We start from the raw sequence: 70,257 nt of genomic DNA on the forward strand, positions 1-70,257 counted from the left end.
TTTCAATCTATGACTTATCATAGAAATATACTTGAAAACACATTAGTCGTAGACATAAAAGAGATATGATCAAAAGTATATAAAATAAGCTATGTGTGCAAAGTGTCAATCAAAGTTCCGAGAATCAAGAATGTTTAGCTCATTCCTAAGTTTGGTAAAAGTTTTCTCATCTAAAGGTTTGGTAAAGATATCGGCTAATTGTTCTTTTGTGCTAACATAAGCAATCTCGATATCCCCCTTTTGTTGGTGATCCCTCTAAAAGTGATACCGAATGGCTATGTGCTTAGTGCGGCTGTGTTCAACGGGATTATCCGCCATGCGGATTGCACTCTCATTATCACATAGGAGAGGGACTTTGCTCAATTTGTAGCCATAGTCCCTAAGGGTTTGCCTCATCCAAAGTAATTGCGCACAACAATGGCCTGCGACAATGTACTCGGCTTCGACGGTAGAAAGAGCTACTGAGTTTTGTTTTTTTGAAGCCCAAGACACCAGGGATCTCCCCAGAAACTGACAAGTCCCTGATGTGCTCTTCCTATCAATTTTGCACCCTGTCCAATCAGCATCGGAATATCCTATTAAATCAAAAGTGGATCCCTTGGGGTACCAAAGACCAAATTTAGGTGTGTAAACTAAATATCTCATGAATCTTTTGACGGCCCTAAGGTGAACTTCCTTAGGATCGGCTTGGAACCTTGCACACATGCATACGGAAAGCATAATATCCGGTCGAGATGCACATAAATAGAGTAGAGATCCTATCATCGACCGGTATACCTTTTGATCTACGGATTTACCTCCCGTGTCGAGGTCGAGATGCCCATTAGTTCCCATGGTGTCTTGATGGGCTTGGCATCCTTCATCCCAAACTTGGTAAGTATGTCTTGAATGTACTTTGTTTGGCTGATGAAGGTGCCCTCTTGGAGTTGCTTCACTTGAAATCCTAGGAAATACTTCAACCCCCCAATCATAGACATCTCGAATTTTTGAACCATAATCCTACTAAACTCTTCACAAGTAGATTTGTTAGTAGACCCAAATATGATATCATCAACATAAATTTGGCATACAAACAAATCATTTGCAATGGTTTTTAGTAAAGAGTGTAGGATCGGCTTTGCCGACTTTGAAGCCATTAGTGATAAGGAAATCTTTTAGGCATTCATACCATGCTCTTCGGGCTTGCTTGAGCCCATAAAGCGCCTTAGAGAGTTTGTAAACATGATTAGGGTACTCACTATCTTCAAAGCCGGAAGGTTGCTCAACATAGACCTCTTCCTTGATTGGTCCATTTAGGAAGGCACTTTTCACGTCCATTTGATAGAGCTTAAAGCCATGGTAAGTAGCATAGGCAAGTAATATGCGAATTGACTCAAGCCTAGCTACGAGTGCATAGGTTTCACCAAAATCCAAACCTTCGACTTGTGAATATCCTTTGGCTACAAGTTGGGTTTTGTTGCGGAATACCCACTTGGTTCCTACAACATTTTGGTTAGGACGTGGAACAAGATGCCATACCTCATTCCTCGTGAAGTTGTTGAGCTCCTCTTGCATTGCCAACACCCAATCCGAATCTCTTAATGCATCTTCCACCCTGTATGGCTCAATAGAAGACACAAAAGAGTAATGTTCACAAAAATGAGTGACTCAAGATCGAGTGGTTACCCCCTTATGAATATCGCCGAGAATGGAGTTCACGGGGTGATCTCTTTGAATCGCTTGGTGGACTCTTGGGTGTGGCGGTCTTTGACCCTGCTCTTCTTGATCATCTTCCTTGTCTTGATCATTATCATCTCCCCCTTGACCATTGTCCTCCTCTTGAGGTGGCTCATCTTCTTGATCTTCTTCTTCATTATCTTGAGCCTGATCCTCATCTTGGGTTGATAGAGATGCTTGCATGAAAGATGACGGTTGATCTTGTGCTTGAGTGGGCTCTTCGTATTCCTTAGGACACACATCCCTAATGGACATGTTCCTTAGTGCGACGCATGGAGCCTCTTCATCATCTAGCTCATCAAGATCAACTTGCTCCACTTGGGAGCCATTAGTCTCATAAAAAACAATGTCACAAGAAACTTCAACTAGTCCAGTGGACTTGTTAGAGACTCTATATGACCTTGTGTTTGAGTCATAACCAAGTAAAAAGCCTTCTACAACCTTAGGATCAAATTTAGATTTTCTACCTCTTTTAACAAGAATAAAGCATTTGCTACCAAAGACTCTAAAATATGAAACATTGAGCTTTTTACCAGTGAGGAGTTTATAAGATGTTTTCTTGAGGATTCGGTGAAGGTAGAGCCGGTTGATGGAGTAGCAGGCGTTGTTAATCGCCTCAGACCAAAACCGGTCCGGAGTCTTGTACTCATCAAGCATGGTCCTTGCCATGTCCAATAGAGTTCTATTCTTCCTCTCTACTACACCATTTTGTTGAGGTGTGTAGGGAGAAGAAAACTCATGCTTGACGCCCTCCTCCTCAAGAAAGCCTTCAATTTGAGAGTTCTTGAACTTCGTCCCGTTATCGCTTCTTATTTTCTTGATCCTTAATCCGAACTCATTTTGAGCCCGTCTCAAGAATCTCTTTAAGGTCTCTTGGGTTTGTGATTTTTCCTGCAAAAAGAACAACCAAGTGAAGCGAGAATAATCATCCACAATTACAAGACAATACTTACTCCCGCCGATGCTTATGTAAGCGATCGGGCCGAATAAATCCATGTGGAGTAGCTCAAGCGGCCCGTCAGTCGTCATGATGTTCTTGTGTGGATGGTGGGTACCAACTTGCTTCCCTGCTTGACATGCGCTATAAACCCTGTCTTTCTCAAAGTGAACTTTTGTTAGTCCCAAAATGTGTTCTCCCTTTAGAAGCTTGTGAAGATTCTTCATCCCAACATGGGCTAGTCGGCGATGCCAGAGCCAACCCATATTAGTCTTAGCAATTAAGCAAGTATCGAGTTCAGCTCTATTAAAATCAACTAAGTATAGTAACCCTCTAATACTCCCTTAAATGCTACTGAATCATCACTTCTTCTAAAGACAGTAACACCTATATCCGTAAAAAGACAGTTGTAGCCCATTTTACATAATTGAGAAACAGAGAACGAGTTGTAATCTGAAGAATCTACAAGAAAAACATTGGAAATAGAATGGTCAGGAGATATAGCAATTTTACCAAGTCCTTTGACCAAACCTTGATTTCCATCCCCGAATGTGATAGCTCTTTGGGGATCTTCGTTTTTCTTGTAGGAGGAGAACATCCTTTTCTCCCTTGTCATGTGGTCTGTGCACCCACTATCAATTATCCAACTTGAGCCCCCGGATGCATAAACCTACAAAACAAGTTTAGGCCTTGTTCTTAGGTACCCAAACGGTCTTGGGTCCTTTCACATTAGAAACAAGCACCTTGGGTACCCAAACACAAGTTTTGGAGCCCTTGTGTTTGCCCCCAACATATTTGGCAACTATTTTGCCTGATTTGTTAGTTAGCACATAAGATGCATCAAAAGTCTTAAATGAAATATTGGGTTCGTTTGATGCAACAGGAGATTTCTTTTTAGGCATTTTAACATGGGTAGAATGCCTAGAACTAGATGTCTCACTCTTATACATAAAAGCATGATGAGAACCAGAATGAGACTTCCTAGAATGAATTCTCCTAATTTTATGCTCAGGATAACCAGCAGGATATAAAATATAGCCTTCGTTATCCTGAGCCATGGGAGCCTTACCCTTAACAAAATTAGACAATTTCTTGGGGGCATTAAGCTTGACATTGTCTCCCTGTTGGAAGCCAATGCCATCCTTAATGCCAGGGCATTTCCTATTATAGAGCATGCTTCTAGCAAATTTAAACTTTTCATTTTAAATTTCATGCTCATTGATTTTACTAGTTAATTTAGCTATGTGATCATTTTGTTCTTTAATTAAAGATAGGTGATCATGAATAGCATCAATATTAACATCTCTACATCTAGTACAAATAGAGACATGATCAACACTAGATGTAGAGGGTTTGCAAACATTTAATTCATCAATCTTAGCATGTAAAATAGCATTCTCATCTCTAATATTGGAAATAGAAGCATTGCAAACATTTAAATCTTTAGCCTTTGAAATTAAACTAGCATTTTCAATTTTAAGCCTAGAAATTGATTTATTCAATTTATCAATCTTAGCAATCAAACTAGCATTATCATTTTTAAGATTGACAATTGAATTATGACAAACATTTGATTTTTCAACCTTAGCAAATAAATTATCGTTCTCATTTCTAAGGTTGGAAATTGTGACATAGCAAATGCTAAGCTCCTTAGTCAAATTTTCATTCTTTTCTACTTCCTGAGCATAAACATTTTTTACTTTAACATGCTTCTTATTTTCCTTAATAACGAATTCCTCTTGGCTATCCAAGAGTTCATCCTTTTCATGAATGACACCTATCAATTCATTCAATTTTTCTTTTTGTTGCATGTTTAAGTTGGCAAAAAGAGCAAGCAAATCATCCTCGTCTTTAGTAGAACTACCCTCATCACTAGATGTTGTGTATTTAGTGGAGGCTCTAGATTTTACCTTCTTCTTTTTGCCGTCCTTAGCCATGAGGCACTTGTGGCCGACGTTGGGGAAGAGGAGGCCTATGTTGACGGCGATGTTGGCGGCGTCCTCATCGGAGGAGGAGTCGGTGGAGCTCTCATCGGAGTCCCATTCCCGGCATACATGGGCATCGCCACCCTTCTTCTTGTAGTATCTTTTCCTTTCCTTCCTCTTTCCCTTCTTCTTGTCACTCCTGTCACTATCACTAGATAATGGACATTTAGCAATAAAATAACCGGGCTTACCACATTTGTAGCACACTTTCTTGGAGCGGGGTTTGTAATCCTTCCCCCTCCTTTGTTTGAGAATTTGGCGGAAGCTCTTGATGATGAGCGCCATTTCCTCTTTGTCGAGCTTAGAGGTGTCGATGGGGAGCCAACTTGATGTAGACTCTTCTTTCTTTTCCTCTGTCGCTTTAAATGCGACGGGTTGCACCTCGGGAGTGGAGGTGCCGACTTGCTCGATGATTTGTTTGGAGCCTTTGATCATCAATTCAAAGCTCACAAATTTTCCTATAACCTCCTCGGGAGACATTAGCTTATATCTAGGATCACCACGAATTAATTGAACTTGTGTAGGATTACGAAAAACAAGTGATCTTAGAATAACCTTGACCATTTCATGGTCATCCCATTTGGTGCTCCCGAGGTTGCACACTTGGTTGACCAAGGTCTTGAGCCGGTTGTACGTTGCTTATGGCTCCTCTCCTTGGTTGAGGATGAATCGACCGAGCTCCCCCTCGATCGTCTCCCGCTTGGTGATCTTGGTCACCTCATCCCCTTCGTGTGTGGTCTTTAGTACGTCCCAAATCTCTTTGGCATTCTTCAACCCTTGCACCTTATTATACTCCTCTCGACATAGAGAGGCGAGGAGTATAGTAGTGGCTTGGGAGTTAAAGTACCGAATTTGGGCGACTTCGTCCGAGTCGTAGCCTTCATCCCCTATGGATGGTACATGCGCTCCAAACTCAACAATGTCCCAAATGCTAGCGCGGAGTGAGGTTAGATGATGCCTCATTTTATCACTCCACATACAATAATCTTCACCGTCAAAAAACGGTGGTTTGCCTAATGGGACGGAAAGTAGAGGAGTGCGTTTAGAAATGCGAGGATAACGTAGGGGGATCTTACTAAACTTCTTGCGCTCATGGCGTTTAGAAGTGACGGACGGTGCGTCGGAGCCGGAGGGCAACGAAGAATTGGTCTTGTAGTAGATCACTTTCTTTATTTTCTTCTTCTTGTCGCCACTCCGGTGCGACTTGACGCGGGGAGGTGAGTCCTCCCTTCCTTTGGCGCCAGACTCCTTTGATGGAGCCTTCTCGCGGCTTGTGTCCATTTCCATCTCCCTCTTGGCGGATCCTCTCGACATCACTTCGAGTGGTTAGACTCTAATGAAGTACTGGGCTCTGATACTAATTGAAAGTCACCTAGAGAGGGGGTGTGAATAGGGAGAAACTGAAATTTACAACTTTAAACATAACTACAAGTCGGGGTTAGCGTTAGAATTAAATTCGAGTCCAAAAGAGAGGGGAAAACAAATCAACCAAAGAAATAGAGCGGATGACACGGTGATTTGTTTTACTGAGGTTCGATTCCAAAGAACCTAGTCCTCGTTGAGGTGGTCACAAAGACCGGGTCTCTTTCAACCCTTTCCCTCTCTCAAACGGTCACTTAGACCGAGTGAGCTTTCTCCTTAATCAAACGTGTCACTTAGACCCTACAAGGACCACCACAACTTGGTGTCTCTCGCTTTGATTACAAGTGCTTTGAAGAACAAGAATGGGAAGAAGAAAGCGATCCAAGAACAAGAGCTCAAAGAACACGAGCAAAACACTCTCTCTAGTCACTAGGTGTTTGGAGTGGAGTTGGGACTTGGAGAGGCTTTGATTCTATTGAATTGTGTCTTGTATTGATTGCACTAGCTCTTGTATTGAATGAGATGTCTGAAAAACTTGGATACTTGGTGTGGTGGTGGTTGGGGGTATTTATAGCCCCAACCACCAAACCAACCGTTGGGGAAGCTGTCTTTCGATGGGCGAACGAGACAGTCCGGTGCGCCAGCCATGTCACCCAACTGTTAGGGTTCTGACGGTTTCGACCGTTGGAGCTCTGACATCTTGGAGCATCGGATAGTCCGGTGCCGCACCAGACAGCTACTGTTCAGTGTCTGGTGCGCTTTGACTCTGCGCTCTAACTCTGTCGTGCACTGTAGCGTTCGACAGTGACCGTTGAAGTCGGCCGTTGTGCTGGGGGCCGTTGCTCCGCTTGGTGCACCAGACAGTCCGGTGGCACACCGGACAGTCCAATGAATTATAGCGGAGTGACTCCTGAGAAACCCGAAGGCGAAGAGTTCAGTCTGTACTGTCCCTGGTGCACCGGACACTGTCCGGTGCGCCTGAAGCGTCCCGATCCTCTGGGACTCAAATGTGATACAATTACTAGTCCCAGTAGGCTAGTAAACACATTTATACATCAGATGATTCCAGATCTGCTTAAACGAGACAAACCTATAAAGGTGGCGATCAACTTTAAGAGTTGGTCCACAACTCGGGCATATCATCAGAGTGGGGCTGAAGCAGCCCGATATACGCAGTGAAGCAATTCAGCGGTCCAACAGCCACATGCAAGGTTGGGAACAGTCGTAACTCTTACCCGATCTCCTTTTTCTGAAAAACAACAAATAAGCAAGGGTGAGTACAAACGTACTCAGCAGCCCACCTTCACCCGCGGAATGGGGAAATCAGATATAATGCATGGAATATGTGGAGCTCAGGATATTTGCAGAAACAGCAATATTTTATGCAGGGTTGTTTTTGAAAAACATTTTGTATTTTGCAAAGCGCATCCTCTCCAAAAGGAGCAGGAAGTTTTTCAGTATTATAACAAAATCCCCTGGACTAAACCATCCAGGTATCTCAGTAGTTTCCCACTGGTTTTCATTTTCAAAAACAGCTACTGGACTTCCCGTCCACCATAGCTCACGACTCAACCGCCGAACCTTTTTTAAAAACCACTTTTCTCAAACGCACCTTTTTTTAAAACAAAACATTAATTGCCATACCATACCAGACTCGTCCATTCCTGTGGACACAGACTATTCGAATAGGTTTTCAAACTCTGCGCAGAGGTGTACACTTTACCCACTAGTCCGGCTCTGCGATCTCATAGCTAGTGAGACCCGAATCCGACTCTCTTTCTTTCCCCGCACGTCCTAACCTTAACGGTTATCCGGAAGGAGTCAGGCCACCACCATGTCCAAACCGGACAAAACTTTCCCCCTCCTTATCCTCCCGGTGCTCCCCAGCCTTCATAACCCTAGGGTTGGACCGTACGAGTTCAGATTGAGTGACTGCCCACACAGTCTCGAGTGGTTGTACTTATCATGAGTACAGGTAGTGAAAGATGACAAACCGGTCCTTATATGAGGGGACAATCCTTCTGCTCACGCCTAAACCAGCTGAGCCAACACCTTAGGCCCTCCCCTAAACCAGGGAGTCCCTGATTATCCCACTCACAAGGTGATAAGGGTGAAAACCCTTCATCATACACATTTTGAAAAGCATTTTCTTTTGAAAACTCACACCTTTTCTCAAATCATTTGGAACATATATATCAGGGATTGATTGCGGCAAGCGGCTGGGTGGCCATAATAACTTGTCTCAAAATCATATCATGCATAAAATAACAGGCTGAGGGTTGTGGTTGAAAAATCACAGGTAATTTATGCATCAAAGGGATCCAGTGAGCTTGCCGTGCTTATTCGGCGAAGGGGGAAGGAGAGCTCGCGGAACTGGCTTCTGGTTCCACCGCCTAGCGTAGACTCGCGGATCTGGCCTCCACGAGACGTCACGAACGCTCTGATAACTATGCAACATGAACAAGCAAACATACAAACCAGCAAGTATACCAACAAATATTTAGTATAGTGGTCAGAATAGCGATATATGGATGGGTAGAGTCTTGAGTAGAATCTGTGTCATGTGGTGTTGTGATATTACTGGTGGTGGAGCGGAGGTGCTTACCAGGAGGGTGGACTGGAGGCGAAGCGACACTATGCGTGTAGCCGGCAGAGCGGAGTAACTGAGTGGGTGGGGTGTTTGCCTTGGTTGAGGGTGTTGAGTGTGTGTGGAGAGGGAGAGGGTAGTTGGGTGTATTTATAGCTGGGTGTATGTGGTGTAGCACAGTGAAGTTCACTGTTGGTGAGAATAGTGATGAATGAATCGTCTGACTTAGTATGAACAAGAGAGTTATAGGCAGAATATGGGACAAGAGTATTTTGGGAGTCTTCTGGAATATGAACCATGCTTAAGAGATGACATGGTTGGATAGGGAATAGTTTGATAAGAATTTAGAAACAAGAATTATTGGAATCTGAGTTTGAAAGCCTGGTTCGAAGGAATCTCAAAGTCAAGCGTGCTCAACTTGGGGAAACCTGGGATGGGTGACCAGATGGGAAGTTCCCACTGGAAGGAAAACCACAGTCACCGGAGTTCGTATGATTGGAACATGGGTCTGGCTGGTCTTAGGTGGACTGGACAGCATGATGGATGAGTAGTTGAAATTTGGGATGACTAGATGACCGATGAATAGTAACGATGATTAGTAACGATGAATAGTGGCGATGGAAAAGAAATTATAGATATCATCGATGAATAGTAACGATGATGAATAGTAATGATAAATAGTAACGATAATGAATAGTGTATGTGAATAGTAACGATGAATAGTAATGGTGAATAGTAATGGTGAATAGTAATGGTGAATAGTTCGTATGAACGAACGATGAACGATGAATAGAAACTATGAACGAACGGACGAACGATCGAATGATCGGACGAACGAACGATCGGAATTTCGGCAGCATAACGGCAGGAAAAGATTATTTGGACGAACGAACGGACGAACGATCGAATGATCGTACAAACGAACGATCGGAATTTCGGCAGCATAACGGCAGGACAAAGATTATCTGGAAGAACGATGAATAGGGACTATGAACGAACAATGAACGATGAATAGGGACTATGAACGAACGATGAACGATCGAATGATCGAACGAACGAACGATCGGAATTTCGGCAGCATAACGGCAGGAAAAAGATTATTTGGACGAACGAACGGACGAACGATCGGACGAACGGACGAACGAACCATGAACGATCGGACGAACGATCGAACGATCGGACGAACGAACGAACAAACTAAGAACAGGGGACGAACGATCGAAGAACGATCGAACGATCCTTGTGCTAGTGTGTGCTTGTGTGGAACATGGAGTGGGTGTGTGTGGGGGGGGGGGGGAGAGAGTTGCCATGAAATGGCTTGGGGTGGGAAGAGAGGAGGCCCTTGCCCCTCTATTTATAGCCATGGTGGGGGGATTAGGGGGAGGGATGAGAGGATTAGTGGGAGGATGAGAGGATTAGTGGGAGGTTAGCATGTATTTGTCTTGTATAAGTGTAATTAGCTTGTAGAGCTCACCGTATGACACTGGAGGCATACGTATATGTATGGGCATGAGGAAAGTTATGAAAAAAATATTTGTAGGGTCTTGAAAAATGATTCTGAAGGTATTTCTCAAGAGGAAAATATCCAGAGATACATCGGTGGAATATTTGGGCAGTATTTCTGGAAAGAAATCAAAGGGGGGTTACTGGGGAAATATCTGAGCAGTATTTCTGGAAAGAATTTGAGGGGGTCACTGGGGAAATATTTGTAGGATATTTTGAGGAGGATTTTAGAGAGAATATAGACCACTATAATTTATTTGTTGATATCAACTCGCAAACAAACATTTTGAAATGAAATTTGAAATTCATTTTGAATTTAGGGCGAGTTTGAGAAAATTTCAGAATTTGAATTTTTGGGATGCTACAAATCTACCCCACTTAAAAGGAATCTCGTCCTCGAGATTTGGCTTAGAAGGGCTATGGGTATAGCTTTACTTCAGCTACATATCTTCACTTTGCAGACTCTTCGAGGAGATGGAACTTCAACAAAATCCGGCCTTTGAGGAGCATCTGGTTGCTGATTGCAAGCGCTGATTCTGGCTACTCAAAGATCATCTTCAGGCTTCAGCTTTCGCTTGGCAGCTAGCTTATTGAAGAAGCATCGATGCCAACACACAAACCTTTCTCTTGCGAACTCCCTCATGGATTCCTTCCTTGATTAGTCTTCTGGTGCTTCATCAACAGAACTTGGGTGACCACTTCTCATCCAGAAACTTATATGCTTCAATGATTCGATCCTCCACAAGCTTGCTACATGCCTTCTTCTTTTTCTCCATAGCAGGAACCTTACTGGAACACTACCCCACTTAAAAAGAATGAGGGTAGAACTCTTGAATCTTGGGGATTTGAACTCCTTGAAGTACCTCATAACAAGGGTGTTACAGGGCCTTCTTCTTCTGCTGCTGCTTGAACAGGCTGCGAAGAGATGACTGACACTGGGTTGATTTTGGGATAACCTTCTTCTTATCTTCTCTTCACTATCTTCTTTTCTCTTCTCACTTTTCACTGCCTCTTTCTTTCTCTTTGTTCTTCACACTGGAGGATTCTATCAAAGAGTATTACCATCATACAGAGGAGGAAACTGAAGACTATGAACCATGTACAACAGTCTTCAACCCAAGAATGACCAAGCATTGTGATCTTAGGGGCGAGGGAGTGGAAAAATGGAGTTGCTTGCGATTTGGCAGAGGGGATTTATCTGGAGTGTGCTTCGAGCGAGTTGGGAGTTGAGGGAGCTGGTGGGGGGGTTTTATAGGCGAGCGGGGGTGCTCGGTTGCGGAGTGGCGGTGATGGAGCAGGTGCTACGCGGCAGCGGGTGCGACAAGGGGAGGGGGCCTGGTGTTGCCGGCGATGATGGCGGCGGTGGGTGCGCTGCAAAGGGGGAGTGGGGCGGTGGTAGTGCGCTGCAAAGGGGGGCGTGGGGCGGTGGTAGTGCGCATGGAGGCGGGCACGCGTGCGGGGGGGGGGGCACAGGTGAGTGGTGGGTTGATGACCCTGATGTTTGTGGTCTCTGGTTCCAAGAATCTTTGCCTCTCTGTATGGTAATAACTCCTTCTGTCCTCTTTTCCTGTTTACTTTGACTCAGGGGCAGTGCTTTGATTCTCACGGTCGGTCCTTTTGACTGAGCGACTGGATAGGTTCCTCTGTAGCTTATTCCAGGCTTCAAGGGTAAGCTTCCCGGTATCTTCTTGGGTAAGACACTTTTCTCTTCAGATGGGTTAAGATGAGAATGGAAGCATAAGGTAAGGATTAGCTCTAATTTGTGATCTATGTTTTTAGAGAAAACCTTTTTAAGAAAAACAAAAAGAAAACACACAAGCTCAGCAATGATAAGCCCAAACAAATCAAATGTTTTGAATAAGGGAAGAATAGAGTTTTTCCAAAGCACGGACTACTCAGATTCGGGGGCTAAGCATAACTACTATTTCTCAGCTCCTGCATTAAGGACTATGCTAACCAGGACTTATGAGCACTAACGTTAAAGCATCACATATGCACTCAAAAGAGGAGAAAACATCAAGCGAAATTCATTTTGAAATGCCCTAGGGGGCCACACAATTAGAGTTTTGCAAAACACGAGTCTACACGATTACCTTTCATACATGCAGGGCTCTAGCCAAAGTGAAGAAAAACTTCACTACCCAGTGCATGCAGAGGACTGGGCATAACTAACTTCAGACCAGGCAGCTTCTCTTCTGGCAAGGCTGGCACACAAGTTCAATCTGAGACTTCTCCTGGATGGGTCAAGAGAGAGCTAATGTTGATGACTTCTTCTGGCGGCGACTGAGATGGCAACACGGGGTTGAACTCTTCTTCAAGCTGGTCTGGCTCTTGTAGCTCCTCAGAGGGCGGCGGTGCTGGTGGGGTGCTTGCAGCTTCTTCTTCGACTTCAAGGGACGGTGCTGGAATCTTCTTCATGGTGAGGGGCTCAAACAACTCCGGCGGGGGATCTTGGGAGGATTCAGGGTGCTCTTGCTTATCCATAGCCTGAGGGAAGACTGGAATTCCTTCCAAGACTATGGCTCCTTCCGGTAGTTCCCAAGCCTTCTTCTCTCCTCTGATAGAGACCAGGTGACCTTCAAGAATCTGGGGGTCTTCAGCTTTGATGGGTTGAACAGGGTTGGATGGAGCGGGCTCTTGGATCCGCATGGCTCTACGTTGGTTATGGGTTACCAAGTAGGCCTCCATCAACTTCTGGACATGCTCATCCTTGGCTTGCTTCAGGGCTTCAACATCAATGACTTCACGACTTTCCAAGACAGCTACACGGGCTTGAGCTGTGGTGAGATCCACATGGAGCTGACGGTTGCGCTTCTCTGCATCTTCTGCTCGGGCAATCATCTGACGGTGGTGCCGAGCCAAGAAATCATACTGTGCATCCAGGGTGAGCAGGTATGCAGTGAGGTACATGACGGTGGGGTCGTCCTCAAGCAGCTGCTTCCCTTCCAATGCACGCATCCTGGCCATCCAAACTGGACGGTCTCTCTGAAAGGGCGGAAAGAATCTGAGCGGAGTGTCGGCCACTTCTTCTTCGTAGATCTGACACAGGGCCCTCAATGCCTTACGAGCGACGACTTGGCAGGTGTCTTTGAATCTGTGCCCAGCAGCAGTGACACTCCATTCCACATGGTGCAGACTAGATCCAATGTATATAGTCACGACACACTTCTCTGTGCCATGCTCGACGAATCCACGACCATCATACTCTGGCTGACTCCTGATTCCGAGGCGAACTGTGCATGCTCTCAGCAACTTGGGGAAACCATCTTCATTCTGGCAAAAGCTGGTTTGGCAGCGAACCTCCATCTGACTTCTGAGAGAAGGAAAGGGGGAAAGCATTTTTGAAATGAAGGGATGAGAGCAAGATTTTTTTAAGAAAATAGTTTGGACTCAAAAACTTTTGATCAGGCTAAGGGTTACGTCCTGCGGCCAACCTAACAGCTCTGATACCACCTGAAGCGTCTCGATCCTCTGGGACTCAAATGTGATACAATTACTAGTCCCAGGAGGCTAGTAAACACATTTATACATCAGATGATTCCAGATCTGCTTAAACGAGACAAACCTATAAAGGTGGCGATCAACTTTAAGAGTTGGTCCACAACTCGGGCATATCATCAGAGTGGGGCTGAAGCAGCCCGATATACGCAGTGAAGCAATTCAGCGGTCCAACAGCCACAGGCAAGGTTGGGAACAGTCGTAACTCTTACCCGATCTCCTTTTTCTGAAAAACAACAAATAAGCAAGGGTGAGTACAAACGTACTCAGCAGCCCACCTTCACCCGCGGAATGGGGAAATCAGATATAATGCATGGAATATGTGGAGCTCAGGATATTTGCAGAAACAACAATATTTTATGCAGGGTTGTTTTTGAAAAACATTTTGTATTTTGCAAAGCGCATCCTCTCCAAAAGGAGCAGGAAGTTTTTCAGTATTATAACAAAATCCCCTGGACTAAACCATCCAGGTATCTCAGCAGTTTCCCACTGGTTTTCATTTTCAAAAACAGCTACTGGACTTCCCGTCCACCATAGCTCACGACTCAACCGCCGAACCTTTTTTAAAAACCACTTTTCTCAAACGCACCTTTTTTTAAAACAAAACATTAATTGCCATACCATACCAGACTCGTCCATTCCTGTGGACACAGACTATTCGAATAGGTTTTCAAACTCTGCGCAGAGGTGTACACTTTACCCACTAGTCCGGCTCTGCGATCTCATAGCTAGTGAGACCCGAATCCGACTCTCTTTCTTTCCCCGCACGTCCTAACCTTAACGGTTATCCGGAAGGAGTCAGGCCACCACCATGTCCAAACCGGACAAAACTTTCCCCCTCCTTATCCTCCCGGTGCTCCCCAGCCTTCATAACCCTAGGGTTGGACTGTACGAGTTCAGATTGAGTGACTGCCCACACAGTCTCGAGTGGTTGTACTTATCATGAGTACAGGTAGTGAAAGATGACAAACCGGTCCTTATATGAGGGGACAATCCTTCTGCTCACGCCTAAACCAGCTGAGCCAACACCTTAGGCCCTCCCCTAAACCAGGGAGTCCCTGATTATCCCACTCACAAGGTGATAAGGGTGAAAACCCTTCATCATACACATTTTGAAAAGCATTTTCTTTTGAAAACTCACACCTTTTCTCAAATCATTTGGAACATATATATCAGGGATTGATTGCGGCAAGCGGCTGGGTGGCCATAATAACTTGTCTCAAAATCATATCATGCATAAAATAACAGGCTGAGGGTTGTGGTTGAAAAACCATAGGTAATTTATGCATCAAAGGGATCCAGTGAGCTTGCCGTGCTTATTCAGCGAAGGGGGAAGGAGAGCTCGCGGAACTGGCTTCTGGTTCCACCGCCTAGCGTAGACTCGCGGATCTGGCCTCCACGAGACGGCACGAACGCTCTGATAACTATGCAACATGAACAAGCAAACATACAAACCAGCAAGTATACCAACAAATATTTAGTATAGTGGTCAGAATAGCGATATATGGATGGGTAGAGTCTTGAGTAGAATCTGTGTCATGTGGTGTTGTGATATTACTGGTGGTGGAGCGGAGGTGCTTACCAGGAGGGTGGACTGGAGGCGAAGCGACACTATGCGTGTAGCCGGCAGAGCGGAGTAACTGAGTGGGTGGGGTGTTTGCCTTGGTTGAGGGTGTTGAGTGTGTGTGGAGAGGGAGAGGGTAGTTGGGTGTATTTATAGCTGGGTGTATGTGGTGTAGCACAGTGAAGTTCACTGTTGGTGAGAATAGTGATGAATGAATCGTCTGACTTAGTATGAACAAGAGAGTTATAGGCAGAATATGGGACAAGAGTATTTTGGGAGTCTTCTGGAATATGAACCATGCTTAAGAGATGACATGGTTGGATAGGGAATAGTTTGATAAGAATTTAGAAACAAGAATTATTGGAATCTGAGTTTGAAAGCCTGGTTCGAAGGAATCTCAAAGTCAAGCGTGCTCAACTTGGGGAAACCTGGGATGGGTGACCAGATGGGAAGTTCCCACTGGAAGGAAAACCACAGTCACCGGAGTTCGTATGATTGGAACATGGGTCTGGCTGGTCTTAGGTGGACTGGACAGCATGATGGATGATTAGTTGAAATTTGGGATGACTAGATGACCGATGAATAGTAACGATGAATAGTGGCGATGGAAAAGAAATTATAGATATCATCGATGAATAGTAACGATGATGAATAGTAATGATGAATAGTCGTATGAACGAACGATGAACGATGAATAGGAACTATGAACGAACGGACGAACGATCGAATGATCGGACGAACGAACGATCGGAATTTCGGCAGCATAACGGCAGGAAAAGATTATTTGGACGAACGAACGGACGAACGATCGAATGATCGTACGAACGAACGATCGGAATTTCGGCAGCATAACGGCAGGACAAAGATTATCTGGAAGAACGATGAATAGGGACTATGAACGAACAATGAACGATGAATAGGGACTATGAACGAACGATGAACGATCGAATGATCGAACGAATGAACGATCGGAATTTCGGCAGCATAACGGCAGGAAAAAGATTATTTGGACGAACGAACGGACGAACGATCGAACGATCGGACGAACGAACCATGAACGATCGGACGAACGAACGAACAAACTAAGAACAGGGGACGAACGATCGAAGAACGATCGAACGATCCTTGTGCTAGTGTGTGCTTGTGTGGAACATGGAGTGGGTGTGTGGGGGGAGAGAGTTGCCATGAAATGGCTTGGGGTGGGAAGAGAGGAGGCCCTTGCCCCTCTATTTATAGCCATGGTGGGGGGATTAGGGGGAGGGATGAGAGGATTAGTGGGAGGATGAGAGGATTAGTGGGAGGTTAGCATGTATTTGTCTTGTATAAGTGTAATTAGCTTGTAGAGCTCACCGTATGACACTGGAGGCATACGTATATGTATGGGCATGAGGAAAGTTATGAAAAAAATATTTGTAGGGTCTTGAAAAATGATTCTGAAGGTATTTCTCAAGAGGAAAATATCCAGAGATACATCGGTGGAATATTTGGGCAGTATTTCTGGAAAGAAATCAAAGGGGGGTTACTGGGGAAATATCTGAGCAGTATTTCTGGAAAGAATTTGAGGGGGTCACTGGGGAAATATTTGTAGGATATTTTGAGGAGGATTTTAGAGATAATATAGACCACTATAATTTATTTGTTGATATCAACTCACAAACAAACATTTTGAAATGAAATTTGAAATTCATTTTGAATTTAGGGCGAGTTTGAGAAAATTTCAGAATTTGAATTTTTGGGATGCTACAGCGCCAGACCAGGGTTCTCTTCGGTTTCTTTTGCTCCTTTGTTTTGAACCATAACTTGGATCTTTTTACTGGTTTGTGTTGAACCTTTAGCACATGTAAAATATATAATCTAGAGAACTAGTTAGTCCAATTATTTGTGTTGGGCATTTCAACCACCAAAATCATTTAGGAGAAGGTTTGATCCTATTTCCCTTTCAGATCTCCTGGCCCCTGAGATGGTGATATCCTGACCCAAGGCTTAATAGAATTAATAGAGTATCCATACAAATAAGGTGCATCTTTTTTTCAGAAGCATATATCGAAAGAACCTCCAAGTTAAGTGTGCTTGACTTGAAGCAATTTGGGATGGGTGACCGACCGGGAAGTTTTCTCGAGTGCGCATGAGTGAGGACAAAGTGCGCACAAAAGACTCATGTTGGTCTATGATCCTAGAGAGCTGTTAGGAGTAAGTACTGCCGATCTAAGAGTGGACGAGGTGTTACACCTGCCACTAGGGCGGGCAAGTATATGTCTCATCCGCAGTTAATGCAGAGGCACCTTACACTTAGAGGTTGACGTCAAGCTTTCCCAGATGGCTTACATCACGTGTCATAGAACACGTGGCAGCACCGGGCCTCACCTTACGTGGGGAGTAGTGACTGGTATCACCCTTCCTCATGACAGCTCCGGACCTCCCTTGTTTGGGGTTCGGATGGTGTTCGGGGGAGGTCCCGTCTCCTCCGGCGTTGTGCAACACATGGCAGCACGAGACCCCCCTTAGGCTAGAGGTCCGGGTGGCTCGCCATGAGGGCTGGGGCCATTTCCGAGGGTCCGGCCTTCGGGCGCAGGTGTTGAGAGCCCTGGTCTACAAGGCACGTGGCAAACCGGGACCCCCTTCGCTGGGGTTCTGGAGCGCTGATTATAGGTGTTGTCCTTCACCCGAGGCTATTGGCCTTACTTGGCAGATCCAACCACTAGACTAAGACGGACCACCATTAACATGATGACTAGATGTGTTTGGTTTGAGGTCAAAGTAGGATGAGGCGAGGGCGACATCGTTCTCGATTTTTTTTGGGATCACGCCGCCACCAAAAATTACTCCGGTGTTTAACTCGCCCCCACATGACTCTCATCCAAACACTATAAAAACTATGACCGCACACTTCCATCCCTCTTTATATCTCCAACCAAACACACCCTAAGGGTAGTCCCGAAGGGTCCGCCTTAACCTAGCAGTAGTGGGTACCTTAATCTTGAGGTACCCACAATGAGCAATCCCCATTTTGACCATATTTTTTAGTTCACAGAACAACATTATTTTTCTATGTATCTATATATTAGCTATATCTAGATTTATAATAATTACTATAGATTTAAAAACAAATAATTTGTAATTTAAAATGGAGAAAGTGATATTTAATTGGACACCTAGCAGATAGCTACGTCCTCAAGTTATCTGTACATTATTTTAAGTATATTCTAAATCAAACATTCTTACACCTGTTTATCATTTTTAAAATTATACATAATTTTATCATATGAACTGTATACTTATCGTAATGTATGGCCAGAGTTTTATATTACCAACGTACACAACTTTTTAAGAAAATTATTGGTCAAATCTAGAAATATAGTTTAGGACATAACAAATATGACATATGACATGTAAAAAATATCTCATTAACTAATTCAATCTAGCTAATAGATTGCAAAAAGTCTATTGTACCCTCCTACTTATCTTTATCCGTGTACCTTGCCAAAATGATAATAGCAAGTGTTTTATTTTGTTGCGTATTTGATAACCCTATGACTTTTTTTTATTTCTTCTAGATGGATTGGCTTTGCAACATGATTGAGTCTTTTGTGACAAAAATATATATGTTTATTTATGAAGATAAAAGTGTTTAAATGTCTAAAACTAATAGGACTAGAGAAAATAAATATATCCAGAAAAATTCAAGTTGGTCGTAACAAAAACTTTCCTTAAAATAAGCTCACAAAGTTCCGTATTTGTAGGGCTGTTCACTGTCCGATTGTTGGGGAAAAAAATAAAACAGGAAACCACGCTCTGTCTATGCCTCCGTTGTGTGTCCGACCCAGCGTTGTGATTGGGGGAAGTAGTGCTCACACCATTTCTTGTCCATTGACATCAGCGCTCCACGCCTGCGCCCCCGAATTCCCAAATCCTGCGGCGCCTCCGCCCCAACCCCGCTCGTCGACTCCTCTCTTCCGAACACGCCGGAGGAATCCTTCTCCGACTCGTCTTCCACCTCTCTGCCGGGCTGGCGTGGATTGGTCTCTTCTTCTGCTGGTAAGTAATCCTAGCTTTGCTTGAACGGAATTCCATCTTCAAATAGTTGGTTTGTTCGCAAATCAAACCCAAATCTTTCTTCCTCCCCAATTGAGTTAGTCGTGGATTTATGTGCTGCCGCGGTGCCCCCACTGATTCAATCTATCCACCCGTGTAGCATGGTACGATTTGGTTCTTCTTCAGTGCACCTAGATCGACATTAGTCAACGCCATATGTCAATCAACGTGCCGAACCATTTGGGTGTTAACTGAACCTCTTGCTCCTGATCAGTGTTACGGGGGTGTTACCGTGTTAGACCTGTTTGGTTTTCAAGAGCGAACAGCTTAACTGCTTAAGTTTGGTAGTTCACATCGAACCGGTGTCTATGATTTTTCTCTGTCAGACCTTTTTATAAGGATTCAAGGTGGCTATAATCATGTCTGAGAAACGAGAACTTTACAAACTAATTTTCCTGTTTCCAAATAGATCGTTTTTCTTATTTCCAAATAGATCGTTTTTCTTATTTCCAAATAGATGGTTTTTCCTGTTTACAAATAGATGGTAAAACAGAGTACCTGTAATCAAACATTTTAAACCGGTTGCCATTAGTATGCACAATGCACTGAAGTATTTAGATCATGTCAGTTTAGCTGACATTCTACCACGGAAGCTATTGGTCCAGGTTACATATTGGAATCCATGCTAATAATATGAATTGTATTTATTTACAATAATAATACTACTTTTAAAGTAAACAAATGCCTCAGCCTCCTGCCTGAAACCAGCCAGGTTATGAGCTAAGTGCTCCTATGCCCCTGCCAAGAAGAAATGCCCCCAGTCTTGTTGGCATACTGATATATACAGTTGATAAATGAATAACAGAATAAGTAACTCAAATATATCTACTTGCTGATGGTTTAAGCAGGGGTTCAGGGTTTTTCTCTGCCCTTGTGGCTGAGGCTTCTTATTAATCATAATAATGCCTCGGGAAAGCTGTTCCCAGGGTTGTGATTTGTTTTTTTTAAGCATGGGTTTTCATGAGGTATTTATTTCTTGCCATCTCATGAGATGCCAAAGTTGCATTCACTCCTTACCCGCGGAGCTCTTTTTTGTCCGAGACAGGCATATCTTATTCATGTACTGTGTATGTGCATGGCACCTGTCTAAACAGATCAACCTTGTCTTGCAGAGTCAAATTGTTCTGTCAGATAGCCATTGCAGATTATATAACATTATGAGATGAATATGCATGATTTTATACGTTTTAAGAACATTTTCTTATAAATATAAGATAACATTTTTGTTGGTGCACCCTTATTGGACACGAAAGACATCTCACACGGAAGAACTTGCAACTCTGCAGTTGATTTCCATACATGAATATGAATATCTATAATTAGCATTTATATGCGAAAGGGAAATGGCATGATTCTTAGAAGATAAATTATATACATTGACTATAATGGAAAATTGAATTTGAATCCGGATAAAGTTTGAATTTTAAGGCAGTGTACAACTAGGATTGCGAATTTGTGATACCTCTCTGACAAGAACCTGGCTGGGCTCTGTAATCTTCTAGAGTCATGGGATTCTGAGATTTGACCTGAGTGCACCATAAACCTTCCCCTTGCCCTGGTTGGATCATGTGTAAACTACAATATTTTAAAACAGCATTCCCAAACAGGCCCTCAGATAGTTTCATCATTGTTGTTTCCTAGGTCACATGCAAAACACAAACACCTTGGAAACAGTGTACACGAGATTTTATCTCCATGAAACTCATTTCACATCTCTCATCATTAATACACTGCCACATCATCAAAAACACTAACATGACATCCTATGTAATGATCATGGAACTCTTATTGAGAATGGTCTTAAGACTACCTCCAGTAGACTCTATCTCACTCTCTATTTCACCATCTATTTTAAACTTCACTCTGCAAACAGTATAATCTACATTACAAAACAATACTTTACACGGCCTACTGAAGATGGTCTAAGGGCCAAAAACCAGTGTAAAAATAAGGATGGCACTACTTCCAAATCTGTGAAGAAGGGTTGCTACTCCATGTTTTGAAACATACAATTTTTATGCAAGCTAATTTGCTCATTTAAACTAATTAGCTCCTCCTGAGCAATGAACCAATTAGCTTGAGTTTTAATTCCATAGATTAAAAACATCTTGCTTTACTCGCAACAATAATGGAACTTTTTCAATATGGGTCTAAATGAACAGCAATAAAAACATTGATCTACTTTCTAATTGCTTCTTAACATCCTAATATAAAAAACATATTGCTTTCTCTAAAAGCTGGGTGATCCTATTTTAAAAAAATCTTGCTAACAAGCCTAAAATGACTTATGCATGAAAACAGGGGTAAGGGTAAGACTTAAAACAATGATAGCCTAAAGGCAAATCATTCAACCCTACCAAACAACCCATCAACACCTTCCACACTGAAGTAGCGAAGCAATTGTTCTCTACAATTATATATAAATGCAAGCAGAGAAAAAAGTAGCAAAACAATTGTTCTCTACAGTAACGTATAAGACATTTGTCAATAAATCAGGCTATTTTTCATCTCCTTAACATGCTTAGCAACTACCCTCATTATCAGCACACCCAATACTTGTAGAAATATATTCCAAGGCACCTATATGGTGAATTTTCTAAGATCTAAGATAAAAGAATAGGCTTGACTCTAATTAATAGGATGAAAGATTTTCTACATAAATTTTAAGGCAATTAATGTATGGATATGAGAGGGCAGATTGACAGAACAAGCAAAAAAAACTTATTCCAGTGCCCGTAATATTCCAGTGCAAAGAAAATATCCTCTGAAATGTAGAAACAGCAAGAAACGAACATGAATGCAGAAAAGTAAATGACATTTATATTTGCAACTACAAGGTTATTAAGGATCATATTTCTGAAAGAAAGGTATCAGTGGGACATATACTAGAAGGACGGAAGCAAATTGACTGAACCCATGGGATGAACACTAAATCTTGAAGGTCTACTCCCAATGGCTGTGGACTGCAATCTTCGGCTTCACAGCCAACAATGTTTCCTCTGGAACCTCCAGGGATGAAAGATTCTCTGTCTGATATGTTCTCAGGTTTAAATGTGTCTCCTTTGGAAACAATTCGAGCTTCTTGGGATGAAGAGTCCAACTGCATTTATCAAGCGAAAAACTGAACGAACAAAAGCATCCATCCTCCAAGGAAAAGAAGCAGGGCCCTGCATCAATTTCATTATCCATGTATTTCACCGGGAGCATAGTGATGGATAAGTTAGGAGCACGATCATTGTCAGTAGTAGTGACACTGATGCAATAAGCATTGATGGATCCATTTCCCTCTGACAAGCCAAGGAATAAAGAGCCATGTGGGGTGGCGCGACCAACGAATGGTAGCCCCTTGGTGTCAATTTTGTGCCACTCGACTGAATTGGTGTCAAATGCATATGTGCCCCAAAGTTGATTGAATGATACCAGTATGTAGGTGTCGACCACCACATAAGACGTGATAAGTACAACTGGCAGCATGGTATAAACAAATGGGGTAATCTTCCAAGGGAAGCAAGGTGGATGTGGTAGCTCAATCCAGGAGCATCCCTCCAGGTGGGAGCGGTCGTCAACAATGACAACTTTGGCTTTGGAAAGATCGAGTACCTCGAACCAGGGTGGGAAATCGGGGTCTGTGAACCAGCAGAGAGTCTTGCACAGAGCATAAACCTTGTCCCCCATTGTTGTTAGGACAGGGCACCACTTTGTAGAATTGAGAGTCGGCCCGTGAATGACCTTCTTCGTCTTGGTGTCGAAGATGACGGTGTCACCCGGATCACCCCCGACCCTAATGATCCACGCGCGGTGCACTGACCGTAGGGACGTGAAGGTCATACCGCCAGCAACGGTGGTCAGACGGGTAACTCGGTGCAGGCTCTTCCGCTTCACCCGCGAAGGAAAGGAAGTGGCGACGCCCATCTTGTACACGACGTAGGGCATGGAATTCCTAGACCAATCCCAGTGGCATGCCACAAGGTAGGCAGATCAGACCTGGCCTTCATACAACTCATCGCTGACGATCCTCGTCGGGTCGAGATGTTCTGTTTCTTGCATCAGCGGATCGCCGTCACCGCCGCACACGATCTCTAGATCCCCCATCTGAATCTGATCCGGATCTTCGCTTCCTTCCAGCTCCACTGATGGCTTGACCCTTCCATGACGGTCGCCCGTCTTTCTCTTCCTGTGGCCCATCCTTCCTTAAGGTCTCTGCTGTCGCCGAGAGGCCGCCGGAGGAGGTGGTGGTAGTTAGGGTTACGAAATGCGAGGCTGAGGTATATGGCGGCGGAGGACTGGACAGAGGTGGATGCCCGATACGACTCGTGGGTGGTTGTTGGGCCTGTGGATGTGAACGCTGAGGCACAGCTGCTACTAGCATCTATCCGTGCAGTGGCCTAGTTGCTCTTGGATGACACCTAACACGTGAGTGATGTTAGTTTTATTTCAAGATCTAAACCCATGGTTTTCACGTACTAGCTACTGCACTTGTATGTATGGCCAACATAAATATTTGTGATGTGATATGATACATAAATATTTGTTTGAAAATAGCAACAAGCTTTTCACTAAATCTACATATGTACAAATTCAGATCAACACGCAAAAGAACAGAGCAGCTATACATGAATACACAGAGCAGCTACACCTAAATACACCTCACAGCAATTGACTAAAACCAGTCAAGACCACAACAGAGAAGATGATCACACTTTCTTTACAGGATAAGAACATGGTTCTCACGAGCTTATTCAATTGCACACTACTCACTATATCTAATGTAAAACATGCGCTTCTACATCTGCACACTATCTGAACAACGATGTTAACAGGAGCAATCCGTACTTTCAGTTACCTACTTACCTTTGTCTCAGGAACAACCAAGATATCCTCTTTGAACAGAGATGAATGCCTTTGCAAGAGACATACAATTGAACACAATTTCATCCAAACATAAAGGGTGACCGTACTTTCGGGCATCCACCTCCGTCCAGTCCTCCGTTCCCATATACCTCGGCCTCGCATTTCGTAACCCTAACTACCACCACCTCCTCCAACGGCCTCTCGGCGGCAGCAGAGACCTTAGGGAAGGATGGGCCGCAGGAAGAGAAAGACGGGCGACCGTCATGGAAGGGTCAAGCCATCAGTGGAGCTGGAAGGAAGCGAAGATCCGGATCAGATTCAGATGGGGGATCTAGAGATCGTGTGCGGCGGTGACGGCGATCCGCTGATGCAAGAAACAGAACATCTCGACCCGACGAGGATCGTCGGCGATGAGTTGGATGAAGGCCAGGTCCGATCTGCCTACCTTGTGGCATGCCACTGGGATTGGTCCAGGAATTCCATGCCCTACGCCGTGTACAAGATGGGCGTCGCCACTTCCTTTCCTTCGCGGGTGAAGCGGAAGCGCCTGCACCGAGTTACCTGTCTGGCTACCGTTGCTGGCGGTATGACCTTCACGTCCCTGCGGTCAGTGCACCGCGCGTGGATCATTGGGGTCGGGGTGATTCGGGTGACACCGTCATCTTCGACACCAAGACGAAGAAGGTCATTCACGGGCCGACTCTCAATTCTACAAAGTGGTGCCCTGTCCTGACAACAGTGGAGGACAAGGTTTATGCCCTGTGCAAGACTCCTTGCTGGTTCACAGACCCCGATTTCCCACCCTGGTTCGAGGTACTCGATCTTTCTAAAGTCAAAGTTGTCACTGTTGACGACCGCTCCGACCTGGAGGGATGCTCCTGGATTGAGTTACCACATCTACCTTGCTTCCCTTGGAAGATTACCCCATTTGGTTATACTATGCTGCCAGTTGTACTCATCACGTCTTATGTGGTGGTCGACACCTACATACTGGTATCATTCAATCAACTGTGGGGCATATATGCATTTGACACCAATTTAGTCGAGTGGCACAAAGTTGACACCAAGGAGCTGTCATTCGTTGGCCGCGCCACCCCACATGACTCTTTATTCCTTGGCTTGTCAGAGGGCAATGGATCCATCAATGCTTATTGCATCAGTTCACTACTACTGACAATGATCGTGCTCCTAACTTATCCATCACTATGCTCCCGGTGAAATACATGGATAGTGAAGTTGATGCAGGGCCCTGCTTATTTTCCTTGGATGGATGCTTTTGTTCGTTCATTTTTCGCTTGATAAATGCAGCTGGACTCTTCATCCTAAGAAGGTCGAATTGTTTCCAAAGGAGGCACATTTAAACCTGAGAACATATCAGACAGAGAACCTTTCATCCCTGTAGGTTCCAGAGGAAACATTGTTGACTGTGAAGCCGGAGATTGCAGTCCACAGCCATTGAGAGCAGGCCTTCAAGATTTCCTGTTCATTCCATGGGTTCAATCAATCTACTTCCGTCCTTCTCGTATAAGTCCCACTGATACCTTTATTTCAGAAATATGTTCCTTAAGAACCTTGTAGCTGCAAATATAAATGTCATGTACTTTTCTGCATTCCTGTTCGTTTCTTACTGTTTCTATATTTCGGAGGATATTTTCCTTGCACTGGAATATTACTGGCACTGAAATAAGTTTTTTTGCTTGTTCTGCCAATCTGCCCTCCATATCCATACATGAATTGCCTTAAAATTTATGTAGAAAATCTTTCATCCTATTAATTAGAGTCAGGCCTATTTTTTTTATCTTAGAGGCTAGAAAATTCACCATATAGGTGAATATATTTCTACAAGTATTGGGTGTGCTGATAATTAAGTGTAATTGCTAAGCATGTTAAGGAGATGAAAAATAGCCTGATTTATTGACAAATGTCTTATACGTTGCTGTAGAGAACAATTGTTTTGCTACTTTTTTCCCTGCTTGCATTTATATATTATTGTAGAGAATAATTGCTTCGCTACTTCAGTGTGGAAGGTGTTGATGGACTATTTGGTAGGGTTGAATGCTTTGCCTTTAGGCTATCATTGCTTTAAGCCTTATCCTTACCCCTGTTTCCATGCATAAGTCATTTTGGGCTTGTTAGCAAGATTTTTTTTAAATAAGATCACCCAACTTTTAGAGAAAGCAATATGTTTTTTTATATTAGGATGTTAACAAGCAATTAGAAAGTAGATCAATGTTTTTTTGCTGTTCATTTAGACCCACAGTGGAAAAGATCCATTATTGTTGCGAGTAAAGTAAGAAGATGCTTTTTTTTATATTAGGATGTTAACAAGCAATTAGAAAGTAGATCAATGTTTTTATTGCTGTTCATTTAGACCCATATTGGAAAAGATCCATTATTGTTGCGAGTAATATGTTTGGAGAAGTGTTGATAAGGCACTGTAGCGAACCATCAGGTGGTTACATCCTTCTAGAAGAAACAATGCATAAGCTTGCCATCATGGCGAAATGCATAAGTCAATGCAGATTGGAGCAGGCCGTCAATTAGTGGCTGTGCCTTCCTCTTTACTTGACCATTTTCTGGTTTCTTGGCCATATTGCCACCTGGTATTTCAGTTTTTTTTTGTCTAGTCTGATTAAGGACGCCGTCCATGAAGGAATTGGGCTATTGAACCTTCCAGCTTTAGATTTTATTCTTTGACTGGTTGTTTGGACCGACTCTAATAAGTGTAAGTAGATAGATGATATAACTGTCAGCTATGGTTTCATGGTGAGAATGAGGAGATTGATAGGAGGTTGAGGTTGGGCTCATGCAATTTTGCAATTCCGTTAACTTGTAGTAACTCCATTCTCAAATGTGTGTAGTAAAATCTTTTAAACTTTGACAAACACATGTGCAAAAATACATTAAATTTTGTAACATGGAAAGATATTAATAAATTTGTCATGACTTGTAATTTCAATTAACTATTTTCAATAAAATTCAACAAATTGCTTGGAAAAAGTAATGGCCAACCCAGTGATTTCAAGTCGTCCGACTAATCGCGATTAGTCGCGATTAGTCGGGCTAGTCGGTTTTGTTAGCACGACTAGGGAGGCCGACCCGATCTGCTCGACTAATCGTCCGGTCGTCCGATTAGTCATCGACTAAATACGATTAGTCGTCCAATTTGGGTGGGGCGATTAGTTGCCCTGGACTCCTAGTTTAGGTCAATAGTAAGTCTGTACTTGGCATTTATGTAGTAACTAGTAAGTCTGCAACTCTGCATCATATGAATTAGTGAGTTAGTGACTACTGAGTAGTAACTGATGTTCAATTGTTCATGTTCTAAAACCTGCAATCTGAATTCTGTCTTCCAGTATTCATATTTGCTATGTTTGGTAATTGATATTGCTTCCTATATGCTATATTGCTATATATAATTGAGTTAGTGACTGATGTTCATGTTCTGAAATCTGAATTGTCCAGTTCCAGTATTCATATTTGTTATGTATTTATGTTTGGTGTTGCCTTCTATATGCTATATTGCTATATATATCAATATTATATACATAGGTCCTGCAAATATGCAGGAGCGCTGTAGGGACGACCAGGTCGACTAGGACCCGATTAGTCGACCTAGTCGTCGTCCTAATCGCGATTAGTCGCCTGGTCGCCCAGGTGTATCGACTAGCAAGTCGCCCGACTTGAAATCATTGGGCCAACCACAGGCTTGTACACTGCGATATCCAAAAATTCCAATGTAAGAACCATGGTTTTTAACTCGTCAACTAGACATCCGAGTGCTGAAAAGTCTTAGGTGCCGCCATTGTCACAACATAAACACAGCGAAGGAGACGGGCTGAAGGAGGGGAAAATGGGATTAGAATCCTAAGTATTGCTCTGTTTTGCTATTCTGAGTCTCATATGGCATCGCCTTGCCTCGCCTCTTAAGCGCCTAGGCATTTACCCTTACCGCCTTAAAAAAGAACCCCGGTCCCCTGAAAAGAGCACATGTAGCGGTTTGTGTAGATTTTTGAATAGTTTACTGCATTTCTCAGCGCCATCAGATTGGTTTCATTTATTGTGTACTCAATAGTCACTGTGTTAACTACCTGTACAATCTCCCATACTCATCTATATAAACTTAAGCATGACCAAAGCATTATCCAATAGAAATATATTCCCTCGATACTTGTAAAGCAAGTCGTTTTAGGCCTAGTTTGGATAATTTGGGATTAGAGTGTTTTGAAGGGATTAGAGAGGGTGTAAATCCCCAGTTGATCAAATACTCTCTCAATATATCTCAATCCACTTCAATTCCACTCATTACTAGAGTACCCAAACTAGGCCTTAGGCTGGTGCCAATGCAGGCTATAGTGAGGGCGATAGCGCCCAGCAGGAGGCGAGAGCGGGGCTGGAGGCGGGCGAGAGCGACCCGGCGGGCGCTACTGCTACCGCCCGGCGATAGGCAGGCGAGAGCGGGGCGACGCGTTGGCGATGGCGTCTTCGCGGGCGAGAGCGAGGGGCGACAGTGAGTGGCGGCTTCTGATTGGTCCACGTGTGCTATAGCCTGAGGCTGTAGCCTGCTGCAGCCTGTGCACTGGAGCAGCAGGGACGAGAGTGGAGGCGAGAGCTGACGTGGCAGGGACGAGAGAGAGGCTGTGCACTGGACTCAGCCTTAGGAGTTTGTTACATTTGCGTATTATATGTCGTTTTCCAAGATGGCCTGCATGCTGGACTCTTTTGCCCCCATTAATTGCTGCGGTAATTTACTCGGTTTAATGCACATGGGAAGTGGAATCCGCGCCGCATGCACCGCCTATTGGAGTCCCTCCGTGCTGGCCCCTTGAGTCCCACCGTTTCAAACAGCAGCGCGCCATGCACAAAAAAAAAAACTCTCAGCAAAAAAATTCAAAAAAAATTGTGCCGTGCAAAAAATCTGTCCTGAGTCGAACCTAAGTCACAGTTTCACAACGACTTGGCCCGTCTACACAAACCGGTTCATCGATAGGTGTTGTCAAAGTACCCAATATACCGACATTTTATTGAATAAGCGCAAACATGGAAAATTATACCTTAATTAATCATTCCTTCGTATGCTAAATAATGTCCTAAATGACTTGCTTTACCAGTACGGAGGGAGTACATAACACCCCCATCCACTTTTGGACTGGTGGTGCTTACTCCCGACATCCATCTAAGATTATAAATCATCCTCATAAATCAACACGAGTCTTTTGTGCGTATTTTGTCTTCACTCATACGCACCGAGAAAAGTTGTCATACATCCCAAAATTGCTCTGGACCAAACTTGCTTAACCTGTAGGTTCTTTCGAGGCAGTCTTCCGAAAAAGAAGATGCACATTGTTGGTATGATTATTTTATCAATCATATTAAGCATATAACACCCAAAATCCTAAACTTGTTATTTAAGGAAATCCTTTAAAAATAATAATCAAACTAAAGTACCCTTGATAAATAATTAAATTTTAGAATTCACCCCTTTCTAAAGTAAATGGTCATAATAAAATAATGTTAGTTAAAACATATCTTAATAAAGACTAGTTAGGTGCCCGTGCGTTGCGACGGCACATAAGTTGTTAAGGGAGATCTATGGTTGCTCGTCCAAGTCGATAACAGACTATCATTGTTGCTAGGCACCATCATCCGAATAAGGATATCTATACTACCTATTAAGGCTCTAAGGGGTAGGCTGCCTCTGCTTGTTCTGCCTTCCGACGATCTCAACCATCCAATACGCTCTAGAGTCTCTCAGCCGTCAGATGCGCGCACTCTCACCCCCCACGCATCGCCCCGCCCCCACCCGATCGTCCAACCGTGCGAGCACCCTAGCTTTGCCTCTACACTCCTCCCGCCGCCTCCTACCCTCCTCCGCGCGACGGCGCGAGCCGCAGCCGGCCCCTGCTCGCGTTGTCCACGAATCCCGCCGCTTGACGCCGTCCATGCCGCGCCGCACGCCTGCAACCGCCCGCGAATCCCGCCGCGACCCGCACGCCGTCCCTACGCCCGCCGCTAAACCCCCGTCGCGAAATGCCCGCACGCACGCCTGCTAGCCGCTGCGCACGCCCGTCGCGAATCCCGTCGCGCGATGTCGTCCATGCTGCACCGCACGCCCGCAACGGCCGCCTTCCTACGCGCTTGGGAACCGCCTGCACAGCCCGCCGCGACCCGCAAGCCCGCGCGCCCAAATCCCGTCATGGTCTAGGGCCGTTGCTGGGAATGGCAGGCGGAGCGAGGTCTCCTCGCGCGTGGACGCGCCGAACTCGCACTCCGACATGGCGCCGCGGCGGCGCGACTTGGAGGCCGCGGGCTTCTTCTTGGGCGGCTTGATCGCCACGCGGAGCGAGGCGCGGTCGTCCATGACGTACTCGTAGGACCCCATGGAGTGGCACCGTCTCTGCCCGAGACCCAGACCTTCCTTGGCACGGGGGAGGGGGGGACGAAGGACGGAGAGCGCCATGGAACCTCGACGCGTAGGGGACGCGGACGGAGAATCCTGCTCCGCAGCGGCCCAATCGGCCTTGCCCCTGCGCGCGGAGACCCACGGGATGAACCAGCGGTCACGCGGAGAAGTACGAGGGGAAACCGTGGAGGTAGTAGGGGACAAAGGGCGCTGACCTCCGCGTGGGGGATCCATGGCCGAATTGCCCGCCCGGCCGCCGGAGGGGCTGAGGGGAGGAGGATGGGGGTGGGGGAGAGGTGTCGAGATCCCTATCCTCTCCTCCTACCATGTGAGGCATGCTGGAAGTCCATCAACCATCGGATCTTCTCCAGCCGTCTCGCCCGGCCTTTGCTTGCTTGGACGGGTTGCTGGTTCGCTTGCTTTGTCCTGCACAAGAAGAATCCGATCCGTCCAGCTAGCTTGCGGATTCCCGTCCTGGGCGTCTGCGCGGTGGAGTGGATTGATGGTAGCAGTAAATTTGCGGGGTTCAGTTGATCCCCCCATGGCTGTTAGTTAGGCCCGCCTCAGAAATGTCTGGTTTCCTTGGTGATCTTCTAAGTTCTTAGAGTCTGTACCTTTAGGCTTTAGCTTTGGATCTTGCTCTCCTTCAATTTGGATCGCTGCTCCGGGAGAATGTTTCAGTTTAGCCTGCTCTATGGGTTAGCGTGAGCATGTATTGATTGATCTTGAGCTGAGCTGACGCACGCCTCGCATCACGTTGTTTTGCAGGTACGATTCGATTGATGACCTCATCAGGGAAGAATGTTTTGCAGTCTTACATGAGTTAAAGGGATAGAAAGTGCAACAACCGTGGAATAAAGGACTCGTGCTTTTGAGTAATTCAGGAGGAGTACATGCATCACGAAGCCTTGATTCTGGAATGGTGTCCAGTCGAAGGAACAGTGGGATTATCCTACGGGAAGGGTCGGTTAGGGACTGGTCCGAGTTCAACAATCCCTCGCCGTCCCCAAAACTGCTGTACTCACAGTCCTATGTCGCAATGAGGGGGTTGCTGGCCTCAGTGATCTCCTTGGACTTTTTCCTGCTGTCGAGCAAGCTAAAATCTGTGTGCGCGGCTATGACTTCCCAGAGGCATAGCCGATCACAGGAGAGGTCAAAATCAAAGGGGTTGACCTGCAGGAGAGTTGCAGTCCATCTGCTGTTCTTTTTCATGGTTGGCATTTTCATTGGGTTCATGCCTTTGTTCTCTGTCGATGTTTACAAGAAAATAGTATCCGAAAACGAGAGGCTTCCGTTCCATGATGGTGTGATTGAGGTGGAAATGATGGGCACCAAAGTTAAGGAGTTGGAGACAGTTGTAGTAGAGAAAGAGGTCGAACTGATTGACGAGCCTCAGGTTCAAGAGAGCCCTCCAGTTCCTGCAATGTTGGATGATGAGGCAGATTTTGCTGAATCTTCACCTGCATTACCTGCTATTGAAGAATCTGACATTCCTGTGAAGAAGCTGCTGATAATCGTGACGATCACTTCTGTTCGGCCACAACAGGCATATTACTTGAATCGGCTAGCCCATGTTTTGAAAGCTGTACAGGCACCTCTTTTATGGTTGGTGGTGGAATGGCCTGAACAGTCCTATGAAACAGCAGAAATTCTGAGGTCTTCTGGGGTTATGTACAGGCATCTTATATGTAGAAAGAATACCACGAGTGTACGAAAGATTGCTGTATGTCAAAGGAATAATGCAATCTATCATGTCAAAAGGCATCACCTTGATGGTATAATGCATTTTGCTGATGAAGAGCGGTCATACTCAGCTGATGTATTTGAAGAAATGCAGAAGATCAGGTCAGAGCTCTCTACCACATTTTTTTGCCTGTACTGATATATCTGTAATGAACTTATTGTCTACAAATTGTTTTGATGATTCATAATAAACAGTTAAATCTATACTACCTATTAAGGCTGTAAGGGGTAGGCTGCCTCCCCTGGTTCTGCCTTCAGCCAATCTACACCGTCCATCTATATGCGTCAAATCATCACCGTCCGTCCGTCGCCTCCGCTTCAAGCCTCCGACACCGTCGTCGCGCCTGGCTCCCCCTCCTCCTCGCCCCACTCCCCCTGGACGCACGCCACGGTGTCCCTGCCCCGCTCGCGATGCATCCCCCGAAACCCTAGGCCTTCCGCGATGAGGAGTCGCCTCCTCCTCCCTCCGTCGTGGCGTTCTCGGGCGCCGCCTCCGCGTCAACGCCATCGCCGAGATCGACCTCTACCGCCTCGAGCCCCACATGCGCAGCCGCCGCCGCGGGAGAGGTGCCCCACGCCTCGGCCTTCAACGACGAGGAGCTCGTCTCCTCCTATCTCCGTCACCGCATTCTCGGCTGTCGCCTCCGCGTCGACGCCATCGCCGAGATCGACCTCTACCATCTCGAGCCCTAGGACCTCCCCTCCCTCTTCCACATCCACAGTCACAACGCCAATGGGTAGTTCTTCGCCCGTGCGGTCGAGGCGGTCCCAGCAACAGGACCAACCACGCACACTCGCATCTCGCTCCTTGATGTTACCAGGGAAGTATAAAGGTTGTTTGAGTTATAAATAGCAAACCAAGATTAGAGATGGCCAGGAGGTGGAGCCATGAATGATCTATCCTAGGTACACCTCCAGCTTCCCATACCATCTCCTCGGCCTCTTCCCTCCCCCCTTGGCCTTCTCCTTCTGATGAATCATTTTTCCTATGTTTGTCGCTGCTTGCTAATCGTTGCTCCAACCGTTGAGTTTGTGCAGTGGATTTCCTTTCCTAGCATCACCACATGTAAAACAGGGGAGATTTAAGATCCAACACATCAGCGAAGTGGCGCCCTTGCTGGTGAATTTTCGGCACCCTGTTCTGCTCGCCTATTCTATTGTGTATGTATGCCAGCAAACTGATTGTTTTATTTTCTAGACACAAGAATACGTCCAGGTCTCGTAGAACACCTAACGCTGGTAAGTACTCCTAATATGCAAGTGGTTATGCTGATGTTGATGAATCGATTGGTATTTTGAGACTTGTATTATGTCTCCTTTGAGCAGGTTTTAGTTTCACCAGGTACACTACATTATTTGTTCACCTTATTATGATTATTTGATCACTGTATTTTATTATTTGATCACTGTATTATCTAGAAAAATTACGAATATGCCTACTCCTGTATCATAATCACTTGTTGCCTACTCTGTCAGCCTTTGCAAAGATTGCTACTGTTTTGTTGTCTAAACCACTGGCTATCAAAATTTCTTAAAGTGTTGTGTTAGTTCTGTAACCTTCATCGGTCTAGATATTTTGTATCTAATCATCCTCTAATAAGCACATCTGTTAAGTTCAAGTTAACACAGTTACACTCCCATACATGTATACAATGACGATGACCTGTTGTACATTCTTATTGCTTGGGTATTCATTCTCTGGTGCTTAGAGTCTAATGGATGGTATGATCACTGCTTAGTATGTTTTGTTTTGTTTTTGAACTGAATTATCTCGACCTTTTATCTAGGATTGTGCAGTGATCTAGGGATTGCGTATTAGGATATTGAGGATGGGATTTTCACAAATTGCTATAGTCCAATTATTTTCTTCCCTTCTACCCTGATACATGCCAGATCATCTGTTATAATGGTGTTTGCTGCTGGAGGCACATCCCGATTCGTCGGTAAGCAACAACTAGCTAGCCTCAGTTCGTTCCAGTATGTCATGTATTTTCTTCGCGTTCCACTTATGTTTGGTTATGTTTGCTTTCCAGATAGGGCTGAGTGCACCTGCCTCATTCACAAGATAAACGACGCTCCGCGTCAGCATCCTCCCCGTTCGCGATTGGCTCGAGCGGCACCGATGGAGCGACGACTCTGTTTCCCAGAAGGCGAAAGGACGATGAGATCGACAGACGATTCGTGCCGATCGCACACCGGTAGGCGGTGGCGAGCCGCGTGAGATCTCTCGCGTCCTCCCGGTTCTCAGGGACCACGACGTCCGCGCCGACGCGCACCTCTACAACGCGCTAATGAAGGCGAACGTCGCGGCGGACGACCCCGGTGCCGTCCTCAGGGTGTTCCGGCAGGTTTCAGTTTGATAATTCTTACAGTATTTATGTTTTTCACCTCCATAGACCATAGTTTGATAATTCTTGTTTGTTAGTTAGCAGTTTGTAGTACTCATGTCTCTTTCTAGCTAATTATTCTAATGATGCAGGTTTCAGTTACTGGTACATTCTTGGTGAATAAAGAACATGTGGAAAGTCACAGGTGGTCATGTATGTTTGGGGATGTTGAAGTACCAGCTGAGGTTTTGACCGATGGCACGCTACGCTGCTATGCACCAGCACACCAATCAGGAAGAGTTCCATTTTATGTGACCTGTTCAAACATGGTGGCTTGTAGTGAAGTGCGAGAATTTGAGTATCGTGATTCTGAAGCTCATTACATGGAGACTTCTCGTTCCCAAGCCAATGGTGTAAATGAAATGCATCTACACATTCGTCTTGAGAAGCTACTCACTTTGGGGCCAGATGACCATCAAATGCTTGCTATAAATTCCTTAATGCTTGATGGGAAATGGTCAAATCAAGAATCTTCTGTCAAGGAAGTAGTTTCCACTGCTAGGGTCCAAAGTTTAAAGAAACTGGTGAAAGAGAAGCTGCATCAATGGCTCATCTGCAAAGTAAACGATGATGGAAAGGGTCCCAATGTTCTGTGCAAGGAAGGACAGGGTGTGATTCATTTAGTAGCAGCACTGGGTTATGATTGGGCTATAAGACCGATAATAATTGCTGGTGTCAATGTGAACTTCCGGGATGCTCATGGATGGACTACACTCCACTGGGTTGCGTCTTTGGGAAGGTATGCTCGCACACATTAAAGCAATTTGAAACAGGGATGTCCATGCTTAGCTAGAGTTTTATGTAAAGGAAGCTACCTCTATTTCTTTCCCATCCCTTTATCTTGCACTTTGTTTGTACTTTAGTAGGAGCTTGGACCTTTTTCTGTTATTGAACCTTATATTTTATGCTTTTTAGAGAGCGGACAGTTAGTGTTCTCATAGCAAATGGACACAAGATCCCGATGCGGCAGTGGCGGACAGCAACGGGCGCTCAACGCCATCGCGCCTCCTGCGAACCCATGGTGAGATGTGTGGTCTCGATCTAGAGTCGAAGGACTTCCCCAACACCCTTTCCTCCATCGGCGCGACATCGGCCAGCTCATCTGCGACGATGAGGCATCTTCGACCGACTTCCCAACACCCCATCCTCCATCAATGCGGCTCCAGTACCCCTTCCTCCATCGGCGCGACAGCATCCAGTTCATATTGAATTTCCTCTCAATTGTTTTTAACTTTCTAATTTATTAATCGCTGGTGTTAGAACAGGTAGGTGGCGGCTAAGAAAAATGAAGATGGTGGCAGCTAAGAAACTCTAAAGCCACTTCTGATTCACATATGATGCGACCACAGAAATTGAAGATGTCGTGACCTGGGAATAGATTCGGCAGTAAGCATTCCAACTCTTCCATAAGTATCTGGGTGATTTTACCATAAGTATCTGGGTGATTTTTAGTATCAGGGTGACCTGGGATTTTTTAGTATCAGGGTGACCTAGAATTTTATATTACCAGTATCAGTTCACAAGTCTAAATTAGTTGACAACAGCTACTGAAAGATACTAAAATAAGTTCACAAGGATACATAACATGATGCTCTTGGTTTGTTGGTTTCTATGAAAAGATCGCAATAACATGATGTGTAGGTTCTCATTTGTCTAAATATTGTAGCTATATAGTGCATCTTTTTATTGCTACAACTTGAAATGCATAGTTTTCTTTAGATACCCTGTTAATCATTTAGAGAGATAGAGTATATTTATGTGTTGTTTTTTTTCAAGCATCATTAATTTGAGCTCGTCTGTTCTACTTTGCACAATGCTGATTTGCTACTATTCGTGGTTATGGAACTTCAGCTTGATTTATGGAACTTCAACTCGAATTAGGCAATACTTTTGCACAATGCTGATTTGCTACTATTTACAGAGATATTACATGTTTATAGAGATGCTCTTTTACCCCTTTTTCTATTAAATTTACAAAATATCTTCATCCTTGTGGGATACTTTTTCCTATTGCAAATATGCATATAGATTTTCTTGTGCCTTATCTTTTTGCCATTGGAAGTCGACTATCCACATACTACAGGAATGTCTTGTTATTCCTTGTGTGATACGAGTAGCAACTTACGCATAGAGTCCCAATTACGCCTTATCTTTTTTCTTTGCAGGAAGTGGATTATTTGCATGCTCAATCTATGTTCATTGCTGAAGTTACCTTTCAAATTCAAATTCTCGGGTAGAGCCACCTTTAATTGTGATGTACAGAGATATCAGTATCATTATCTAAAATATTATCACAGAACTGAGGAAGGAGAAAAAAGGTGCTATCTTTTCTTTTTTTCTTTTTATCTCGTGCTATCTATGAATTAATGAGAAGAACAATTAGTACATCATGAAGATATTAATGAAATGCATGTGATATCTCAGTCGAATAACAAGGGAAAGGACTGTTTTTTCTAAATAAAGTATAGCAAACCAGCACAACTATTAACTTGTCCAAAGAAAAAAATCATAAATCCAAAAAAAGTGTCACGTTTAGGATGTCCATTTGAACACCTCATTTGAGATAATCCTTGTGTGAGCCCAAGAGGTCCCGCCGGTCCCACTCGCACCACGACGGCTCCGACGGACGCTGATGGGAGGCTCTCATCCATCACCTACCTTTCCTCGACATGGATCCACAGGTCTAGACTGTAAAAGAGTAAACTGGACTGGAATTTTACATTCTAGGTGATACAATTTACTTTTATTGGATCTACTAGGAGAATTTCATATAGGACTTGTAAAATGTTTGGTTGTTTGTGTCTTTGTTTCCCTCATTATGATCTGCTAAAACAATGAGATATTCTGTTCTTGTAGACACTTATGCTAAAATGCCTCTATGTTTCTGACTCTGAACATGTCCAGAGTGCATCACCTTGTCTATTCAGTATAAAGGGACAATGCAGTTCTTACCCTTTCGTTGTGTTACTCAGGTGGAGCATCTTCAAACAAGAACAACCGGGTACGGTTCCTCAAATCCTCTGTTTGGTGGAGCATCTTCAAACAAGAACAACCGGGTACGGTTCCTCAAATCCTCTAAACAGATTATTCAAATCTGACAAGTTCTAGCGCTCATCTGTAATATGGGATTTTTTTATTTCCAAAAGCAGCATGACTGCATCAGAGTGATTTGAGTCTTTTTTCTGTGTAGTCTATAATTTTTCAACTTTGCTCTTGCTTTTGCGTATAATCCATTCATACCACTGATGACTTGAATTTAATCACCTAGATCTTTTTCTTCCTTCATGCCATTCCAGGGATGCTTCTAGCTCTGGTACTCTTTTTTGATAACAGGAAGTTCAAGGATGTGAATTTTCCACCAGCTATGTCTCCCCCAAAACGGTGGGATCATGTGTGGTATGCTCTAACAGGGTATGGTATTGGCTTGGTAGCTGCACTAGATGCTGGGATCTTGTCTTAGTCTCCTCAACAGCCTTACTGTACCTGGTAAGTGTTATCAGATTATACGGTCAGGATTTGGACATTATTGCCATTTTTATGTTAAATTATGCTTCTCTGACTTGGTCATGTGTACGTCATAGCATGGAGCCATGGTATAGTGATAGTGTGACCAGTTGCCCCCCCTCGAAATCCACTCCTTTCTCATCTATATTTGCTTCAGGTGATGTCCATGTCAACTGGGCTAGCCAACATGAGTTTGAAACATAACAGGTAAACCAGACTACATTGTTTTAAAAATAATCGACAAAATAGTCTTCGATAGTTTTAAAAATAATCGATAGTTTCTGCAAATCAATAACTGATATTCTCTTTGAGTAAGAAAAAAAAGCGCTAGCTCTGCACTAGGGAGTTTCAGTTAGGCACAACCACACTACATTGAGTATCATCCTGTATGTGTAGCTCGATGTAATGCAATCAATAACTGATAATCTCTTTGAGTAAGCTTATTTTCAGTTTTGTTTTAAGTATGGGTGTTTTTGAAGAGACCTTCACTACATAAAGGGAAAAAAGAAACTGTTGATTGGAAAGAACTGCACATATTGATGTCTTCTAATCTGTTTTATGAACAGATTTGAAGCAAACAACCATATCTTTCCCTTTTCTCATCCCCATATTTGGTGATATGGAGATGTCCATACAACACCCCTCTTTGGTAGGCTGTTATTGTTATTTGAGCATGTGCGCCAGTTAAACCTTGTCAATATGGCAGCCATATGGATACTACATTTGATGAATGGAGGTTCCTTGTCTAATGTATCACATGAGGTTTATTTCTTGTGCTACAGCTATTTTGTGAATGAACTGAAACACATAATCTTAGTGCATATGTAACCATTGTCATGTATTAATGATAAATTTGTGACTTGATGTATTGAAGACAACATTATGATGCATTTCTGCACTGATATTCTTACAGTAAATAAGATCAAGGAACCTATATTGTGTACCATGTAATATCATTTTTAACAGTTTGATGAGGAAGTACTACTACTATTACAATTGATGCTTCAGTTCTACGACTTCTTTCAAACCAAGCGTCCACACATATCTTGAGGTATGTTTCTGATCTGAAGTACTTATTTACAACTTCTCTCACTTGTCATCTATGTACCATGTATGTTTCTGAAATTACATGAACAGTAATGTTTTTTTTGGAAGACACAGCATACCTTTAATTATTCAGCTACTGTACAATGTACAAATTCTTAATTTACTGCTAGGCAAATCAATGCTCTCAACCATTTCAACTTCTGTTGCCATGAGATGAGAGAACTGAAATGATAGTCTCATTGTTAGTACTTTAACTGTGCTGTTCTATGGATCCTTCATCCTTCACTATCTAGCAGTCAATATGCTTCAGTTCAAATTGTTTGCATTTTCTTTCCTTTGTTGGTCTGACATGTAAAACTTTATGCTGCAGCATTCTCACTGGGCTTCTGTCCTTCATGGTAAGTTGTTCCTTGCACCTCAGTACCTCACTATGAGTTAACCTTTCCAAAAAAGAATGTCTAGGTTTAGTCATAATTTCTAGCACACATATAAAATTTGGAAGATCAGTTGTTGCTCCAGGCTTAGTTGCTCAACATTGCAGCAAGCAATTCTTGGCATTTCCCTTGCCAGAACTTCCTTGTTTTAAGGTGTTTTCTCAATGTTGATAATTCTCATACTTGCAGATGGACGATGCACTGACAACTGGAAGCATCAAGACATCAGATGCAGAAAAGAGGCGTTTAGCAAAAGCTTCCCTTGCCTACAATTGTGAGAGGTAGATGCATTTCTCTGCAGGCTATTTCATTCTGACCATTTTCTTTTTGTAGAACTGTTAGAAACTACCCCCACAGGAACATAATGGTCATTAGCTTCTGAACAAGTAGTGTAGTGTTTATACCTTTACATGAAAGAAACAACTGAATTTTTGGTCGGTGTGCTCCGTTTTTAAGTGCAAACATTGATTGGAGTTCCTATGTAAAGTTGTTAAGTTACTATCATCACTTCATCTGCTTGAAGTCATGTTCTAAATACCCCACTTGTTCATTGTGGCAAGTCTGTGTGGCTCAATAGTTCAAGTGTTTGTCTTGCAGCAAAAACTGTCCGCACTTCAGGAAACTTTTCCCAGAGTATGTTGAGAAGTACAATCAACAGCTACAATTGGAGAACACTGCTGCAGAGCCGGTGCCTCAGGAGAATCCTGCACCTGCTCCATCCCCTGCTGCCCAGCAAGCCCCGACCGTGGCCAATAGGGCACAACCACTGGCGGAGGCGCGCCGTGACAAGAACCAGAAGAAGGCGGTGCCCTTCTGGATGGTGCTGGTCATGTTTTCAGTTTTCGGGGCTGTGATGGCGTTGCCCCTAATGCAACTTTGACAATAATAAAGACAATAAGAACGTGTGATGCCAGGGCCGTAATTTTGTATAGTTTTCTATTGGTTTGTCTGAGTGACTCAGTTGGTCCCCTAGACTACCTACCACCTCGGAGTCGTATTGATGAACCTGTGATGGTATATCTGAAGAACTTTTGTTCTCAGTTCTCACTCTTGAGTTGCAGCGCCAGAAGGTCGTTCATTTTTGCTTTCTGTTTCCGAAATCGTATACTTAATTTTTTTTGTTGCCTCCCAGTTCGTCTTTGTGATGTGTGCTGACTTCAAGGTTGAGTTCGCATTTTCACATCCTCTTTCCAAGTGCGTTTGTTCCTTCGAATTTACGGCATGGTGATGCCTTCGCAATCTCTGCCGACTTCTGTGTTGAAATTCAAGCTCTAGGAATAGAGCAGTCTTCGCCCTATCAATTTTATTTTGAAACTAGGTCAGTACCCGTGCGTTGCAACGGGAACATATAATACTATGATAACTTATATACAAAATGTGTCTTATATTGTTATAAGAAAATATTTCATAATTCATTTGTGATCCTAGCCATACATAAATTTTGTTATTTTAATTTAGTTGTTTCACTACTACATTGCCAACTATATTACCTACAGTATTCCTTTCTTGCACCATAACTGTTATATGATGTGGCTTTTTCCTAGGCATCATGCGCTTACATTTGCATAAGTCTGTGATGCATAATTTGTTTTTATCATTTGCTGCAGAGTGCAAAGACAAACCTGAACGTCGAGCAGGTTTTCTTTTCTATAGCAAGGGATATCAAACAGAGACTTTCAGAGACTGATTCCAAGCCTGAGGTGCGGTCCTTTGCATAGCGTGTTGAACCTTTGGCACGTCTGCTTTCTCTTCCACAGTTCCTTAGCTTACCTGTTTGCAGGATCGAACTATCAAGATCAAGGCTGAAGGGGAAGCTGATGCAGCAGAGGCGCAGAAATCAGCTTGCTGCGACTCTTGAACGGTTGTGGCCGCAGGATAGTTTCATAATTTTTTTTCTTTGCCAGCAAGTCTCTCCTTGTGCTTGAGCTATCACAATTGCTGTGGTTTGGACAAGTGGGTGTTACGTCAGAACTAATTACTTGCTATATTGCGGAAACCCTGCTCTTGATAACGACGATCACATATGCAACTGGGCGGGTGGGTGGTTTGATCTCGTGATGGCTACTGCTATGGCTGTAGAGTCATAGAGATGGCATTGGAGTTGTATGGTGCATGTTATTTAAAAAACATGAGGAAGTACTACTACATTACTGTTCATGTAATTTCACATCTTGATGATTTTGATATTTTCAGAAATAAGGATTTCTATGGTGCATGTTATTTAAAAAACAAGCCAACTATAGCTTGTGTGAGGTCATAGGTGCTTGCAATTATTGGAACTGGTCCATGCAAATCATTTTTGCTCAAAATCCAACTTGGCCAATCATTAGTAGGTCAAGTTATATTCATGAAACCTTTTGTTTGTTGTTTCTTTGCCTAAAAACATGCTTTCATTGGTTAGTTCATTATCCTGGAGCTGCAGAGGGACTTTATGTAGCATGATCCATGCTCAGGTATTGCGATTTTGGCAATTTCTGTAATGTAACATGGAATTGGTGAAGGTCCTTGGTCGAGTAATCACAATACTATTGATATTATTCATATTGATTAAATTTTTATCATTGGTTCTCTTTGTTTGTTATATTATCTTGTGTCATCGATTAACAACTCTTTCACCGGACGTCTTGAGGTGACTTTAGTTTCTTGTCTTTTATATGTATCCTGACATAAAACCAGTGCTTATTTTCTATTCGTGCATGTGCAGGTGCTGTACTGTTTCTTAGAATTTTCCAGCAACTTCGATGGGAGGAATTTTGTTTGAGCTTGTGGGCCCAATTCATATCAGTCGCGACCCTGGGACTATCCCACGTCCTGCGGCGAGCTTGCAGCGCTGCTGCGCCTCGGATACGCGGACAAGTCACTACTTGGGACTATTTACACCCCTAAAAGGGAAACACACAGGTACTTGATATCCTCTCCTTATCCACTAGACCACAAATTGTTTTTGTTGTTTACCAGCAAAATCAAGGGGTTGTCTATTTCTTACAAACAGTTGAAGTTTCATATGGGAATAAACTGATAGTACACATGGGATTAGAAAATTTACACAATTAAATGCGTACAAGAAATAAGCATCTGGAATTTTTACCAAAAACATAGTGTGTTGGACATATATGCAACAATTTTTTTTGCTAAACATCTACACTAGATTCCATATGGAAGAGAAATGTGATAACCGCTATTGGCTATTTACGACACGTTTCATGCAAATATGTTAGCATATCTAATTTGTGTCTAATTTTTGTAGATGAAGTTGCTAAATCCAAGCAATCAATTGTCTCCACAAAAACAAAGAAGGTATGCCTGAAAGCAGATAAATGTTTCTTCTTCTCTAATTGTGTACTCTTTACCTGATTTACGTTACTCCCCACTTGTTATTTTTTGGCTATTGAAACCCACATTTTCTAATCTTTACAATTTAAGGAAATTCAATTTCAGAAACTTCAGAGATTGCCAGATGGGTGCCATCCTGATTTTGATAATGATCATCTGTGTTCTGTAAATAATCATGACCTGCTTCCTGAAATAAGTACTCCAAGTGTTGACCTTCATCTACTTCCTGAGACAGGTAAAACAATATGAAATTACAATTTGAAAGTAGTATTTTTGTTCTGTAGGAGTAGATATTACATTTTTCTAATAATTTCATTCTGAAGGAGTGGAAAACATGAGGACACCTAAAAGTCTTCACGCCGAACTTAAGCATGAGCTGTTAAAGCTAAATACGGTGTTAAAGCTACCAGTATGTATAATCCTCCTGCTAGCTTTTTCCCTCCCTCTCTGCTCCTATTGTTGCATTTAGTGTCCTTCTGATATCATTATTTGTGGAAGTATCTGATCCTCTGGTTCTGAACTATTTTTTCATTATTCACAACTGCAGGATAATGTACTCTTTCTGGCCAACCAGTTCCTTGAATATCTTTTAAATAATCATTTAGTTGTGCGGGAGCCACGGAGCATACTGCATGCGTTCAACATAGCCTTGGTAAGCTAGGCACCAACCGGTGTTACTTTGTTTGCTTTTACATTGAATTTACGAAATATGATAAATTTCTTTATTATTTGTTTCAGTGTTGGCGTGCTGCTTCTTTTCTGAAATACACTGAGTTGAATCGTCGAGAATCACTTGCCCTTGCTTCAGATGGATTGAATTATGAATGCAATGAGGCTCCATCATAGGCAGGCTTATAGGTTCGTAGTATCGTTAGGACGGGCATCTTACTATAACAATATAAGACACATTTTGTATATATAACACATGTGCATATATAAGTTATCGAGATATTATATGTCTCTGTTGCAACGCACGGGCACTGATCTATAAAAGTATAACATACATTTGTACATAGTTTATCGTGGTTTTATACGTTCCCGTTGCAACGCACGGGCACTCTCCTATAAGTATACGGGATAGGAAGGAGCGTGAAGTTCTAAACAAAACCGAACAGGTGCTTGACGGCTCCTATCTTGCGAAACATGATAGGGATCCTCTTGCATGGACGACAAAGATAACATTAATTAATTAAAAACTATAAGATTGATTAAGCTAAAGTAAACGCTCAACATCCACAAACAAGTATTGTAGTGCCGTGCACTTTAATACGCAAACGCTCCCACTGCTCACCTCCGCCTGCAATTCATAACACCTCGTGCAAATTCACCCCCTATCAAAAAACGTGCTGAAGTAAAAAAAGGCTCATATGATTCATCATCATCGACTGATCAGTTTTCATAACTACAGTGAAATTGTAGGCTCATGCTACACTATATGTGATAGCATCATCGCTTGGTCATTCACACAAGTGGAAATTGGATTTGCGAGAGCAGTAACAATAGAAGTGAGCAGCCATCCATTTCATTGGAGGCTTCATTTTACCAACAAAATAGTGGTATGCACAACTAGAAAACTAATTTTAAAACCTAAAATCTTGAACCACATTACATGCGGCACCACCTGCATATTGAAGAAAGCCAAGTTGCAGACATGTGCCTGGACCTGTACAAGGAATATGGCACCACAATGGCTGGCCTTAAGGTACAAACTCACGTTCCATTTGTTGCTTGTTGAATCTTTACAACGATTTGTCCTATATTTTCTTCTCCTTTCTGATCATGCGATCTTTATTCCCTGCAGGCATTAGGCTACGAATTTGACAACGATGAGTTCCATGCAACTGTTCATGGTACCTTGCCATATCACAATCTAAGGCCTGACCCTGTTTTGAGGACCCTCCTACTTTCAATTCGACAGAGAAAATAGTACGAATACCAACCAGCTAGTTTTGTTTTCTGTTTTCTTGCTGTATTCTGAGATGATATGCTTGAAAAAATGGTCACGGAGACCATTTTTTATCAACCTAAAACCTGGTTACCGCAGGTGTTCACAAATTCTGACAAAGCTCACGCGGAGGAAGCTCTATGCAGACTTGGTTTACAGGGTTGCTTCGATGGTGTGATCTGCTTTGAGACACTGAATCCCTGCAATGGTCCGAGCGCGTTCGGCATGCTGTTCCCAGATGAAACGTTCCCCGACTTGGCTGATCTGAATGAATCCGATGGGTTCAGACCCATATCACCCATCCTCTGCAAGTCTGCAAGCCCTCCGTTGAAGCCATGTAAGCTGTAACTCGGATTGCAAATGTTGATACCAAGAAAACAGTAAGAACACAGCTTTTCTGAAGAAAAATGGCAAGTAATTCTGCAGTGAAGATTATACGTACGTTCTAATAATCTATGTTTCAGATATTTTTTGACGACAGCACTCGGAACATAGCTTCGGGAAAGGCAGCAGGCTTCCATACTGTGATTGTAAGACGCCCTGCACATTTGAGCCGTCATTCATGTTCGAAGGGAAAGACTGAACGCAAAACTTTCTGAGCTCTGCAGGTTGGCAGGCCGACACTTGTTCCAGGGGCTGACCATGCTTTGGAGAGCATTCACAACATGAAAGAAGCTCTACCCGAGATATGGGACAGCCAGGATCAATATTAGGAAAGTAATAGTTGTCAATTTGTGCCAAGGGATGAAGATTCGAAAGGTTGTCTGTAATCTTAAAAAATAGCATACCTCCTATGGTTTTGGTAGAAGTTACCAAGTTCATAATAGACAAAAATAGACTGCTTCATATCCTCTATAACCTGGAAAGAGTAATTTTTCAGCAAAGAAAATTGTGATAAATCTGATAGAAGATGTATGCTATAGCTAAAAGTTTGCTCCAACTTTATAATCTTCTAAATAAATTGTTAAATTACGCGAGCTTGTCGGGAGGATGGTGGGAGGTGCGGGCATGGCGATGCTGGGAGGCGTGGTCGGCTTCGCTGGGACGGGAAGCGAAAATCCTTGGTCACGGTCGGCAGAACTCTAATCTTGATTTGCCTTTCAAGTTTATTGAAAATGGGAGCAGTTCCTGTGAAGAAGCAAACTATTGTGAGGGATCACAGCGACACTTGTCGAACAATGAGGAGACCATTCCACCTTCAGAATCTCATGCTGTTTTAGATGAAGGATCTCTGGGTATTCAAGTTGAGGACAAGGATGTCAGCTCTTCACAAGCACTTGGTGGCACACAAGATTTATCTTCTAAGAAGCCCCAGGAAGACAATGTTAATATTGTGCCCATCGAACCTGTCTATGTAAATGATGGTTTAATGATGCCTAATGATTTGATCAGGCTGTTGATTACAGTATATTGTACTGTTCAATGTGACTGCTAGGCCTTAACTACTCCACTGGATCTGGATTTTTTAAGGACACAAAGTTACTTCTTTTCTGACCTCTCCCCTGTGATCTCCAATATGTATGAATCAGTTGTTGTTTCTTTAAATTCCAGGCCGAGAAGGATGAGCTTCGTGATGAGAAGCAGAAGCTGAAATTGGAGAAGGAGAGTTTAGAACACCAGATGAAGCTGATGACATCGACTCCAACCTACATGCCTCATCCGACCCTGATGCCGACGCCTTTCCCTCAGGCACCCCTAGCGCATGTTAGACAAAATACAAAGTTTATATTTTTTCTCATAATATAATACATTACATATTTGGAGGCTGTTTGCATTATCTAAATATGTGTAACCCATACAGATTATTATGGGAATTCAATTTTTCGCACAACATATTTATTAATCATTTGCACGATCAAAAATTTCACAAAATATCTCTTATTAAACCCATGTCATAGGTATTACAAACAAAATTCATAGACATTCAAGTTTGCCTCATGTTGCTTTTGGTTGATCAATAACACGCTTAAACATAGTCCCAATTATTGCTCTTTGCGAATTTGTAGAATCTATCTACGCCTTTGTTCTTCAAGAAATGTAACAACAAACTGACGGTTGTTCCGCGCCACCAAAGCTTTTTGAATTGCTGCAATGAATGCCACAATTAATCACATCTACACGTAGTTCATGATATAATGAGAACCATCACGATTTAAATGTAACTAATTTTTTAGAATATACTTACGTCCAAAATGATGGGTGTTGTGATGGAACAGATTGAAGTGTATTGCGGTATGATCCGAAGACTCGAGGCACTCTAGAATTACACATTTAAATCTCTGTTACAAATCATTATAAAGCAAAACTTAGTGACAGATGATTTTGAAAGGCGTAAAGACATGTTGTACCTTGTCTTCTGAACCGTCTAAACATAGTACCAATTATTATGCCATAATCCTCCTTAGCCAACACCCAGCGGAGTGCATTTTTGTTTAGTAGGTCACCCCAAACTTTAATGATATGTAAATATCCCCTACGACATTGATTTTGTTAAGAATAGGTTAGTAATATTTAGATTTGAATATATAACTCGACAATTAACGGAATATACCTAGCATCCATTATAACAATCTTTCTGAAAGGGCCCCACATTGTGCGATGAATTGTATCAAAGTGGACTACAATAGCCATAATGTCTACAAAAATAACAATTTATAAATGGATTAATACTGAATTTTGTGTAAACGATATTTTAATAATATTAAGAGATCGATATATTCTTACCGACTAAAGTCCTGTTTGGCAACTCGGCAACATCAGCAAGGTTCAAAAGTATTTGTTTTGGGAATGGCGCCATTTGAATTGGAACCGTGTATGGCTCCACGATAGTTTGTTGGTCAAGATACAATTCCATGGAACCATTTAGATGACGAAAATTAAATTCACCCGGATGAAGGCTGAATTTTACATTATGCATCTTGTAAACATGCTTTTCATGGAGCAAATTATCGAAATGTTTGACTGTCTCATACATATATGTTATGGCCTCGATCTTGGCTCCCTAATAGTATTTCAGTAGGAGAAGAGGCGATGGTATGAAGATCGTGTAACTTTGAAAATGAAACTTAAAGAATTGTTGGCTTACATTGATGTCAGATAAAACGAAATGTTGTCTGTCACGAAAACGTGGTTCAATCGGGAATTTAACTTCTACCCGAGCGACAATACTGTATTTCCGCGGTAGCCCATAAAAATCTTCATCACGGTAGTCGTCGAACAACCTGAAGCTATATTAAACATACGACTAAATATAACGGTCATAACTTTGATAGACAATACTGTATTTTTATATAATAACTTACATAGGCATCCTTTTTAGGCGGTCCGTTGCGGCTCTTTCACGGTTCAATACGACCGGTTCCATCAAAACCTTTGTAGCATTTAACATAATTTAATATTTAAAATTTAAATAGAACGTAAATCATACTTTCGCATCAGCTTTCAGGGTGCTTGGCAGAAAGTGTGTCGGTAATAAAGCTGGAGTTAGAGATTGCTAATAAGCCCTTATTTTGCTCTAGATTTGTTCTTTTAGCTTCTAGTAGGGGGATTGAAGCAGATTACAATAATCTGTATATTAATGTAAGCACATGTGGAAGGGTCATGGGAATGACGATTGGTGCAAAGCTTTTAGAAATCCAAACTCTCTACCAACAACACAAACAATTTTGTTTTCTTTAATTGTCCAGTGATGTTATCAAGGTTGATTTATATTTTTCAAAAAGTCAAGTAATTAATTTGTCTGATGACATGTTTGTGGTGTACTGGTGTGTATGTACAAGTATCTTATTTTAAAGGAGGGAGAGCAAGGATCTATAGCCTTGAGACCCCATATAGATGAAGATGTGCACTGCATCATGTAGTACCATTTATAGCTTAAACCTTATATTTATGAGTCTGGGGCCATAAGGCCTTCGAATCTACGGATAGAGTGTCTAATACCTCCCCACTATCATTTTATCTAAATATTAGCATCAACCGATATATACCGGTAGAATGCATATAAACTTTATACCCCAATACAAACCACCAATACACACAAGCATATCAACTGAAACATAGACGAAAAATGAAATCAAACTGGTATGGGCAGGCTAAGAATAACCTAAATGGTATAAGCACATGTGGAAGGGTCATGGGAATGACGATTGGTGCAAAGCTTTTAGAAATCCAAACTCTCTACCAACAACACAAACAGTTTTGTTTTCTTTAATTGTCCAGTTATGTTATCAAGGTTGATTTATATTTTCAAAAAGTCAAGTAATTAATTTGTCTGATGACATGTTTGTGGTGTACTGGTGTGTATGTACAAGTATCTTATTTTAAAGGAGGGAGAGCAAGGATCTATAGCCTTGAGACCCCATATAGATGAAGATGTGCACTGCATCATGTAGTACCATTTATAGCTTAAACCTTATATTTATGAGTCTGAGGCCATAAGGCCTTCGAATCTACGGATAGAGTGTCTAATACCTCCCCACTATCATTTTATCTAAATATTAGCATCAACCGATATATACCGGTAGAATGCATATAAACTTTATACCCCAATACAAACCACCAATACACACAAGCATATCAACTGAAACATAGACGAAAAATGAAATCAAACTGGTATGGGCAGGCTAAGAATAACCTAAATGGTATAAGCACATGTGGAAGGGTCATGGGAATGACGATTGGTGCAAAGCTTTTAGAAATCCAAACTCTCTACCAACAACACAAACAATTTTGTTTTCTTTAATTGTCCAGTTATGTTATCAAGGTTGATTTATATTTTCAAAAAGTCAAGTAATTAATTTGTCTGATGATATGTTTGTGGTGTACTGGTATGTATGTACAAGTATATTATTTTAAAGGAAGGAGAGCAAGGATCTATAGCCTTGAGACCCCATATAGATGAAGATGTGCACTGCATCATGTAGTACCATTTATAGCTTAAACCTTATATTTATGAGTTTGGGGCCACAAGGCCTTCGAATCTACAGATAGAGTGTCTAATACCTCCCCACTAATATTTTATCTAAATATTAGCATCAACCGATATATACCGGTAGAATGCATATAAACTTTATACCCCAATACAAACCACCAATACACACAAGCATATCAACTGAAACATGGACGAAAAATGAAATCAAACTGGTATGGGCAGGCTAAGAATAACCTAAATGGTATGGGCATGAACTCTGTACCTCCCAGCTCGCTGTTGGCGTTGCCGTCACAGTGAAGAATCACCTTGCACCAACCAAACCTATAGATAAAATTGAGTTACTCCAAGAAAGAAGAAGCATACTAAAAAATCTATGCTTTGATATGTTACAGAATTCAACTACCCTAAGAAGATGGAGTACAAGGTGGAAAATACCATTGTGTTTCAGCATTCTGCACACAAATTTGATTACTCCAGTTGCATGAATTATTTATGATATGTAACCAGTTGGTATGTCCGAAATAGTTTGTGTACTAAATGTGTAGGACCAATATGAGGGCATGAGGTTTAAGATATAATGAATCAAGATTTGTCATCAGTCAAAGGAGCTTGTCTATGCACAGATCATGCAGTTACAACAAGATTCCTTTCATTTTATACTTAAACCTATAATATGTGCTATTCAGATACAAGTAACATAATCACCATACTTTGACTGAAAATTGCAGGCATAGATCGATGTACTCATCCCATGTCGGAATACCAGTTAATGTAGATCTAACATTTGTAGCCTCCGTTGAGCCACTATTGCTCAAGCACCAGGTAAGAAATCACGCTTGCAACTAAAATTTAACTACATCAGGCTGGTATGAAAAGAAATGACCAGCTGACCACAATACACTAACCATGATGTTTTGGTTTTTGGTTGAGTAGGTGGATCTGGTTTTCTTTGGCCACGTACACAACGATGAGAGGACTTATGGCAATGTACATCAGTCAAGCCAAAGAAGGATGCCACTGTTCATGCCACTGTTCTGAAGCCTGATATCAGCTGAACAAGTTGAGATTATCAAGAGTTTCAGAATTCGGGTATGCCAGGGTGCATGCCACAAGAGGTGATATGCTGGTTGAGGTTAGTTTTTGTATTTCCTTTCCTTTACGCAATTTTTTCTCTCCTTTCACATGTTTGAATTAGTACTTTGGAGATTGATGTGGGGCATTGAATAACCTAAATTCTAGAAAATTCAGAAAGAGTTTAAGATGTGCATTTCACTATGAACAATTTTCTCTTCAGTTTGTAAGCTCAAGTACGATGGAGGGTTTGGACCAATTTATCTATCTAGAATTGTGAAGCCTGATTCGGCAAGGAGGCTATGGAACAAGCCAGTTTAACCATAGCTGTAGGCTCCTGAACTTGAGTTATAATTTGCAGTCCTGTAGTTCTAAATTTCTGAAACTTCAGTAAAACCAGTGTTCCAAACAGGATTTGCTAAACCAGATATAAAACACAAAACGACTACAGTACTGAACAGTTAGCTAATCCATATGAGGGGGATCGAAGTCAAACTACCTATTGAACAGTACCGAACAAGCAAATCCATATAAGCTCAATCCCCACGGGTCATCAAACATATATAATTGAAGATATAATTGAAGATAATTAAAAAACACAAAACACACCTATTGAGGGCGCGGATGTAGGGGAGCAGTGGTTGAATCTGCAGCAATGGGGAGAGTTATAGGGAGCAGTGGTTGAATCTGCAGCAATGGGGAGAGTTGTGGGGAGCAGTGGTTAGAGCAGCAACTCAACCGCGTAGTTAGAGCACGGTGTGGTGCAAGCCTCACCGGTTGTTCTTGTAGGTGGGCAGAGGTTGCCGAGGTCGATGCGGCGTCGTCGATGGAAGGTGAGCGAGGATCGCGGACCAGATGGGTAGGAGAGCGTTGATGGCGGCCGCGCACCTCCTCCCCACGCCCTCAACACGTGCGCCGTGCTGCTTTGGAGATCCGCGGGCGGTCGCGGAGGATGAAGGTGCGCACCGCGGGGATGGAAGGTGCGTGCCACCTCCATCCGCCACCTTCCATCCGCGGGATTTGGCAACAGACCTTCCATTGGCGCAGGGGCGGGCGTTGCGGATTTCACGGGGTTGGCGCAGTGGCGTTGCGGGCATCCATCCTCAACCTCCTCCTCTCGACCAATGCCGTACGGTGACCTTCCATTCTCCGCTCAATCAAGGAGGAGTTGCGCCACATACCTTCCATTCTACGCAAGTCGTGGCACGAGCAGGGTTGCGCCAGCCGTCGGGGCGCGTCCAAGGAGGATTTGGCGCAGGGGCGGGCGTTGCGGGCGCAGGGGCGTGGCGGTGGATTTGGCGCGGCGGATTGCAGCCGTGGATGGAAAGGATTGCGGGCGCGGATGGAAAGGCAGCGGATTGCGGGGGCTGCGCGTGGAGAAATCGCGGCGTGCTCGCGGCGGGCAGAACAGCGCCTGTGTGGACGCCTACACTAAGAACATATATAGTAGTAGAGATTAGACATTGGAAAATGTTTTCTATCAAAACAAAGGAATATGAAGTTTTAAATATATCTTTATTTGACTACACACCCAAAATAATATTCTATTGAAATAAATATGGTGTGTATATTTCATGTTGAAAACATTACCTAAATAAAATAATAATAATAAATAAAGTAACTAAATAAATAAATTAATAGAATTATTGCACATCATGTTGGAGTTCCATTTGTGCATTAGACTTGAACTTAAATTTAGAACATATTTGAATTCAAATTTGAGTTGAAAAGAGAATAGAAAGGAAAAATATATATAAAAAAGGAGAAACGTACCTGTGGGCCGATTCTGCCCAACCGACCACATCACCGTGCCAGCCCAGTCTTCGCGCCCACGCGCATTGGTGCCAATGATGATCGAGGCCTGCTCGCCAGCGCCCTTCCCTTGCGGTGTTCTCGTGTCAATGGCGCTCCTCTTCTGACTGTGGGCGGGTCAGGGGCGTCGTCCTCACCGTAGGAATCGGGGCGTGCCAACAAATCCAGCCTAAATTCTGCCCTGGGGATCTCCATGGATCTTGGTCGGGTGGTTGGCATTGGCCCTGGGTATAAGACTGAGCCCCGACGCGCATCTAAATCCCGCCGCAATCCACGCCTGGTGCCAGCCGCCTAATCCTCTGAACCTCGCCGTCGCCAGCACAGGGAAGGACCCGTCGTCGTCCACTTTAGTGTAAAGATCCCCTAGTCGTCCGATACCCCTTTGGCCCGGCACAATTGCATAAGAGCCCCTGCCGTTTTCTACAATCAACCCTTAGTCCACTTTAGTGTAAAGATCGTCTCAAATTGGTCCTTTTAATTATAAAGAAGTCCCTACACTCTTAAGTATTAGTACCCGTAGTCCAAAGGATATTTAAATTATGTAAATTGATATGGAAAATGATTTTAAGTATAAAATTAATCCTAGAAACTTAGATAATTCATATTTTGATCATTTTAACTCCGACTTGACCCGTTTGAATTGCGTTAGGTTCATAATAAATATTACCTGTACATTATAACACTAACTTTTATCATGTCACATACTTTTGTAATTGGGTATTTATTTATCCTATATATAGTAGATTAATGAAACCAATCCAAGCAATATGTTAATAATTATAATCTGAATAGAAGGTGATCTCTAACTAAGGTGTGACTTATATTAAAGATAATCTTTAATGTATATCTCACATGATTTATAAAATCAATCTAGGACTTAGTACTAATTGTTTAATCATGTACGCCTTAGTGATTCTCAAACCTACGTCTTCGTAGCAATACGTAGAATATTATTACGCTGTTTGTTCACTTGCTTTGGTGTAATGTTACCATATACATTGTTTGCTTATTGTATGTATTGCTATGAGTAACACCGAGGTCACGAGAAACTCAAAGACCAACTTGGTGAAGTACCTGGATTCTGAAGTCTAAGGCAAGTTGTGCCCTTGATCACTCTCATTTACCTAATAATGTTCTTTGTTAATCACCGTGACATGATCAGGATAATTTGATGGGGCCTAATAGGTTTTCCTAGATTTGTTTACCCCACCCCTTGCAGACAAATGAACTATTGGGTAGACTTGCTATTGCTCTACCTGGTTTTGGAATTAATGTTACATCTGAATTATGATCATGTTCCAATTTTGTTGTTGTTTTAATTATTGTTCATGACAAGATCATTGTGTTAATTGGAACATGGAGTTTAACTTGAAATAATAATGCTACCACAAGGGTGGTATGTGACGCCCTTGGTTGACTGATTAGAAAAGTTAGTGGAGGACTACCATACCCAAAAGGGCAAGGGCGGTAGAGGAGCTGTGGAATAGGGAGGTTCTCGGGTCGATCATGCTGCGATGGCATTTCGGACGAGAGATTCCTATATTTCCCTTCACAGAAACCGTAGCGAGTTTTCTGAAGCTAATGGAACTTTGTAAAGCCCTTGTAGTGCTACCCTGCCTCGTCTCATCGGCAGAAATGAATGGGAAGTCGCGATCCCTTGGTTGTCCAATGCCCTGGTCGTCCACTTTATTGTAAAGACCCCCTTTAGTGTAAAGATCCCCTGGTCGTCCGATACTCCTTTGGCCCAGCACAATCGCATAAGAGCCCCTGACTGTAGATCCCATGGTTGTCTGATACCCTAGTCGTCCACTTTAGTGTAAAGATCCCCTTTAGTGTAAAGATCCCCTCAGCAGAGATGAATGGGAAGTCACGATTCCTTGACAAATGGGTTACACGACTTGTGGGTAAAGGACGCAACCTCTACAGAGTGTAAAACTGGTATATCAGCCGCGCTCGCGGTCAAGAGTGACTTAGGACTCTTGCATGATTAATTTATGGAATTAATCTTAATTTGTCATATGCATTGCATTGTGAGTGTTATTATTAATTGTGATCTCTTATTTAATTGGGTTGGTATCTACTTATACTTAGTAACTGCTAATAAAATTTTGACCAACTTTAAAAGCAACGCTCAGCTTTAACCATCCTCTTGGTAAGCCTTACGTTTCACATGAGTCCCACCTTAAGTGAGCTCATGCACATTATTCCTGAAAGGGAAATAGGCTTACACCTTTTCCTAATCGATTTTGGTGGTTGAAATGCCCAACACAAATAATTGGACTAACTAGTTTGCTCTAGATTATAAGTTTTACAGGTGCCAAAGGTTCACAATAAACCAATAAAAAGACCAAGAAAGGGTTCAAATACAAGGAGCAATAGACAACCGAAGTGTGCCCTGGTCTGGAGCACCAGACTGTCCGGTGTGCCACCGGACAGTGTCCGGTGCACCAGGGAACTCAACTCCAAACTGCTCACCTTCGGGAATTCTGGGGGCCGCTCCGCTATAATTCACCGGACTGTCCGGTGCGCCAGCGAAGCAACGACTACTTCACGCCAACGGTCGTCTACAGAAGACATTAAATGCGCTACAGTGCGCGCAGACGTCAGAGCACGCGCCAGACGGCACACCGGACAGTCTACAGGACCTGTCCGGTGCACCACCAGACTGTCCAGTGACCCAGAAGACAGAAGCTCCAACGGTCGAACCCTAACGGTCGGGTGACGTGGCTAGCGCACCGGACTGTCCGGTGCGCCATGCGACAGCAACCTCCACCAAACGGCTAGTTTGGTGGTTGGGGCTATAAATACCCCCAACCACCCACCATTCATTGTATCCAAGTTTTCAGCCTTCAAACACCTTACAAGAGCTATAACATTCAATACAAGACACAACAAAAGAGATCAAATCCTCTCCCAAGTCCAAAGATCATTCCAATCAAATAGTGACTCGTGAGAGGGAGACTTGTGTTCATTTGAGCTCTTGCGCTTGGATTGCTTTTTTCTTCTTCATTCTTTCTTGTGTTTAACTCAATTGTAACCAAGACAAGAGACACCAATTGTGTGGTGGTCCTTGTGGGGACTTAGTGTCCAGTGTTGATTGAGAAGAGAAGCTCACTCGGTCTAAGTGACCGTTTGAGAGAGGGAAAGGGTTGAAAGAGACCCGGTCTTTGTGACCACCTCAACGGGGAGTAGGTTTGCAAGAACCGAAGCTCGGTAAAACAAATCACTGTGTCATCCGCCTTATTTGCTTGTGATTTGTTTTCGCCCTCTCTCTCGGACTCGTTTATATTTCTAACGCTAACCCGGCTTGTAGTTGTGCTTAAAGTTTGTAAATTTCAAATTCGCCCTATTCACCCCCCTCTAGGCGACTTTCAATTGGTATCGGAGTCCGGTGCTTCATTAGAGCCTAACCGCTCGTAGTGATGTCGGGAGCATCCGCCAAGAGGGAGATCGGGACCAGCGACAAGTCCGCAAGCTCGGGGAGAACGCACTCAAGGGAGTCCGCCCACAAGCACAAGGAGGAATCCTCTTCCTCCATCAAGTCCCAACGGAAGGGTGACAAGAAGAAGAAGATGAAGAAGGTGGTCTACTACGAGACCGACTCTTCGTCACCCTCTACCTCCGGCGCGGAATCGGCATCCGCAACTTCTAAACGCCATGAGCGCAAGAAGTATAGTAAGATGCCCCTTCGCTACCCTCGTATTTCAAAACGCACTCCATTACTTTCCGTTCCACTAGGCAAACCACCTATGCTTGAAGGTGAAGATTATTCTATGTGGAGTGATAAAATGAGGCATCACCTAACCTCACTCCACAAAAGCATATGGGATATTGTTGAGTATGGAGCACAGGTACCAAAGAAGGGAGACAAGGATTACGACTCGGAGGAGGTCGAACAAATCCAACACTTCAACTCCCAAGCCACTACTATACTCCTCGCCTCTCTAAGTCGAGAGGAGTATAATAAGGTGCAAGGGTTGGAGAGCGCAAAGGAAATTTGGGACGTGCTCAAGACCGCACACGAAGGAGACGAGGTGACCAAGATCACCAAGCGGGAGACAATCGAGGGGGAGCTCGGTCGCTTCATGCTTCACCAAGGGGAGGAGCCACAAGCGATGTACAATCGGCTCAAGACCTTGGTGAACCAAGTGCGCAAACTCGGGAGCACCAAATGGGATGACCATGAAATGGTCAAGGTTATTCTTAGATCACTCGTTTTTCTTAACCCTACGCAAGTTCAATTAATTCGTGGTGATCCTAGATACACACTAATGTCTCCCGAGGAAGTAATAGGAAAAATTGTGAGCTTTGAGTTGATGATCAAAGGCTCCAAGAAAATCATCGAGCAAGGCGCCTCCTCCACACCCGATGTGCAACCCGTGGCATTCAAGGCAACGGAGGAGAAGAAAGTAGACTCTACACCGAGTAGAGTCCCCATCGACGCCTCCAAGCTCGACAACGAGGAGATGGCGCTCATCATCAAGAGCTTTCGCCAAATCCTCAAGCAAAGGAGGGGTAAGGACTACAAGTCCCGCTACAAGAAAGTTTGCTACAAGTGTGGTAAGCCCGGTCATTTTATTGCAAAATGTCCATTATCAAGTGATAGTGACAGGGGCGACGACAAGAAAGGAAAGAGAAGAGAAAAGAAGAGGTACTACAAGAAAAAGGGCGGCGATGCCCATGTTTGCCGGGAGTGGGACTCCGACGAGAGCTCCACCGACTCCTCCTCCGACGAGGACGCCGCAAACACCGCCGTCACCAAAGGGCTTCTCTTCCCCAACGTCGGCCACAAGTGCCTCATGGCAAAGGATGGCAAAAGGAAGAAGGTAAAAATCAAAATCCTCCACTAAGTATGCAACTTCTAGTAATGAGGATAATTCTAGTGATGGTGAGGATAACTTGCTCACCCTTTTTGCTAACTTAAACATGCAACAAAAGGAAAAATTAAATGAATTGATTAGTGCTATTCATGAGAAGGATGACCTCTTGGATAGCCAAGAGGACTTTCTAATCAAAGAAAACAAAAAACATGTTAAAGTTAAAAATGCTTATGCTCTAGAGGTAGAAAAATGTGAAAAACTATCTAGTGAGCTAAGCACTTTCCATGATGTTATTTCCAACCTTAGAAATGAAAATGCTAAATTAATTGCTAAGGTTGAGAAATCAAATATTTGTGATAAGTCAATTGACAATCTTAGAAATGATAATGCTAGTTCAATTGCTAAGATTGAAAAATTGAATGCCTCTCTTGCTAGCCTTAGAAATGAGAATGAAAAATTAATTGCTAAGGCTAGGGAATTAGATGTTTGCAATATTTCTATTTCAAATCTTAAAGATGAGAATAACATTTTGCATGCTAAGATTGTTGAACTAAATTCTTGCAAACCCTCTACATCTAGCGTTGAGCATGTCACTATTTGCACTAAATGTAGAGATATTAACATTGATGGTATTCATGATCACATTACTATGATTAAACAACAAAATGATCATATAGCAAAATTAGATGCTAAAATTGCCGAGCATGAACTAGAAAATGAGAAATTTAAATTTGCTCGTAGCATGCTTTATAGTGGGAGACGCCCTGGCATTAAGGATGACATTGGCTTCCAACAGGGAGACAATGTCAAGCTTAATGCCCCTCCTAAAAGATTGTCTAACTTTGTTAAGGGCAAAGCTCCCATACCTCAGGATAACGAGGGATACATTTTGTACCCTGTCGGTTATCCCGAGCACAAAATTAGGAGAATTCATTATAGAAAGTCTCACTCTGTCTATAATCATGCTTTTATGTATAAGAGTGAGGCATCTAGTTCTAGGCAATCAACCCGTGCTAAATTGCCTAAGAAGAAAACTTCTACTGCATCAAATGAGCCTAACATTTCATTTAAGACTTTTGATGCATCTTATGTGCTAACTAACAAATCAGGCAAAATAGTTGTCAAATATGTTGGGGGCAAACACAAGGGGTCAAAGACTTGTGTTTGGGTACCCAAGGTGCTTGTTTCTAATGTCAAAGGACCCAAGACCGTTTGGGTACCCAAGAACAAGGCCTAAAATTGTTTTGTAGGTTTATGCACCCGGGGGCTCAAGTTGGATCATCGATAGCGGGTGCACAAACCACATGGCAGGGGAGAAGAAGATGTTCTCCTCCTATTAGAAAAACCATGATCCCCAAAGAGCTATCACATTCGGGGATGGAAATCAAGTTTTGGTCAAAGGATTGAGTAAAATTGCTATATCACCTGACCATTCTATTTCCAATGTTTTTCTCGTAGATTCTTTAGATTATAACTTGTTTTTAGTTTCTCAATTATGTAAAATGGGTTACAACTGTCTTTTTACAGATATATGTGTTATTGTCATTAGAAGAAGTGATGATTTAGTAGCATTTAAGGGAGTACTCGAGGGTCAGCTATACTTAGTTGATTTTAATAGAGCTGAACTCGATACTTGCTTAATTGCTAAGACTAACATGGGTTGGCTGTGGCACCGCCGACTAGCCCACGTTGGGATGAAGAATCTTCACAAGCTTCTAAAGGGAGAACACATTTTGGGACTAACCAATGTTCATTTTGAGAAAAACAGGGTTTGTAGCGCATGTCAAGCAGGGAAGCAAGTTGGTGTTCATCATCCACACAAGAACATCATGATGACCGACAGGCCGCTTGAGCTACTCCACATGGACCTATTCGGCCTGATAGCTTACATAAGCATCGACGGGAGTAAGTATTGTCTTGTAATTATGGATGATTATTCTCGCTTTACTTGGGTGTTCTTTTTGCAGGAAAAATCACAAACCCAAGAAACATTAAAGGGATTCTTGAGACGGGCTCAAAATGAGTTCGGCTTAAGGATCAAAAAGATTAGAAGCGACAACGGGACAGAGTTCAAGAACTTACAAATCGAAAGCTTTCTTAAGGAGGAGGGCATCAAGCATGAGTTCTCTTCTCCCTACACGCCACAACAAAATGGTGTAGTGGAGAGAAAGAATAGAACTCTATTGGACATGGCAAGGACCATGCTAGATGAGTACAAGACTTCGGATCGGTTTTGGGCCGAGGCGGTTAACACCGCTTGCTACGCCATCAACCGGTTATATCTACACCGAATCCTCAAGAAGACATCGTATGAACTCCTCACCGGTAAAAAGCCCAATGTTTCATATTTTAGAGTCTTTAGTAGCAAATGTTTTATTCTTGTCAAAAGAGGTAGAAAATCTAAATTTGCTCCTAAGGCTGTAGAAGGCTTTTTACTAGGATATGATTCAAACACAAGGGCATATAGAGTCTTTAACAAGTCCACTGGACAAGTTGAAGTTTCTTGTGACATTGTGTTTGATGAGACTAATGGCTCTCAAGTAGAGCAAGTTGATCTTGATGAGTTAGATGATGAAGAGGCTCCGTGCGTCGCACTAAGGAACATGTCCATTGGGGATGTGTATCCTAAGGAATCCGAAGAGCCTCCACATGCACAGGATCAACCATCTTCCTCAATGCAAGCATCTCCACCAACTCAAGATGATAATCAAGCTCAAGATGATGATGATGAAGATGAAGAGGAGCCACCTCAAGAGGAGGGCAATGACCAAGGGGGAGATGCTAATGATCAAGACGAGGAAGATGATGAGAGTCCAAGACCGCCACACCCAAGAGTCCACCAAGCAATTCAACGAGATCACCCCGTGAACACCATCCTCGGCGATATTCAAAAGGGGGTAACCACTCGATCTCATGTTGCTCATTTTGTGAACATTACTCTTTTGTTTCCTCTATTGAGCCACACAGGGTAGAGGAAGCACTTCAAGATTCAGATTGGGTGCTGGCGATGCAAGAGGAGCTCAACAACTTCACAAGGAATGAGGTATGACATTTAGTTCCACATCCTAACCAAAATGTTGTAGGAACCAAGTGGGTCTTCCGCAACAAACAAGATGAGTATGGTGTGGTGACAAGGAACAAAGCCCGACTTGTGGCGAAGTGATATTCACAAGTCGAAGGTTTGGATTTCGGTGAAACCTATGCACCTATAGCTAGGCTTGAGTCAATTCGTATATTACTTGCCTATGCTACTTACCATGGCTTTAAGCTTTATCAAATGGACGTGAAAAGTGCCTTCCTCAATGGACCAATCAAGGAGGAGGTCTATGTTGAACAACCTCCCGGCTTTGAAGATAGTGAGTACCCTAACCATGTCTATAAACTCTCTAAGGCGCTTTATGGGCTCAAGCAAGCTCCAAGAGCATGGTATGAATGACTAAGAGATTTTCTTATCGCTAATGCTTCAAAGTCGGAAAAGCCGATCCTACTCTCTTTACTAAAACACTTGCAAATGATTTGTTTGTATGCCAAATTTATGTTGATGATATCATATTTGGGTCTACTAACGAATCTACATGTGAAGAGTTTAGTAGGATCATGACTCAAAAATTCGAGATGTCTATGATGGGGGAGTTGAAGTATTTCTTAGGATTTCAAGTGAAGCAACTCCAAGAGGGCACCTTCATTAGCCAAATGAAGTACATTCAAGACATATTCACCAAGTTTGGGATGAAGGATGCCAAGCCCATCAAGACACCTATGGGAACTAATGGGCATCTCGACCTCGATACGGGAGGTAAATCCGTAGATCAAAAGGTATACCGGTCGATGATAGGTTCTTTACTCTATTTATGTGCTTCACGACCGGATATTATGCTTTCCGTATGCATGTGTGCAAGATTCCAAGCCGATCCTAAGGAAGTTCACCTTAGAGTCGTGAAACAAATCTTAAGATATTTAGTTTATACTCCTAAGTTTGGCCTTTGGTACCCCAGGGGATCCACATTTGATTTAATTGGTTATTCCGATGCTGATTGGGCAGGGTGTAAAATTAATAGAAAGAGCACATCAGGGACTTGCCAGTTCTTGGGAAGATCTCTGTTGTCTTGGGCTCCAAAGAAGCAAAATTCTGTGGCTCTTTCTACCGCCGAAGCCAAGTATATTGCCGCAGGCCATTGTTGCGCGCAATTGCTTTAGATGAGGCAAACCCTTAGGGACTACGGTTACAAATTAACCAAAGTTCCTCTTCTATGTGATAATGAGAGTGCAATCCGCATAGCGGATAATCCCGTTGAGCATAGCCGCACTAAACACATAGCCATTCGATATCATTTCTTAAGGGATCACCAACAAAAAGGGGATATCGAGATTGCATATGTTAATACCAAAGAACAACTAGCCGATATCTTTACCAAGCCATTAGATGAGCAAACTTTTACCAAACTTAGGCATGAGCTAAATATTCTTGATTCTAGGAATTTTGATTGATGTTTTGCACACATAGCTCATTTATATACCTTTGATCATATCTCTTTGCTATGACTAATGTGGATTTCAAGTGTATTTCAAGCTAAGTCATAAATTGAAAGGGGAAATGGAGTCTTCGGCGAAGACAAGTCTTCCACTCCAATCCATCGAATTATTCATCCTTCGCCGTCGCTCCGCACCTCTCTTCAATTTGGTATAATCTTCACTCATTTATTATTTACCATAGGGGGAGCAAGTAGTCTAAGGGCTCTAATGACTCCGTTTTTGGCGATTTATGCCAAAGGGGGAGAGAGTATTAGCCCAAAGCAAAAGGACCGCACCACCACCAATTTCAAAAATTTTAGTCTTTCAATTTATTTTTAAAATAGTATTTTCAAATTGGTATCTTATTATTGATATAATTTCAAATTGGAATACCCTCTTCAAAATTAATATCTAAAACCCTCTTGAACACTAAGAGGAGGATTTCATTAAGGGGGAGTTTTGTTTAGTCAAAGGAAAAAGCATTTGAAATAGAGGGAGAAAATTTCAAATCATGAAAATGCTTCTCAAAATCTTATTCATTTACCTTTGACTATTTGCAAAAAGAATTTGAAAAGAATTTACAAAAGAATTTGCAAAAACAAAACAAATGGTGCAAGCGTGGTCCAAAATTTTAAATTAGAAGAAAGCCATCCATGCATATCTAGTAGAAATGATTAGTGGTTTCATTCCAAGCAACCTTTGCACTTACAATATGCAAACTAGCTCAATTCTGCACTTATATATTTGCTTTGGTTTGTGTTGGCATCAATCACCAAAAAGGGTGAGATTGAAAGGGAAATAGGCTTACACCTTTTCCTAATTGATTTTGGTGGTTGAAATCCCCAACACAAATAATTGGACTAACTAGTTTGCTCTAGATTATAAGGTTTACAGGTGTCAAAGGTTCACAATAAACCAATAAAAATACCAAGAAAGGGTTCAAATAAAAAGAGCAATAGACAACCGAAGTGTGCCCTGGTCTGGAGCACCGGACTGTGTCCGGTGCACCAGGGAACTCAATTCTAAACTGCTCACCTTCGTGAATTCTGGGCGCGCTCCGCTATAATTCACCGGACTGTCCGGTGCGCCAGCGAAGCAACGGCTACTTCGCGCCAACGGTCGTCTGCAGAAGACATTAAATGCGCTACAGTGCGCGCAGACGTCAGAGCACGCGCCAGACGGCGCACCGGACAGTCTACAGGACCTGTACGGTGCACCACCGGACTGTCCGGTGACCCAGAAGACATAAGCTCCAACGGTCGAACCCTAACGGTCGGGTGACGTGGCTGACGCACCGGACAGTGTCCGGTGGCGCACCGAACTGTCCGGTGCGCCATGCGACAGCAGCCTCCACCAAACGGCTAGATTGGTGGTTAGGGCTATAAATACCCCCAACCACCCACCATTCATTGTATCCAAGTTTTCAGCCTTCAAACACCTTACAAGAGCTATAGCATTCAATACAAGACACAACAAAAGAGATCAAATCCTCTCCCAAGTCCAAAGATCATTCCAATCAAATAGTGACTCGTGAGAGAGAGACTTGTGTTCATTTGAGCTCTTGCGCTTGGATTGCTTTTTTATTCTTCATTCTTTCTTGTGTTCAACTCAATTGTAACCAAGACAAGAGACACCAATTGTGTGGTGGTCCTTGTGGGGACTTAGTGTCCAGTGTTGATTGAGAAGAGAAGCTCACTCGGTCTAAGTGACCGTTTGAGAGAGGAAAATGGTTGAAAGAGACCCGGTCTTTGTGACCACCTCAACGGGGAGTAGGTTTGCAAGAACCGAACCTCGGTAAAACAAATCACCGTGTCATCCGCCTTATTTGCTTGTGATTTGTTTTCGCCCTCTCTCTCTGTCGGTGTTTTGGGTCCGACCGCACACCCGGGGTTGCCCCTCAAGGTGTTTTAGGAGTAGGACGGTGTCGCCGATTGTAGCTAAATGGTTCGTGCCAGATGCACGAGGAACAATGGACAATGTTTACAGGTTCGGGCCGCTTTGAAATGCGTAACACCCTACGTCCTGGCGAGTATGCTTTGTGTATGGGTTACTGTCGGTGTTTCGAGACCGGGGGGTCCCTGGGCCGACGAGTGAAATGTCGCCGCGTGCCCCAGCCCAGATGGGTCGGCGTGAGACGGAGCGCGAAGGGGGGAAGAAGGCGGCCGGAGCGAGAGGGAGAGAGAGAGGTGGAAATCCCGCGGCCTTCGTGTTTGTCCCGCGCCCAGGTCGGGTGCACTTGCAGTAGGGGGTTACAAGCGTCCACGCGGGAGGGGAGCGAGCGGCCTCACGCGAGCGCCTGTCCCGTCCTCTTCCCCGCGTGGCCAACCCTCTGTAAGAGGGCCCTGGTCCTTCCTTTTATAGGCGTAAGGAGAGGATCCAGGTGTACAATGGGGGGTGTAGCAAAGTGCTAACGTGTCTAGCGGAGGAGAGCTAGTGCCCTAAGTACATGCCATCGTGGCAGCCGGAGAGGTTTTGGCACCCGGTTCGTGTGGTGTCGTGGCCGTCGGAGGAGCGCTGGAGCCTGGCGGAAGGACAGCTGTCGGGGCTGTCGAGTCCTTGCTGACGTCCTCTTGCTTCCGTAAGGGGGCTGGGAGCCGCCGTCGTCATAGAGCGTGCGGGGCGCCATCATTACTTGTCTAGCGGAGCGAGCCAGATGGGACGCCGGTCTTGTTCCCCGTAGCCTGAGTCAGCTTGGGGTAGGGTAATGATGGCGCCTCCTGTTGACGTGGTCGGTTCGTGCCCTTTGTTGGGCGATGTGGAAGCTCATCCGAGGTCGAGGTCGAGTCTGTCTTCCGAGGCCGAGGTCGAGTCTGAGCCCCTGGGTCGGGTGAGGCGGAGACCGTCGGCGGAGGCCAGGGCTGAGTCCGAGCCCTGGGGTCGGGTGGAGCAGAGTTCATCGTCTTCCGGGGCTGAGCCTGAGTCCGAGCCCTGGGTTGGGTGGAGCGGAGTTCGCCGTCTTCCGGGGCTGAGCCTGAGTTTGAGCCCTGGGTCGGGCGGAGCGGAGCTCGCTGTCTTCCGGGGCTGAGCCTGAGTCCGAGCCCTGGGTCGGGCGGAGCGGAGTTCGTCGTCTTCCAGGGCTGAGCCCGAGTCCGAGCCCTGGGTCGGGCGGAGCGGAGTTCGCCGTCTTCCGGGGCTGAGCCTGAGTCCGAGCCCTGGGTCGGGAGGAGCGGAGTTCGCCGTCTTCTGGGGCTGAGCCCGAGTCCGAGCCCTAGGTCGGGCGGAGCGGAGTTCGTCGTCTTCCGAGGCTGAGCCCGAGTCCGAGCCCTGGGTCGGGCGGAGCGGAGTTCGCCGTCTTCCGGGGCTGAGCCCGAGTCCGAGCCCTGGGTCAGGCGGAGCGGAGTTCGTCGTCTTCCGGGGCTGAGCCTGAGTCCGAGCCCTGGGTCGGGCGGAGCGGAGTTTCCTATGGTGCCTGAGGCTGGGCCTGACTGCCTGTCAGCCTCACTCTGTCGAGTGGCACAGCAGTCGGAGCGGCGCAGGAGGCGCTGTCCTTCTGTCAGGCCGGTCAGTGGAGCGGCGAAGTGACTGCGGTCACTTCGGCTCTGTCGACTGGAGGACGTGCGTCAGGATAAAGGTGTCAGGCCACCTTTGCATTAAATGCCCCTGCGATTTGGTCGGTTGGCGTGGCGTTTTGGCCAGGGTTGCTTCTTGGCGAAGACTGGGTCTCGGGCGAGCCGGAAGTATGTTCGTCGCTGGAGGGGGGCCTCGGGCGAGACGGAGATCCTCCGGGGTCGGCTGCCCTTGCCCGAGGCTAGGCTCGGGCGAGGCTTGATCGAGTCCCTCGAATGGACTGATCCCTGACTTAGTCGCACCCATCAGGCCTTTGCAGCTTTGTGCTGATGGGGGTTACCAGCTAAGAATTAGGAGTCTTGAGGGTACCCCTAATTATGGTCCCCGACAGTAGCCCCCGAGCCTCGAAGGGAGTGTTAACACTCGCTTGGAGGCTTTTGTCGCACTTTTTTGCAAGGGGACCAGCCTTTCTCGGTTGCGTTTTGTTCCGGTGGGTGCGCGCGAGCGCACCCGCCGGGTGTAGCCCCCGAGGCCTCGGAGGAGTGGTTTGACTCCTTCGAGGTCTTAATGCCTCGCGCAATGCTTCGGCTGGTCTGGTCGTTCCCTCATGCGAGCTAGCCGTAGCCCGGGTGCACGGTCGGGTCCCAAGTTCTCGGGCTGGTATGTTGACGCTGTCAACGGTTTGACCGGAGCCGGGTTTGCGAGAGCAGCCCCCGAGCCTCCGCACAGGGCGAGAGGACGGTCAAGGACAGACTCGACTTTTTAACATACGCCCCTACGTGGCCTTTCTGCAAGGAGGAGGTGGGGGGGAAGCGCCATGTTGCCCTCGGAGGGCGCCGAACATGGTGTCTCCGGTGAGCTGCTGGCGGGTAATCCGAGTGCACGCCCGTGCCCCATTTGTTAGGGGTCGGCTAGAGGCCCGGAGGCACGCTCAAAAGTAACTGCGGGTGATCTGCCGGACCCGGTCCCCTGTCGACGGGGTCCGAGGGCTCGATGCCTCCCTCTGATGGGACTCCATTACAAGATCGTTCCTGCTGGTCTCGGAAATGTCCTAGGGTACCTCGGGAGCGTAGCCCGAGCCTTGGTTATGTATCGAACGTACCCATGGTCATCCCTCACTCTGTGTCTGAGGCGGCTGTGAACCCTTCGAGGGCCAGCCTACGAACCCCTGATCAGTAGTGGGCGCGGAGCCCGAGTGGCCTGAGGCGGCCGTTGAACCCTTCCGAGGGGCCGGCCTTCGAACCTTTGACCAGTAGTGGGTGTGGAGCCCACGTGCTCTGAGGCGGCTGTTGAACCCCTCCGAGGGGCCAGCCTTCGAACCTCTGATCAGTAGGGAGGCTCGGAGCCTGTTTCCTTCACGGAGAAGGATCCTTTTCGGGGTATCCCCCTTTCCCGGTCCCTGTTGTAAGAGAGAGAGAGAGAGGAAAAGGAAAAGGATACGAAATTGAATGACGTGGCGTACCTCTTTTGTGACCAAGGCGTCTTTTGTGACGCCCCGCTTCCTTCCCTCAGGATCTGACGGATCTGAGCGCCGCCAAGTCGTCGTTCATCCGCCACAGGAAGCTCCCCTCAAAGTCGCCTACAGGCCTTGGGCGATCACGTGCGCGACAGACTCCGCGAGGCGCTACACCACGGCGTCAGGCGGGCCTTCGCCGTGCTTGCTTCCCACTACGTCGTGGATCTGGAGCGGGTCAGCGAGGGGTATTGCCTTCCTGACGAAGATGAAGCCGCCCTGGCTGAAGTCCAGAGGCTCGACGCGGCCGCCGCGGGCCCGAGCGCAGTGTTGGCGACCACCTTCGAGGCAGAGATCCTCCCGCCTGCGCCGTCGTCCGAAGCTGGGGTGGACTTTGCCGAGGGTGGGGACGAAGCCGAAGGCGCGGCTCCTTCCCCGGGCGGCGCCTAACTCTGTTGGAGCAGTTTCCTTTGAATGCACGTGTGTCTTTCGCGACCGCTGAGGCCTGAACACTTTATTATCGTAGTATAAAGTCGTGCCCCTTTTCCTTTTCATTTTGCGTGTTCGGCCCCGCTCGTCAGTAGCGGGGTGGCTTGCCCAAGTAGGAGTCATTTTTCGTGGTAGGTGACGAGTGAGGTATCCGTAACCCAGAGGCGTAGGAGTCCCTCGGCTCAGTCAGCCTTGCCACTTACATGCACCCGCGCACGCTTCTTGGGGTCCTTCTACCGACATAGCCGGGGGAACGCAGAAGCCTTTTTGATTGAAAATTTTGACGTGGAGGGGGTTCCCTCCTTTTTAGCCCCCGAGGGAGGGTCGGGCTTTGCCGAGGCAAGGCTGACCCTTCCTTGATGACCAAATTTTGCGTGGGAACGAGGTATACGAACAACTTGAAAACATCTTAAGGGTAGAAGCGACGTAGCTGTTGGATGTTCCAAGTGTTGGTGTAGACCTCGCCTTGACTGTCGGCCAGCTCGTTCGTTCCGGGCTTCAGAACTTTGGCGGTGACGAACATCCCTTCCCAGGGGTGCATGTAGCCCCTGGGTGCCTTCTGCAAGGGGCCGACGAGGTCCAGACCCCACACAGCAAAAGGCCAGGTGATGGGTATCGTCTGCAGAGCCTGAGCGGGCAGGCGGGTCTGCCTCGCGTAGAACTGACACCCTTCGCAGGTGCGGACAATTCTAGTAGCGTCGGCCACCGTCATTGGCCAGTAGAAACCTTGTCGGAAGGCGTTTCCAACAAGGGCTCGAGGTGCTGCGTGATGGCCACAAGCCCCCGAGTGTATCTCTTGTAGGAGCTTCTGGCCTTCGGCGATGGAAATGCATCGCTGGAGGATGCCTGAGGGGCTGCGGTGGTAGAGCTCCTTCCCATCTCCCAGCAAGACGAACGACTCGGCGCGTCGCGCCAACCACCGAGCTTCGGCCCGGTCGAGGGGTAGCTCTCCTCGGTGGAGATATTGCAGGTACGGGGTCTGCCAGTTTCGATTAGGCGTGACCCCGCTTCGCTCCTCCTTGACGCGCAGTGCCTCACCCTTGGGGGCCGAGGGTATCTCGTGCTGAACCGAGGGTGCCTCGGGCCGAGCCGAGGGTGCCTCGGACTGAGCCGAGGGTGCCTCGGGCTCGGGCGTGTCGTCGATCTTGACGGAGGTTTGATGCAGGTCTCGGGAGAAGACGTCCGGGGGAACCGTTGTTCGCCCCGAGGCTATTTTAGCCAGCTTCTCCGGCAGTGGGGGGCACCAAGATGGGCGCGTTCGTGAGGAGCGCCTTCAGGTTCCCGAGGGCTTCCTCGGCCTCAGGGGTCCAAGTGAAGCACTCGGCCTTCCTTAAGAGGCGGTACAGAGGCAGACCTCTTTCGCCGAGGCGCGAGATGAAGCGGCTCAGAGCCGCACGACATCCCGTGACTCTCTGTACGCCCTTCAAGTCCTTGATGGACCCCATGCTGGTGATGGCCGCGATCTTCTCCGGGTTGGCTTCGATGCCCCGCTCGGAGACGATGAACCCCAAGAGCATGCCTCGGGGAACCCCAAAGACACATTTCTCGGGATTAAGCTTCACGCCTTTCGCCTTGAGACATCGGAAAGTCACTTCAAGGTCGGAAAGGAGGTCGGAGGCTTTCCTCGTCTTGACTACGATGTCATCGACGTAGGCCTCGACCGTCCGGCCAATGTGTTCGCCGAACACATGGTTCATGCACCGCTGGTACGTCGCGCCCGCATTCCTCAAGCCGAACGACATGGTGACATAGTAGTACATGCCGAAGGGTGTGATGAAAGAAGTCGCGAGCTGGTCGGACTCCTTCATCCTGGTTTGGTGATACCCTGAGTAGGCATCGAGGAAAGACAGGGTTTCGCACCCAGCAGTGGAATCCACGATTTGATCGATGCGAGGCAGAGGGTAGGGAACCTTCGGACATGCTTTGTTTAGACCAGTGTAGTCTACACACATCCGCCATTTCCCTCCTTTCTTTCTCACAAGCACAGGGTTGGCAAGCCATTCAGGATGGAATACCTCTTTGATGAACCCTGCCGCCATTAGCTTGTGGATCTCCTCGCCTATGGCTCTGCGCTTTTCTTCGTCGAATCAGCGCAGAGGCTGCTTCACGGGTCGGGCTCCAGCTCGGATATCCAGCAAGTGCTCGACGACATGCCTCGTTATGCTGGGCATGTCCGAGGGACTCCACACGAAAACATCGACGTTTGTGCGGAGAAAGTCAACGAGCACTGCTTCCTATTTGGGGTCGAGCTCGGAGCCGATCCGGATCTGCTTGGAGGCGTCGCTGCTGGGGTCGAGGGGGACGGACTTAACCGTCTCCGCTGGCTCGAAGTTGCCGGCGTGGCGCTTCACGTCTGGCACCTGCTTAGAGAGGCTCTCCAGGTCGACGATGAGGGCCTCGGATTCGGCGAGGGCCTCGGCGTACCCCACGCACTCCACGTCGCATTCGAACGCGTGTTTGTACGTGGGGCCGACGGTGATGACCCCGTTGGGGCCCGACATCTTGAGCTTAAGGTAGGTGTAGTTGGGGACGGCCATGAACTTCGCGTAGCATGGCCTCCCCAGTACTGCGTGGTAGGTTCCTCGGAACCCGACCACCTCGAATGTGAGGGTCTCCCTTCGGAAGTTGGAGGGCGTTCCGAAGCAGACGGGAAGGTCGAGTTGTCCGAGGGGCTGGACGCGCTTCCCGGGGATGATCCCGTGGAAAGGCGCAGCGCCTGCCCGGACCGAGGACAGATCAACACGCAGGAGCCCGAGGGTCTCGGCATAGATG

The 70,257-nt window shown here is 44.7% G+C and overlaps 4 protein-coding genes and 1 pseudogene across 36 annotated transcripts; 3 read left to right on the forward strand and 2 right to left on the reverse strand.

The window, feature by feature from the left end:
* The first annotated feature begins 18,919 nt into the window (after positions 1-18,919).
* Positions 18,920-43,902, forward strand: LOC103639412 (probable beta-1,4-xylosyltransferase GT43E). Of its 26 annotated transcripts, XM_035962729.1 has the most exons (19): positions 18,932-19,187; positions 31,267-32,343; positions 33,280-34,184; positions 34,275-34,589; positions 34,721-35,367; positions 35,544-36,014; positions 36,794-36,946; positions 37,601-37,684; positions 37,925-38,114; positions 39,099-39,183; positions 39,550-39,577; positions 39,803-39,894; positions 41,221-41,313; positions 41,394-42,514; positions 42,861-42,910; positions 43,052-43,181; positions 43,270-43,355; positions 43,494-43,598; positions 43,685-43,902. In XM_035962729.1, exons 2-3 carry the CDS (start codon positions 31,418-31,420, stop codon positions 33,437-33,439), a joined length of 1,086 nt encoding a protein of 361 aa, XP_035818622.1. In that variant the 5' UTR covers positions 18,932-19,187; positions 31,267-31,417; the 3' UTR covers positions 33,440-34,184; positions 34,275-34,589; positions 34,721-35,367; positions 35,544-36,014; positions 36,794-36,946; positions 37,601-37,684; positions 37,925-38,114; positions 39,099-39,183; positions 39,550-39,577; positions 39,803-39,894; positions 41,221-41,313; positions 41,394-42,514; positions 42,861-42,910; positions 43,052-43,181; positions 43,270-43,355; positions 43,494-43,598; positions 43,685-43,902. The 26 variants fall into 26 exon arrangements, with proteins under 26 accessions (XP_020399473.1, XP_035818622.1, XP_035818627.1 ...); XM_035962734.1 differs by lacking the exons at positions 41,221-41,313; positions 41,394-42,514; positions 42,861-42,910; ... (2 more) ...; positions 43,494-43,598; positions 43,685-43,902 and adding an exon at positions 40,211-40,660 and having other exon boundaries at positions 33,280-33,361; positions 33,440-33,480; positions 33,568-33,583; positions 34,029-34,184; XM_035962733.1 differs by lacking the exons at positions 41,221-41,313; positions 41,394-42,514; positions 42,861-42,910; ... (2 more) ...; positions 43,494-43,598; positions 43,685-43,902 and adding exons at positions 38,210-38,339; positions 40,211-40,660 and having other exon boundaries at positions 33,280-33,361; positions 33,440-33,480; positions 34,029-34,184; positions 39,046-39,183.
* LOC103639416 (uncharacterized) lies at positions 22,091-23,186 on the reverse strand. The gene has a single exon (XM_020543897.2). It carries the CDS (start codon positions 23,175-23,177, stop codon positions 22,188-22,190), a length of 990 nt encoding a protein of 329 aa, XP_020399486.1. The 5' UTR covers positions 23,178-23,186; the 3' UTR covers positions 22,091-22,187.
* LOC103639415 (uncharacterized) lies at positions 24,302-28,997 on the forward strand (annotated as a pseudogene).
* LOC118471897 (helicase protein MOM1-like) lies at positions 41,746-43,961 on the forward strand. Its single transcript, XM_035962745.1, has 6 exons — positions 41,746-42,514; positions 42,861-42,910; positions 43,037-43,181; positions 43,270-43,355; positions 43,494-43,598; positions 43,685-43,961. The coding sequence occupies exons 1-6, from the start codon at positions 42,355-42,357 to the stop codon at positions 43,790-43,792; spliced, it is 654 nt and encodes a 217-aa protein (XP_035818638.1). The 5' UTR covers positions 41,746-42,354; the 3' UTR covers positions 43,793-43,961.
* Positions 43,962-44,406: 445 nt separating this feature from the next.
* Positions 44,407-53,077, reverse strand: LOC118473414 (uncharacterized). Of its 8 annotated transcripts, none has more exons than XM_035962743.1 (14): positions 52,666-53,077; positions 51,667-52,318; positions 51,502-51,579; positions 50,084-50,142; positions 48,194-48,261; positions 47,977-48,118; positions 47,616-47,892; positions 47,443-47,527; positions 47,240-47,364; positions 47,077-47,148; positions 45,865-46,977; positions 45,680-45,750; positions 45,334-45,431; positions 44,407-45,233 (listed from the first exon to the last, which is right to left on the reverse strand). In XM_035962743.1, the coding sequence occupies exons 5-11, from the start codon at positions 48,253-48,255 to the stop codon at positions 46,901-46,903; spliced, it is 840 nt and encodes a 279-aa protein (XP_035818636.1). In that variant the 5' UTR covers positions 48,256-48,261; positions 50,084-50,142; positions 51,502-51,579; positions 51,667-52,318; positions 52,666-53,077; the 3' UTR covers positions 44,407-45,233; positions 45,334-45,431; positions 45,680-45,750; positions 45,865-46,900. The 8 variants fall into 8 exon arrangements, 6 of the variants coding, with proteins under 6 accessions (XP_035818636.1, XP_035818635.1, XP_035818633.1 ...); XM_035962742.1 differs by having other exon boundaries at positions 51,667-52,323; positions 52,666-53,058; XR_004852829.1 differs by having other exon boundaries at positions 47,077-47,170; positions 48,194-50,142; positions 51,667-52,323; positions 52,666-53,061.
* Positions 53,078-70,257: the final 17,180 nt, after the last annotated feature.

The sequence above is a fragment of the Zea mays genome, chromosome 9 (genome assembly GCF_902167145.1).
Source record: "Zea mays cultivar B73 chromosome 9, Zm-B73-REFERENCE-NAM-5.0, whole genome shotgun sequence".
Taxonomy (NCBI): domain Eukaryota; kingdom Viridiplantae; phylum Streptophyta; class Magnoliopsida; order Poales; family Poaceae; genus Zea; species Zea mays.

What these genes read in the sequence shown, in the direction of transcription:
- LOC103639412 (XM_035962729.1), top strand. Translation starts at nt 31,418, where the DNA reads ATGGTGTCCAGTCGAAGGAACAGTGGGATTATCCTACGGGAAGGGTCG. An exon ending in GAAGAAATGCAGAAGATCAG is followed by an intron (nt 32,344 to 33,279) that starts GTCAGAGCTCTC and finishes GAGTTTGTGCAG; the next exon opens with TGGATTTCCTTTCCTAGCAT.
- LOC118473414 (XM_035962740.1), bottom strand. Translation starts at nt 48,279, where the DNA reads ATGTTAAATGCTACAAAGGTTTTGATGGAACCGGTCGTATTGAACCGT. An exon ending in ATTGTTATAATGGATGCTAG is followed by an intron (nt 47,365 to 47,442) that starts GTATATTCCGTT and finishes TCAATGTCGTAG; the next exon opens with GGGATATTTACATATCATTA. An exon ending in CAACACCCATCATTTTGGAC is followed by an intron (nt 46,978 to 47,076) that starts GTAAGTATATTC and finishes CATTCATTGCAG; the next exon opens with CAATTCAAAAAGCTTTGGTG.
- LOC118471897 (XM_035962745.1), top strand. Translation starts at nt 42,355, where the DNA reads ATGGGAGGAATTTTGTTTGAGCTTGTGGGCCCAATTCATATCAGTCGC. An exon ending in CCTAAAAGGGAAACACACAG is followed by an intron (nt 42,515 to 42,860) that starts GTACTTGATATC and finishes TAATTTTTGTAG; the next exon opens with ATGAAGTTGCTAAATCCAAG. An exon ending in ATACGGTGTTAAAGCTACCA is followed by an intron (nt 43,356 to 43,493) that starts GTATGTATAATC and finishes TCACAACTGCAG; the next exon opens with GATAATGTACTCTTTCTGGC.
- LOC103639416 (XM_020543897.2), bottom strand. Translation starts at nt 23,177, where the DNA reads ATGCCCTACGTCGTGTACAAGATGGGCGTCGCCACTTCCTTTCCTTCG.